Source organism: Squalius cephalus, assembly GCF_949319135.1.
Source record: "Squalius cephalus genome assembly, chromosome: 5".
Taxonomy (NCBI): Eukaryota; Metazoa; Chordata; class Actinopteri; order Cypriniformes; family Leuciscidae; genus Squalius; species Squalius cephalus.
In genome coordinates this window covers 17824843-17880729 of record NC_137126.1, presented here as the reverse complement: position 1 = coordinate 17880729, position 55887 = coordinate 17824843, and the positions used below count along the sequence as shown (strand labels likewise).

At 37.7% G+C, this 55887-nt stretch overlaps 2 protein-coding genes across 4 annotated transcripts; one reads left to right on the top strand and one right to left on the bottom strand.

The window, feature by feature from the left end:
- The first annotated feature begins 2646 nt into the window (after positions 1-2646).
- LOC307158204 (titin) lies at positions 2647-23602 on the top strand. Of its 2 annotated transcripts, XM_079870583.1 has the most exons (20): positions 2647-2669; positions 2778-2944; positions 9207-9470; positions 9608-9759; positions 10299-10452; positions 10537-10726; positions 11349-11443; positions 11538-11724; positions 11937-12034; positions 12970-13123; positions 13207-13325; positions 14324-14515; positions 14598-14711; positions 14829-14884; positions 15112-15232; positions 16586-17102; positions 17211-17371; positions 17507-17576; positions 18174-18372; positions 20568-23602. In XM_079870583.1, exons 2-20 carry the CDS (start codon positions 2845-2847, stop codon positions 20991-20993), a joined length of 3369 nt encoding a protein of 1122 aa, XP_079726709.1. In that variant the 5' UTR covers positions 2647-2669; positions 2778-2844; the 3' UTR covers positions 20994-23602. The 2 variants fall into 2 exon arrangements, with proteins under 2 accessions (XP_079726709.1, XP_079726708.1); XM_079870582.1 differs by lacking the exon at positions 2647-2669 and having other exon boundaries at positions 2770-2944.
- Positions 23603-23944: 342 nt separating this feature from the next.
- ptgs1 (prostaglandin-endoperoxide synthase 1) lies at positions 23945-53251 on the bottom strand. Of its 2 annotated transcripts, XM_079870595.1 has the most exons (11): positions 52875-53251; positions 52702-52800; positions 50697-50813; positions 49855-49995; positions 32207-32350; positions 31828-32009; positions 31539-31622; positions 30711-30957; positions 29713-29999; positions 25632-25779; positions 23945-25288 (listed from the first exon to the last, which is right to left on the bottom strand). In XM_079870595.1, exons 1-11 carry the CDS (start codon positions 52879-52881, stop codon positions 24942-24944), a joined length of 1803 nt encoding a protein of 600 aa, XP_079726721.1. In that variant the 5' UTR covers positions 52882-53251; the 3' UTR covers positions 23945-24941. The 2 variants fall into 2 exon arrangements, with proteins under 2 accessions (XP_079726721.1, XP_079726722.1); XM_079870596.1 differs by lacking the exon at positions 50697-50813.
- Between the last annotated feature and the right edge of the window lie 2636 nt (positions 53252-55887).

Below are 55887 nucleotides of genomic sequence, written 5' to 3'. Positions count from 1 at the left end.
TTCGTGCAAATAATGCACAAGGCCTATCTGTTTCCATTAAAAATATAAATCAATTAAAAATACTATTCGGCCAGTGGATAAGATTAAATGTATTTTACACTATTTGATTTATGTCTTCAAAAACAAGACAAGGATAGGCAAATACATGATTTTTATTAATGTAATGTGTCTTGTACCGTTAAACGTTATCACGTGGATGAATAATCATCAAATGATAATGCAGATGAGGATATGCATAGTAAAACTAGGCGTTGTAAGCTACATATATGGTTATTTCAGGGTGGAGACGCATGTGCGCACAATCTTCCGCTGACTGGGATTTATAAAGTGAATTCTGCGCAGGTTCTGGCGTACGGACGGTTTTATAAATCTGAAAACTTTTGTGCGTACGCAAATTCTGCCTTATGTGCGTACGCACTCTTTAAGGATGAAATCTACGCAAAGTTTTATACATGAGGCCCCAGGTGAGAAAAAGTAAGGCAAAAGTAACGTAACACATTATTTTCCATAAAAAGTGACCCCAATAAGTTACTTTTTAAGGGAGTAACACAATATTTTAACACATTACTTTAACTTTCCCCAACACTGGTTATCAGTCAGTAAGTCTACATTTATAGATCCATTTATATAAATATAAAAACAATATTCTAAAGTTTTCTCTTTACTCTTTCCACCGTACCCATATGTCTAATGCCAGACAAATTAAACTCCTTCTCTCGAGTGCTTTGGTTGTATTTGTAAGGGGATCAAATTTTAAATACGTTAATGAATTGCTAAACTGCTTCTTCATTTAATGGGGTGTTGTTCGGCTAAAGAAAACACCCCCCCCCGGCTCCTGGCATTAGATCCCATTAGCTCACCCACCTGCTGTCTATGGCCAATGCCAGATGAGTCATAAGGCTGAAGCACTTATTCATGGGATTTCTGTCTGAGTACTCAGCTGCTCTCCCAACATGGTACTCTATCATAATAGACTGGACAGTCTAAAATGTGAAATGTAACAATAAAATGAATTGCAATAATAACATTATTATGTAGTCAGAGAAAGAGGATCTCAATGACAATTTCAGTCAAATTAACTTTAGCTGGAAAATAACTTTATTCACGAACTGCTATAAAGCCAAAACAATCTCTGTTACTTTAAACTATCCTTGTATCTCTGTAAAGCCGCTTTGGAACAATCTACATTGTTAAAAGTGCTATATAAATGAAGATGACTTGACTTGACTTGACATGTAAAGCACATTAAAAAATAACTCAGATGCACAGCACAAAATATTAAGCAATAACAAACATAATACTGGCACACAGTGCCATTTGTTTCTTAATTTTCTAATAAAAATAAAATAAAAAATCATACACTGAGGCATGAAATAGCCTAAAACATGCCAACAGCAACTCTAAAAATGATTATATGATCACTAGAAACATTTGTTCACCATTTCTTTTGATTTTCTCTTCAATCATCTGTTTTTGATCAAAGACATTTTTGAACTGGCTCTGAACAACTATATGGAATGGAAAATTATGCTTGAATCTGCTAATCTTAAAGTCCCCCTATAGTCAATAATTTTGTCCCTTAAAACTCTTCTTTGATCACCAAAATATCATATTTAAAAGTTTTTTCCTTGAAAAAAAAAATGTGTTCATGCCTTAAATGTACTTGAATGTGACTTTAAACCCTAATTTAGTATACGCGGTTATATGAATATGCAAATAAATGAGCCCCGCCTCCACGCACTCACACCAGCTCAGAGATCCACTCAGAAACACTGCGATTTCAAACCGCGTTTTTGCGACTGTCTTTGGTAAACTGCAGTTTTCAGGAGAAAATACTCAACGATGGTTCTGTTGACTTGTGTATTTGTACATGGTTTGTCTTACAGCATATCAAAAACACCACACAGACATATAAATAACATTAAACATCAAAAGCCTGTCCAAACATAACTTGTTATGTACCATTGTTGGGTATAACACATTACTAAGTAATTAATTACTGTAACTGAATTACTTTCTCATTGAAAAGTAAAGTACGGTATACTCTTAATTTTTTCTGTAATTTAGTTCAGTTACTTCGGAAGTAATTGCATTAAATACTGTATAGAATATAGAACAATCCTATATAAAAAATCTAACTATGGATATCTTCATGAAACACATTCATACACCGAGGACTCTAATGTCTGTAGAGAAATATAAGCATTATTTACAGCATCATTGTATCACTCATTTTTGCCATGCACTGGCCATATTAGGGAGGCATAAAACCAAGACCGCCCTACATGGACACAGTAGCAATGAAAGCTTATGTGCTCAGGTACAAACCTTTCCTTACAAGCTTTCTAACTGATCCTCTAAGTACAAAGCGCTTTTGCTCTTTTCATGTTACGATCAGTAAATGGAGGGTTTTGCTGCTGTGTGGTGTAAAGTGCTCAGTCTATTGAAGAGAGTAAAGAGGTCTGTAGTATACAAAGGCTGGCTGTGATGATAATAGTGGTAATGAAACACAACCAAAATAGGAATATGCAGTGAGAGAGAGAGAGAGAGAGAGAGAGAGAGAGAGAGAGAGAGAGAGAGAGAGGGGTGCTGCTGTACTCTGAGAGACTTAGTGATTTGCATTCGTTCTTTGGAGACACGTTCACACCAATAAATGAGGCACAGCACAAGTATGTATGTTTTGAAATTTGAATCTGTAAATCTAGTCAATAATGATTATGAAATGCAACAGTTATGTTGAATCCTGCATTAATATGATAACTTTGTTTGTCTTGCAGTGCATGAATGCATTTGGTCAGATGAGGAATGATGCTATGGACCATTATCTTCGTTTGAAAGGCACAGATGAAGAGGGCTAGCATGTCTCGTCCTGTATGGAGTTCACTTCAGATGCTCCTCCTTCTGTCCTCTTCTGTCAGGATTAATCCTGCTGTGTCTGAATTAAGTGAGTATAACCTGTGTAGAATTTTGGATGCAAGTGATTTTATGTGATTTTATTCTGCTGAACAGACCCATAAAAATGCATGCGTGCCATGCAAATCTTTTATACGCTTGCATAATTTGACAAAAGGCTTGGCAAAACATTGTGCTTGCTCCACATGTAGCCTAGCAACGGTGGACTTCAAGCTACCCCTGCTTCCTCAAAGTGACGCCCATTTGAAATGAGATTTAATGTGGTGAAAGATACACTGAATATCTAGAATACCTGGGTATTACTCTGCAAACACTAATGCAATATAAAATGATTTATACTACAGATAACATGATGCATACATTGTGTTTTTAGTACTATATTCTAACTAAGACATAAAGTAGGGTCCACAAGCCTAAACAGTAAAAATACAGGATTAATAATCTAATTTAAACCTGTAAATAAACAGAGTGGTTTAAGATTTTCAGAAACATCTTCACAAAGTGATGCATAGTGAATATTTACAATTTTCTTTTTACTCAGTTTGTTGTAAAAAATTATTAAATTAGAAAAATGCAAAAAATATTTTCACTATGTGCAAATGCATTTTATGCATAATTCAAGAAAGCATTATAATGTTTTATACTATGATGTTCCATTTGTGGCAAAAAATAGTTGACTGCTTTGTGGTTTATACATTTGTCCTTGTCTACAGTTTACAGTTGTATAGGTCCAATTTATAATTTTTTTTTAGTTCAGATAAATTAGTATGTTGATGTGTATGTTCTCTGTTTATGTCGTCTTTCTCTGTCTCCTTACTGTAGTTCTGTCGTCTTTACAGTCATCCTTACTGTCGTCTTTCTCTGTTGTCCTTACTGTCATCTTTCTCTGTTGTCCTTACTGTCATCTTTCTCTGTTGTCCTTACTGTCGTCTTTCTCTGTTGTCCTTACTGTCGTTGTCTTCTGTTGTTCTTTCGGCGTGTGCCCACTGGCGCGGAGCAGAGGAAGCATTTCCAATTCATTCCTATGGAAGTTGAGCTTCACGCTTGCGTGGTGCATTGTGGGATTGACAGTGGACAGAAGAAAACGTTGAGAGCGTCAAAAAGTTGGGCAGTTCTTCTAACCCTAATCGATGGAGTGTGTATCCCTCTCCATCAATTAGGTTTAGAAGTATTGTTTCCAAACATTAAACATGTTAGAAACATAATAATCACTGCAATAACGATCCAATCATAGACTCTTAATCATTTGCCTATTTAAAGCCTTTTTTTTCTTTTTGGCTGGGCAGTATATGTTAAATATTGCAGTTTCGGTGCTTTCATTGTGATTATACTAGCTGGGTTTACATACAGTAGCATATATTTTCTTAGGGAATTCGGAAACAAAGCTTACATATTACCATGTATTTGCATGCATCTCTGATGATTATAATGGTTACGTGTTGAAAAAAAAAAAGATTAAACAGTATGGACGACATAACAAGACAACAATAAAGATAACAAGATTACAGTAAAGATGACAGTTTAGACAGCAGATCAATACAACATAAACAGAGAACATAGCCTACATATAAACATATACACATTTATCTGAACAATTAGGCAATGACTGTAGACAAGGAAAATGTATAGTACAAACTAAGCACAAAGCACTCAACTTGTTTTTGGCACAAATGGAACCTCTATACAGTTGTAATCGAAAATATTCAACCCCCATTGCAAATTAGGTTTATTTGCAAAATGTACAGACTTTCAACTATTTTGCAATGAACAAATCAAACAAAAGTAATTAGCTCAACACAACAAATGTTTCAAGTGGTTTCCCCAAATTGAAGTGAAAATGCAACTTTTAATGACTTCTGCTGTCTCAAAATTATTCAACTCCTTCATTGCAAGCATCTTGAGTACTTAGTATAACACCCTTTTGCTGTTATGACCTGCTGCAATCGAGATGTATAACCAGACACCAGCTTCTGGCAGCGTTTCTGAGGAATCTTAACCCATTCCTCATGAGCAATGGCCTCCAGTTCAGTAATATTCTTAGGTTTGTGTGCTGCAACCGCCTTCTTCAAATCACACCAGAAATTTCAGAAAGTCAGGTGACTGATGGCCACTGTAGAGTCTTACAGGACTTCTTCTGCAACCAAGCCTTGTTGAAATCTGAGGTATGCTTGGGATCATTGTCCTGTTGGAAGGTTCAATGACGCCCAAGCTTCAGCTTCCTCACTGACGGCATAACCTAGGATTTCTCCTAGGATTTCCTGATACTTCAATGAATCCATCTTGCCTTCCACATGCTGCAGGTTTCCAGTGCCAGAGGATGCAAAGCAGCCCCAGAGCATCACCGAGCTCCACCATGCTTTCAATTGTAGGTAGAGGGTTCTTTTCAGCGTATGCTTCATTCTTCTTCCTCCAGACATACTGTTGATCCATAGGGCCGAAAAGTTCCAGTTTTGTTTCATCGCTACACAGAACATAATCCCAAAACTTCTGTGACTTATTTATATGATTTTGAGCATATTGGAGCTGACTTTTCTTGTGCTTTTGGGTCAGTATTGGTGTATGTCTTGGAGTTCTGGCATGCATTTAATATGCGCCTTACTGTGCAAGCTGAAACCTCAGTGCCTGTTGCCACCAAGTCTTGCTGCAGGTCTTTTGCAGTCACTCGAGGGTTTTTCTGACCCTGCCTTCTCAGGAATCTGGATGCAGCCATTGATAGCTTCCTTTTTCTGCCCCGTCCAGGTAGAGCAGGGGTGCCTAACCCTGCTCTTGCCGATCGACTGTCCTGCACAGTTCATCTCCAACCCTAATCAAACACACCTGCCTTTAATTTTCAAGCGATCCTGAAGACGTTAATTGGTTGCTTCAGGTGTGTTTGATTAGGGTTGGAGATAAACTGTGCAGGACAGTCGATCGGCAGGAGCAGGGTTGGGCACCCCTGAGGTAGAGTAACCACTGTTCCTTTAACTTTGAACTTGCGAACAATGCTTTCAACAGTGTCTCTAGGAACATTTAGTGCATTCGCTATCTTTATGCATCCTGTTCCTTGTTTGTGAAGGATGATAATATTTCTAACATGCAGTCAAACGTGACACCCAACAAACCTAGACAGTTCAGATATTTCACGTGTTCTAGCTCAAGCAAACCTGGTGCAACTAATGAAGCCCTTGGATGATGTGACGGCAGCCTACAACGGCGCCAGTGCACTCACCACATACCAGCTATAGTTGGATAGGAGAGAGAGAGTGATCGAGCCAATTAGATAATGGGGATTTTTAGGAGGCCATGATTGGCAAGGGCCAATGTATGGAATTTGGCCAGGACACCGCGGTTACACCCCTACTCTTTACTAGAAGTGCCATGGGATTTTTAATGACCACAGAGAGTCAGGACCTAGGTTTAACGTCTCATCGGAAGTACAGTGCTTGTTACATTAAAGACACTGTTACAGTGAAATGGCTGCTGGCCCTTGATTAGTTGCATCAGGTGTGCTTGAGACAACACCTGTTTTGCAGATTTGTTCTGTTGTGAGGGATTCTGTTTAGAGGCTTGAATAATTTTCAGTTTAATTTGGGGAAACCACTTGAAACATTTGTTGTGTTGAGCTATTTCAATTACTTTTATTTAATTTTCTATTGCAAACAGCTGACTTACAGACGAAATTTTGCCAATAAACCTGGGCCCGTTTTCACAAAACATCTTAAGGCTAAAAGTAGCTCCTAACTTGCAGATTTTGGTGAAACTCTTAAAAATAATGGGCATGTCAGTCCTAATTTTAGGACTCCTAAATTTTTGCTCTAAGAGTATTTCACAAAGCATTTTAGTGCTAAATCTAGCTCCTAAATCTGTGAAACCTGAGTAGTCAGGAGGACCCTTAGGTCAAAATCACAAACAATTCTAATGGCTGTTGTTGGCAATCTGCCTCAGCAATCCGCCCAAAGACACTGTACATTGAGGCAATAGCGATAGCTAGCCTTGGGTGCTGAACCTTCATAAATGCAATAAAAACATTTGATTTATAGATTTTAATCTACGATAAAACGCCAAAAATAAATCTTTAATAAATAAATGAATAAATAAATAAATAAATAACGTCCGATTAACTGAGGCAGGGCCGGAGTGGGGCCACTTTTCAGCCCGGGAGTTTCAGGCCCAAGATCGGCCCACTTTTTCCATGGTGGAATTCCAAATTAGCACTTTTTCTAAATTGGATAAATGAAGCAACAGTTCAGCTCGTACTATTGTGTAGTTTGTATTAATACCATGGGTTAACAAATAATGTAGCCTAAAGGTTAAATAATAATTCACTTAGACTTTAAGCAATTGTGACTTTATTTCACACAATTCTGACTTTATATTTCGCAATTCTGACTTTATAACATGCAATTGCGACTTTATATCACACAATTCTGACTCTATATCTTGCAGTTCTGACTTTATAAGCAATTGCGACTTTATTTCACGAAGTTCTGACTTTATATCTTGCAATTCTGACTTTATAAGAAGCAATTGTGACTTTATTTCACACAATTTTTACTTTATAACACACAATTGCGACTTTATATCACGCAATTCTGACTCTATATCTCGCAATTCTGCCTTTATAACACGCAATTGCGACTTTATTTCACGCAATTCTGACTTTATATCACGCAATTCTGACTTTATTTCACGCAATTCTGACTTTATATCACGCAATTCTGACTTTATATCACGCAATTCTGAGAAATAAAGTCAGAATTGCGAGATGTAAACTCGCAATTGTGAGATAAAAAGTCACAATTATCTTTTAAAATGTTTTATTCTGTGGCGGAAACAAAGCTTCCATACCTCCTGGCCTCTTCCTCCCATCCATCCTCCCTGACGCGTACCGTTATTGTAGGGCTGGCCCAGCTATCGGTAGGCGCCGGCGGTGCCGCGGTAGCCTACCTGAGAAAACGTTTTGGAAAAGACGGGCTATGGACCCAACCAACTCTATAGGAGGGGAGGGGAGAACTCCCTCATGGTACAACCCATGCAGAGGCTGCGCGCTGCGCTGTCAGAATGCGGAATGTGTGTAGCCTAATGTAACTAACGTGACATTGAAATGTGAAAAAAAAAAAAAAAAAATTCCTCGACCGGCCCAAAAGTGAAGCGGCCCACCGGGAATCTCCCGATTCTCCCGATTACCCACTCCGGGCCAAGAACCATGAGTACCATCCCAAGAACACCATCCCTACTGTGAAGCATGGGGGTGGTAGCATCATGCTTTGGGGGTGCTTTTCTGCACATGGGACAGGGCGACTGCACTGTATTAAGGAGAGGATGACCGGGGCCATGTATTGTGAGATTTTGGGGAACAACCTCCTTCCCTCAGTCAGAGCATTGAAGATGGGTCGAGGCTGGGTCTTCCAACATGACAATGACCCGAAGCACACAGCCAGGATAACCAAGGAGTGGCTCTGTAAGAAGCATATCAAGGTTCTGGCGTGGCCTAGCCAGTCTCCAGACCTAAACCCAATAGAGAATCTTTGGAGGGAGCTCAAACTCCGTGTTTCTCAGCGACAGCCCAGAAACCTGACTGATCTAGAGAAGATCTGTGTGGAGGAGTGGGCCAAAATCCCTCCTGCAGTGTGTGCAAACCTGGTGAAAAACTACAGGAAACGTTTGACCTCTGTAATTGCAAACAAAGGCTACTGTACCAAATATTAACATTGATTTTCTCAGGTGTTCAAATACTTATTTGCAGCTGTATCATACAAATAAATTGTTAAAAAATCATACATTGTGATTTCTGGATTTTTTTTTTAGATTATGTCTCTCACAGTGGACATGCACCTACGATGACAATTTCAGACCCCTCCATGATTTCTAAGTGGGAGAACTTGCAAAATAGCAGGGTGTTCAAATACTTATTTTCCTCACTGTATATATATATATATATATATATATATATATATATATATATATATATATATATATATATATATTGTTTATTATTATTATTATTATTAGTATTTTTTGTTTTGTTTTTTGTCTGGCAGAAAACATTTAGCATCTAAATTAATTGTTTTTACCCAAATCAAATTTATTATGATTGAACCAACTATATCAGGGTACAACAGCAACACTCATTTTTCTCAGGAGGTAGAAATGGCTTCTGAGGGTAATAACACATGTTTCCTGTTTTACAGTGCTTTTAGAACATATTACGTTTACTTTAGATCTCTAAAAAATATTTATATTATACTCTCTTTATATTAACATCATCTTTTTATATTAATTTATTTCCTTGCACACTTTTATCTTTTGTTTAGTATTTTCAATCTTACCAGAAGGTGGCGTTGGGATTTTAAATAGCTCTCTGATGCTGCACTGCACAGCGTTTGACTCTGGCCTAATGGCTCCTCCACCAGTGAAATGGGAGAGAGACACTGGTGGTCTGGACAGCAGGATTCATCAAATGGCCAATGGCTCCCTTTTCTTTCCACGCTTAAAAGAAGAAGACTTTGGAAACTATTCGTGCAGTGCAAAGAGAGGGAACAAACAGATTCAGAGCACTGTCATGATCAGCAAAGCATGTATGTATCTTGCATTAGTATAAAATGATATTAATTATTGAAATTATGTTAATGGTTACACACAAGACTTACATGATGCATCTAAGGTGTCCACCACAAATGGTCATAGATTGTAATTTGTGTTTGTTTGTTTGTAGGCCTGGAAGATGTGTTCTTTCACCCTCAGTCCATGAGAACTGAAGAGGGACGAGATGTTTTCCTTCAGTGTGTCTCTGGTGATAGTTCTCCTCCTGCTCAGATTTCATGGTTGAAAAATGGCAGAGTTCTCACCAAAGGAAACCAGATTGAGGTAGCTACAGAACTATGGTAAAACACTTTGCCATCTTTGCCATTTATTATAGCCATCAAATATGGCTATAATAAAATAACTTACAATCAATTACAACTAAAGGTGGTTTTAGTTTTACTACTTTTAAAAGATGATAAGCCTTTACGAAATTATATATTGTTTGGTGATATATTTCCTGTTAAGATCTCATCTTGACCAATGAGAACCTGGAAAGTCAAAGAGCGTTGCTGTTTGATTAAAACTGTTCGTGGGTGTGGTTTGGACGTGACTTTTATTATATTTACAATCACAAATGCCAGCTGAGTAATCACAAATTGATTACTTTGAAGCCCATCTCTCAGAGCTTGTGCAGAACTTCAATATTTATATGATTTAGCACACAAACTCTGCAAAGAAAGTGCAACCACGACAAATGTGTGGAGAGAGATTGGTTTTTATGCAGCCAGATCCAAAGATTTGTCGCCAAAAGGGGAAACTGGAAAGGGCTCCATGACAAGTGTAATAATATTTCTTTGCTAAATACTAAATATTACCACTAGGGACAGTATGGAGGAGGGAGTCAAAGGAAGACTTCAGGCACCTTGCACTTGGCTAACATCACCAAAACAGACCAAGGAATATATATCTGTATCACCCACAATCCTCTTCTGAACATAAGCAAAGAGAGTCAAGCAGCAACTCTGACAGTGCATGGTAAGACATAGCACTTTGATATATTTTGCATTATACAAATCTGGCATTCTTATTACTTAGTGTCTTTGTTTTTTTATTGCACAGGTTTCAATGTAGACATAAAGATAATTGAGGGCCCACAAAATGTCACTGTACCTGTTGAAAAGGAAGCGGCACTCCACTGCTTTGTTGAAGGCTTCCCCATTCCCACAGTGCAGTGGTTTAAGGATGGACGTCCATTACCCAATTCATCTAGATGGGATCTGCAGAAGGATGGACAACTGCTGATTTTCAAGTGAGATATTTCTATGGCAGATTATGAATCAATAAGTGTGAAATTAAAACAACAAAATATATACATTTCTTCAAGAATAAAGAGTTTTAATAAAACAAAGTTCAATGAAATATATGATCATTAATCAATAAATCAGTAATATATGCCTATGAATATTTATAAAATACCCTTTGTTGTTAAAATTGGCAAGAAATGGAAGTTAGTCTTTTCTTCCCTATTGTGACATATATATCCGAGTAAAATGACTTCTCAAAACAGAAAAAATGTAGGACAGGACTTGATTTTGTCCATGGAGAATTGATTGGACCGTTTGATCGTTGTTTGCTCATTGATCGTCGATCGAGATCGTTGATCTCATGTGAGTGACAGGTCGTCCCGCCCTCACGCCAATAAACACGTCATCAGAGAAGAGATGTTGCTGCAAGAGGAAGAGGAAGTTATTTTGATTAAAGATTATGAGGCGACATCAATTAAAAACAATAATGATGTGCATGGATAAATCATTTTGCCTATAAAAATACTGCAGTATTCCATAAAAAATAAGAATGGTCAATTTTGATTGCATGGTGAATTTAAATACTTATGATAGAAGGCATTAAAGGTGTGAAAACCTTCTTCCTAGGAGAGTTTTGTCAGAAGATGAGGGGCTGTATTTCTGTGAAGCTCGCAATGAGAAGGAGAAAGTGAAATCCCAACCAGCCTACCTCTTACCTGCAGGTACTTCCTTTCGGATGAGTCTACTTTCGTTCCAGGTGGTAGCTGCTCACACCTGTCCTCTATTTAGCATACCTTTTCATCCTTTCTCACGCAGTTATGGATTGGACCTTTATGCTTGAACCTGCCAACCTAACAGTGAGGAAGGGTGAATCTGCGACTCTGTCCTGTAGGCCTCCTCACAGCAGACCTCAAGCACAAGTGTCCTGGTTTAAGAACAACAGACTCCTCCACCCAGGACTTCATTATACTGCTGATCCTAATGGAGACCTGCTCTTCCACAGGTGAGTTGTGTAGATTGTTTGCTGCAGTTCATTCAGTTCAGTGTCCCTCCAGGAGCAGGATTGGACACCCTTGATTTATGTACTCTGTTTTTGCTGAACTGTAATGTTTGTGTATATTTTAATTAGGCATGTCCTATCTGTAAATTGAATCTTGTAATAAGTTAAAACATGTAAAATGTAAATCTTTTTAACTGTGAGTATCTGTGTTTCAGTGTACAAGAGACAGACAGTGGATTGTATTTCTGCAGAGCATCTAATTCCCTTCTCAAAAGGGCTCTCACCTCGAAAAAAATCTTCCTGGATGTTCATGGTAAGGAGTTATTTGACTTTGTGGAAGTAACTATGTGAAAGTAACTAAAGAGGTGTTATCCGAGAAAAGTGTAGTCTGAACTATGTAATCATAAACATTTCACTGCATATATAAACCAGGAAGTGCTTTTATGTCTACTGAAACCCATCAGGCCCAGACAGAATCTGAAGAATGACATTTAGTACTTTTTTATAATACTTTTTAAATTTGGTAAATGGAGCTGAGGACTAAACTCCTCTTGATACCAGAAAGAATAGCAAAATCAGCTAAGTATTAGCTAAGGCTAAGTGTGCATTTTATAAATAATGGACATTTAAATTATGTATAAATCTGCAGGTTTCTGCAGGCACAGATTCCAAGTAGCACTGTTTTTATACCTGCCAAATAAATATGACTTTTTACTATTTTTGTATGTAATATAAAATGTTTTTAAATTAATTTAAATTGATTTGTTGTAAAAAAAAAAAAAAAAAAAAGAATATATACTGTATATGTATGTATGTATGTATATATATACAGTATATATAACGTTTTTATGAATTTTTAAGTATATGATGATTCCTAATCAAATTTATTTATTTAATTTGGCATTTAGTAAGCTTTATTAGCAACTTTTAAAAACAGTGTTTAGTGCTTTACAGAAGAGAAATACATGTGTGCATTCACAGAAAAGAAAAACACATACATACACATTATAGAAATAAAATAATAAAACGAAATTCAACAATAAAATAAATCAAGTAAACCAGGTGCTTCTGGACATTTCTAACATAATGTCCTCAAACACCTGTAGTTCTATCATGAACCAAAGCGGTGTTTCACGAACCCATAAAACCTTGGCTAGTAATTTGTGAATTTTGAAATCTCCATTTTATGTTTGCTAAGCTCGTTTCATTATTATATTCTTTTCTGTGGTCAATCTGGCCTTATTTCAGAACCTCCATCCGTGACTATCTGGCCAATGGTGATAACGTCTCCTGTAGGAGCTGAAGTGACGATTCACTGCCAAGTGTTAGGACACCCTGCTCCTTCAATCAAGTGGTCAAAGCTAGGCCAGTCTGTCCAAACTGGAGGCAAAATTATCATGGGGTAAGTTTTGCAGGAAGAGTTTATTAACTATAATTGTGGTTCTTGTTTACCGGGTGGTGCTTGTGAATTCATTTTGTTCCCAGGTTAAGAAACACAACTCTCTACATTTCATCAGCGAGAAAGCATGATGAAGGACATTACACATGCACAGCCTCCAATACACTGGGTCACGATGAGAAAACCATGACTCTTCGAGTTGCTGGTAAATCTTCTTTGCCAAAAAAGTACAAGTATACTAAAAAAGTACCATAGTACTAACATGTATTTGGGCATGTTCGATGGTATTCTTTGTGATAAGGGGATGTGAAAACACATTATTATTAAGGTAATCATTTTGTTCCATGGTATTATCAACTAATACGTCACTGTATTATGATACAACCTTAGTTCTTTTTTTGTTAGGGTGTTTGTGATGTCTTTACTTCAATAGAATGACAACTGGGCCAAATTCCAAACAGTTGCCTTGAAAGGGCACTTCATGAAGGGGATCGTTCCAAATAAAAGTGAACACCTAAATCCCTTCATAAAGGGCTCTTCCACGAGTGCGTTAATGAAGGGTATGCGATGGTCACTTCAATGGTCAATGAAAGTAATTTTATTATTTATTTATGGTCATGTGACCCAGGGTGGGGAATCCTCGCTATTCATTTTAAAGCTAGATGGCGGGAGAGATCGAGTTTTCATTTGTCATGAATTTGTCATGTTATTTGATCATTTGTTTTGTTTTGTTTGTGATATTTTACACACGTCATACATTTCCTATGAAGTTTAAATAGGTTTCATAGGTAATAAATGAGTTTAACAGTAAGTAGGTTAGAGAGTGTTGACTGCTTACAGTGTCCACACAAAAGACGGCAAGTTTTAAAGTTGAGAGCAGAAACGGAACACACACATATATAAAGCATATTTTAGAAACTTCATTATGAAATGTATATTTATTTGCAACAATTAAATTAACAGCAATAATAAATTCCTCTTGTAAGAACAACTAATGGACACGGTAACATTCCAGGAAATTACGTTGTCTTTCATTGCTCCCTTCACCAAGTGCATTCCAAACGGCTACATCATGACACGCGAGTGCCCTGCTCCCTCCAAAGTCTCCTCTTCAAGTGCTCTGCCCTTCGGAGTGTGTAGGGCATAGGGAGGCTCACTTCCGATTGGAATTCACCCCTTATCTAACTTTGCATTTCTTTTCAGTGAAACCAGTCATTGTTTCCTTCGTTGCATCACTCACTGTCTCAGAGGGATCTCCTGTTAGTCTCCCTTGTCGAGCCGTGGGAGATTTTCCTGTCAAATACACTTGGATTAGAACCGCTTTGATACGAAATTCACCACAGCTGTCTGGTCCAAAGTCTCCAGTCTCACTCCCACTACAGATACACATTGATGGTTTGTTACATACGGAACAGACTGTGGTTTAATATGATGCAGGTTTTCCCTTGTTTTTAAAACGTAACATTTCATTTTACAGATAATGGGACATTAGTCATCTCAAACATTCACCGGTCTGATTCAGGAGAGTACCACTGCACTGCAGAAAACAGAGTCGGCCAGGATGTGAGAAGTGCCATTATAACTGTAACAGGTGGGTAAAATGCATGAGAACTAGACTATTAGTGATTCTCATGCCTACAATTAATACACATCAGTTTCCTGTTTGCATCTCAGTTTGATCTAATCATTCTAATGCTCTAACTTAAAGCTGACTCTGATGTCCCACGTGATAAAGAAGCACTGAGTAAAATGATTATAACCACTGTGAGTAATGCAGTGTGCAGAGTCATTCTGGTACCATCTGTGACATTAGCCTCATAACATGTGTAACTGTGACTCTGTGATTGTTTTGTGAGTACTTTGGCATTTCCATCAACATTCTCCACCATTTTCAATGGTTAAGTGCATTTCAAATATTGAATAATGCCTTGCAGCAAATGCATCTAGTAACAATTATGGGTCTGAATTTGTTTGTTCCTCTAACCTTCCAGGTTCCAGAAAGTGAACAAGAACTATTTACTAATTCCTTTCTCTATGGTTCAAAGATTCTGAACAATACAGAGATAAAAGAATCCCTTCAGCGGACAACTGAAGTTTATACAAAGATATCTTGTAAGGATATTAACATACCTTAGAGCAGGGATTCTCAACTCTGGCCCTCAAGGTCCACTTTCTTGCACAGTTTAGCTCCAACCCTAATCAAACAGACCTGAACAATATAATCAAGGTCAAATCAGGTCGTACTAGAAAGACAGAGCAAAACCACTCGAAGGCAAGCCTGCAAAACCAGAAAAAAACGCAACACTGTAGGTGCTTCTCAATTCTTATTTGTGCATCCTCGCTTCCGTTCCTCATGTCTCAGCTCCACCCCCTGTAGGATGCAAAAGAAGGCTGCCAGGAAAGAAAAGGAGGACGGAGGAATCGAATGAAAGCTTTATTTTACATTGGAAGACTTGATCACTTGAGCGTCACTTCACAGCGTCATCAGCAGCGCTCAAAGGATCTGCCCTTATGTTGTTGAAGTTTGGTTATTTAAGAAATTCATAATAAATAATAATAATAAAGAAAGATACCCTGTTGGGATATGTGAGATGTGTGGTTTATTTAAACTGCAAAGGTAAAGTATAAATTCAAATTATTGTGACAGATGTGAAGGGGGAGGATAATTTATACGTGTCACGTTTAGTTGATAAAACACTTCTGCAAAGGATACACCTGAGCATCCTCGCTCATAACTCCACTGGAAGCTTCCTCACTCCTCATTCCTTGCCTCCTCATGGTGCAATTAGAGAATTGAGATGTCCTTCAAGATGGCTGAGCTCGATCGGTTTCCGGGTCATAGGATGGAGGACGGAGGAAACGAGGAGGGATATTGAGAAGCACCCCAAGATACGCAGGGAAGGCGACCAGAGGCCTTTTTTTCATGGATGTCAATGGAAGAGAGGCTTCACTACGCTGAATAAACTGCTTTTGTGGGAAAACGGCTTATTTAATTAATCGACAGCCCATCAGCTTCAACAAGTTTGCTCTTAAACATTATTTTTGGATTGATTTACACCGAAAAAAAAATGCTGTTTTAAAAGAGAAATCACAGACAATTGTGTGACTGGTAGGATTCAGTTTCACAGCACTTGTCATTCATTTCTATGGTATCAACAAACAGTGATTGACTGTCACACAACTCTGAACAAAATTCAATGACGTCAAGGCTGTATGTGATTCAAGTTAGCCATTACGCTTTTTCCAATGGTAGAGCCACAGACCCTCTTTTCTCCCAATAATAAGACCATCTCTGGCTAGAGGCTGGTGAGTTTGATCAGTGGAGCTAAACTCTGCAGGAAAGTGGATCTCGAGGGCCAGAGTTAAGAATCCCTGGCATAGAGGAGTTTTTTTCTGTTTGTTTGTTTGTTTGTTTGGTGTGTTGGGTTGTTTTTTTCTCATTCTTATTCTTTGTGTTTGGTACAGTGTTAAATGCTTTTGTGGAGGACTCACCAACATACTTGAATCTTGAATCTACCCAAGACACTACAGAATTTATTTCACTGAAGCCAGCTGGCATTAGCATAGGAAGTAATGAGAACATTAAAGAACCCATACAAACACAAAATCCAACTGCTGTGCCCATCAAACTTACACCAACTCCCAAACTCAAAGAGACTTTTATTCAGGATCCACATATCCAACCAATGGACCAGGTCACTAAACCTCCATTAATGAATCCAAACACAAACAGCCCATCGCCTGCAGACTCATATTCTCAGATTAAAAACATTCAGAGCTTTTCCCAGACTCCAGGCTTACCTTTAATGGATATGGACAACTTCACTGCCTCAGCCCCTGTGGAACAGCATCAAAATAAGAGTCAAAACATTAAACAGTCTGGAGGTACGAAGTCATCGGTAACAAATGACACAGAATTAGTCGAATCACTCAAGAAAAACACATCACAGGCTCCTATGAGGACCACTGACAATAATAACAGGTTGGTTATCAAATGAGCTTCCTCATTAATCAGCTTGTCATCCCCTTTTGTTTCACGTTTTGTTTGATTTGTGATTTTGTAAGTAACATATGACCCTCTTTTCTTCAGAGAAAAGGAGAAATCTCAGACTTGGTTGCCTGTGATTGAGAAACATGACATTCCCATTGTGGTTGGAGTAGGTGTTTCCTTGGCATTCATTTTCATTGCCATGGCCTTTTATTCTCTGGTTCAGACAAATGATCCTGCAGCTATACCTACAGGGAGAGCAGGTGAGATTTTAATATAATAAAAATAAACCTTGATACCTATTATTCTCGCATAGAATAATGAATGCTGTGATGAGTTCCTAAATGAGATTTTCAAATGCATAAAAAATGTAATATAATTTTTTTTTCTTCTCATAGCTCTGAGGTGTATGGGTGGGCCTTGCAGACATGGGGAACGTCTTGCGATGGAAAGGACATATGATAACAAGTTCGTTTTGTTGAGAGCATTTGTTAATTGTATAATGTCCCTGTCAACGTTGCATTAAAGGGTTAGACCTAAAATGAAAATTCTGCCATCATTTACTCATCCTCATGAAGTTCCAAACCCGTAAGACTTTCATTCATCTTCAGAACACAAATGAAGATCTTTTTAATGAGATCTGAGAGCTTTCTGTCCCTCATTGACAGCCTATGCAACTACCACTTTCAACCCCCAGAAAGGTACTGAAGACATCATAAAAGTAATCCATGTGATCTAAGTGGTTTTACTTCAATTTTATGAAGCGAGGTGAGTGCTTTACGCAAAAAAAAAAAAAACGGAACTTACCATTTTATTTTCAAAACATTAATCTCCAATGTGCTTTCACGAGAGAACCACAACGCATGCATGTTGTGTTGTCACGAGAGCAGACGTTGTTGCATGATAAATAAGATCTTAATTTGTGCTAAGAAGATGAACAAATGTCTTATGGGTTTGGAACGACATGAGGGTGAGTAATTAATGACCGAATTTTCATTTTTGCGTGAACTATCCCTTTAATTGAATAGTAGTTTTTGTAACATTTTTAATAATGACACATTTCAGAGCATTTGAGGATGATAATTTGGTGGCTGTTATTGAACAAAGCCCCAACATATCCGAGACAAGAGCGGTCCCAACAGAAAGCAGTCCATCCACCATGATGATGGAGCCACCATCAGATGATGTGCAAGAGGGTGTCCATTCCACCCAGGACCTGCCAGTTATTGTGGAGACTCACCCGGAGCCTAGAGAGGAGGACCAGGTCAGTACAAAGTAGGGATGTGGCAGTGAGGACATTTTCCCACCTGTAAATTGATGTATGACAACATTGTTCTTCCCACCGGGAAGACCCCGAAGATGTCCGATCAGAGCTGTGCTTTCTTTCCTGCAAGATAGGTTGGAACGAAGGCTGTCTCCCTCCACCCTCAAAGTGTATGTTGCCGCTATTGCCGCACATCACAATGCAGTTGAAGGTAAGTCATTGGGAAAGCATGACCTGATCGTCAGGTTCCTGAGGGGAGCGAGGAGACTGAATCCGCCTCGCCCTTCCTCTATACCCTCTTGGGACCTGTCTCTGGTGCTCAGCGCACTGCAGAGACCTCCCTTTGAGCCATTTGAGTCAGCTGAGTTAAGGATCCTGTCAATAAAGACAGTGCTCCTGATTGCTCTGGCTTCCATCAAGAGGGTAGGGGACCTGCAAGCATTTTCGGTCGACGAATCGTGCCTAGAATTCGGGCCGGCCAACTCTCACGTTGTCCTGAGACCCCGGCTCGAATACGTGCCCAAGGTTCCTACCACTCCCTTTGGGGACCAGGTAGAGAACCTGCAAGCGCTGCCTTCAGAGGAGGATGACCCAGCCCTAGCTTTTCTCTGTCCTGTCCGCTCTTGGCGGTTATACGTGGACAGAACGCAAAGCTTCAGGACCTCAGATCAGCTCTTTGTCTGTTACAGATGCCAGCATAAGGGAAAGGCTGTCTCCAAGCAGAGGATGGCCCACTGGATAGTGGATGCCATCGCCTTGGCTTACGAAGCCCAAGGCGTGCCTTGCCCGTCCAGGTTGCGAGCACACTCAGCTAGAAGTGTTGCTTCCTCCTGGGTGCTGGCTGACAGATATATGTAGAGCTGCAGACTGGGCGACACCTAACACGTTCGCTAGATTCTATAGCCTCCATGTAGAGCCGGTATCTTCCCGTATACTCGTCCCCAGTGGCCAGTAACGTGAGAGACCTGATCTTAGTGTCGGCTTGCAACGCCACTCCTGCCCCCATGGGCCAGATACGTATGTAGTGCTCCAGTAGTATTCCTTAGAAATGGCTATCCCTGTGAGTTCCTCTGTCACCCCTGCGGCAGTCAGACGTTGTGGAGCGTCTGACGCCAGACCTACACTCGTATGCTTTGTGGAACCTGTGTTAGGCTGGGTGTCCATATGTAGCGGTCTCTGCGGCAACCCCATATGTGTATTCCTCCACGATCAGCTCCTCCACAGACGAGCCCGCTCTGTCGTCTCTGCTGGTGTTCTTTCCCCCCTATAACTAGTCTGGAACCACCCCAGAGACTGCCATATGTTGTACCCTGCTTAGCTAGTCCATATGTGTAACCGTCACAGTGCCTCCCTCCGGGGTAGGATGTGGCTTCCGCAGCGTTCCCTTCCCCAAGGGCATGCTTTCCCAGTGTTATCCAATAAGTCACACTGAGTGGGTCTTGTGGAACAGCAGTGACTAACCTTCTCTGCTTAGAGCTCCTACTTCCTGCCCAACACTGTGGTCAGACCAGGAGGTTCAAGCGGAGCGCTGGAAGGGCCAGCAGCCATGGCGTTTTGGTAGATATCCCCATTCGTCAGCAATGACGTACGTCATAGTGAAGCTGACGAAGGGGAACGTCTCGGTTACGTATGGTAACCCTCATTCCCAGAGGAAGGAATGGAGACGTACGTCCTCTCACCACAGTTGCTGAGCTTCCGCTGGACGTCCAAGTCACAACCGCTCCTCAGCGGTAAAACAAGGATGCGATGCAATTATCACATGCCAATGTGCATTGGCTCGTTTAGTTTCATTTGAAGTAGATAGGCTCTCGCAAGCGATCCCCATTCGTCAATTCGTCATAATTATCATAATTTATACACAGACTGTGAATATAACTCATGTGTCATATGGATGAATTTTATGGCACCCTTGTCTTTTTTTGGAGCTTATCAGCCCCTGGTCACCATTCACTTTCATTGTATGGAACAAAGCAGCATGAACATTCTTCAAAATGTATTAATTTCCTGTTAAATGAATAGATTGATTTTGAACTTGCTAGTATTATTCCTATTCATAAAGCATTGTAATCTCTGAGACTCCAAACATAAAGAACATACAGTCAATCTGAGCATTAAATCACATATATAAAGGAAGAAGCAACACTTACTTGTTTTCTTTTTAACAATATTGTGTCTTTTTTTCCATTATGAATTAGCTGGAGACTATATTTGAGGAGGGGAAGGTGTCTCCCTCACCACATTCTGACATTCAGCTCCAGTGTATGGAGGACTGGAGGAGCAGAGAGTTTGAACCATGTCAGGACGCCCCCTCACCTCCTCCAGCCAATCCAGCACCTGCCCAGGAGGAGGGTCTGCGGTCTTCCCTGACCCTCCAGACCACCGATCCCTCCTCAACTCCTGTGCGCCACAGCATCAATATCTCCCACGGTTTCTCTCCCCTAATGCTGTCCCACTGCGTGTCTCTGGGCATGACCTCTGTGGCTGTGGATGTGCACTTCTACCCTTCGGCCCCCTCAGCAGCCGGCATTCCTCCATGCCCTGCTTTTGGAGCCCCGGGCCAGCAGGTGAACACCAGGCTGGACCATGAACGATCTGCACCCTCTGCTAGCCACAGTAAATAAGTAAAGTGTGTTTAACAAATATTGAATATTTTTTAATCGCTCACTTCATAGGGCTACTGTCAGTTAGTTTAAAGATGGTGCTGTTGCTTTTTCTCCCTCTTTTTTTAATGATTGCCATTTCTTATAATGTTGGTTTAATGAAAGGCCACCTAGGGAGTCTGAGCTCATATGGAGCCATGCGTTAGAATGGCTGTGTCTGAATTTCCGTACTTTCACAGTACTATGTACTAAATTTAAATCTGATTTTACTTTTTATACTACTGTACATCTGCTGTCCTGCACTGGAATAAAAATACTGTTAAATTTACAGTAAAAAAAAAAGAAAAGAAATTAAACAAAGATACAGAGACAATGTTTCCGGTATCACTGGATGGTATGTTGGTAACATTACTTGTGGTACATAATAAAAAATAAGAATAATTATCTGTAAATTATATGGCGATACATACATCCAAAACCCATAAAGTTCACAAATGTAAAATTACAAATGTTAAACCATTTTTAAAAAATCACTATATATGTTATGGTATCTTACAAAATCACAGAGTGGCATTAGGTCAGGGAGATATAACTACAAATATTTATTTTGGCAAACATTTATAATTATATTGATCATCTCAATATTTGTGAATTAGCTTAAAATGCTTTATTATTACTATTTCCTTTTTTTCAATCAGATGAACCACCATTTCTTCCAAACAGATATTGTTGCAGAGCAGAAAATGTTTAATAATAAGGTAAGAATAAATGTAAAAATCTAGTTTAAATATTCAAGGAGTTTTTCACTTCATGTTAAATTTATTAACAAAGAATATTTAATCATTTTCATTTATATATAACAATATATAGTTACAATAATATTTACCATCATTAATTTTTAATTGACATTTGTGGATGACATACAAATAACAACCATGAAATCTTTTGTGGTCTGTATGATAAATATACTTCACATTCAGCTTTTTGTTGTATATATTTGTATTTTTGTAGAAGGGAAGTATGCATATTCAGAGACAAGGAATAATTGCAGGTAACATTTATCATTCATCAGGTTCATAGACACTTTTTTCATATGCCAAGGAATTTATAATACTGCAAGAATATGTGGATGTAAATGTATGTGTTAATGTATTTCTGAAAATTAGATACTATTCAGCAATTTTTCAAACAGTTAATATTTTTTTTAATTACTTCTACGAACCTAACCATGGTATTGTGTAAAATATTGTTGGAAAAGGTCTCCACTTTAATGGAGAGTAAATGCAATGAGATCATGGAACTTAAAAGTTGTAAAATGGTTTATTTGTGCAACAACTTGACTGTTATTTCTACTCGTGCCAAAGGTTAAACTACCCTTAACATTAGTTATTGCTGTGACCTGTATTCTTAAACATTAATCTTAAAATATTGGGAATATTGTACTTCTGTTGTAACTTTCTTTTATATAGAAGTAAAATTTACCAAATAATACAACTATGTCTCTTGTTGACTTTCTTGAACTCACACAAGTCATATTATAGGAAGCTGAGACACACAAGTATTATTGTATACCATTTAAACTATATAATTTTATTCAGAACAGTTAAGAGTGTAATGAATAGAGCAAATGTTATTGTCTGTATTAATGGCCTCAATTTGTTTTTTTATTAAGATTAGTGGAAATGGTAAGCAATATTTCGCCATTCAAATGTACAATTTAAAAACTTGTAAAATAGAAGATTTCCTGTTTTATTCATTTCAGACATACAGATAAAGTTATTTTTGACAAACAAAATCATATTGCAGAAAAATCTCATAATAATGAGATTGCTACAAATGCTCTCCTTTTGCTTAGAAGGACAGGAATATTATAAGGTCACATTCATTTCTATCAAGGAAGAGAAATTAATACAACAGTAAACACTGAAAAAAAAAACTGGCCAATCACATATTCAAAGTTCAATGCCAAATTACCTTTTTCAAGTTGAACAGTGCATTAGACCGTAAATTTACTAAACAGAACAAACTATGAGTCAAATACTTTTTTTTTTTTTTTTTTTTTTTTGAGAGCTATTAATAAAAAAGCAAAACGTTTATTTTGCCTGCGATGGACTGGCCATCCATTCATCCAAGGTGTTTCCCTGGTATAGACTCCACCGACCCTACATAAGACGAGTGGTTTGGAAAATGGATGGATGGATGTTTGGCAACATGAGTGCCTGTAAACCTAAGGGGACGTTTACACGTCAACGATATACTAAAAACTGACAAGTTTTTTCTTTGTACAGACGACAAAGTTGTCAAAATGATCCCCATCCACACTGATCCGAAAGAAAAAAAAAAAGACTAAAAACGCTGTATTTTGAATGCCAGGCCAGTAGTTGGTGATGTCACTTTGTAAAGAAACACATAGGGCCCTATTTTAACGATCTAAGCGCATGGTCTAAAGCGTACGGCGCAAGTGCACTTAGGGCATGTCCGAATCCACTTTTGCTAGTTTACCAACGTGAAAGCATTGTCTAAAAAGGTTGTCCCAATTCTCTTAATGGGTAATGGGAGTGTTTTGGGCTTTACGTGCAATAAACCAATCAGAGTCTCATCTCCTATTCCCTTTAAAAGCCAGTTGCGCTCGTGCCATGGCGGATTCGCTATTTACATGGCAGAATTTGCAAGCGGAAAGACTGAACGCTTCTCCAGAGAGCAAACGGATCTGCTCTTGCGCAAGGTTAAAGCGTCTACGGGGCAAGCCGGATTCCACCATATCTTTATGTACACAATAATAATCTTTTACATTGTAATCCTTTATTTTTTAATATTTGGCATGTTTGTGGGCTGGTGTGTTTGTAAGAAGCAGAGTGTATGAGCGTTGTGCACCCGCCGATAGGTGCATATTACTAATGCGCCCTTTAAATAACAAAAAAATACTGCACCATTGATTTTAGACCAGGTTTCAGTTGGTCGATGGCGCAGTCTATTTCAGTTGCCTCAAAATAGCAACGCGACAACAATGCGCCTGAACACACCTCATATTCAGACCAGAGCATGGGCGCACAAATGGGCGCAAATGCATTTGCTGTTTAAACAATAAGGCACAGGACGGGAACATGATAACTGCCTCAGGCTGAAACTAGCAAAAAAACATTTGTGTCGTGCCTGGCGCTGCATTGCACTGGGTGTATGTAAGCCTATAGCCTTTAACACTTTACAATAAGGTTCCATTAGTTAAAGTTAGTTTATGCATTAACAAATATTAACTGACAATAAGCAGAAAATTTGTTACAGTAATTATTTATGTGAACACGCATGTAATTTTTTGTAGTTTACATGGAGACGATAACAGTAGCGTTTTCAAAAACTTGCACTTAAAAAAACGTTTCCCCCGAAACGCTGTTATCGTGTAAATGTCCGGCCAAAATGCATACAAAGTTTTCAGTTGAAAATGGCCCCTCAGATTAAATGCTTTATAAGTATTTTTCAGTGTTAGTTCATGTTAACTAATATTAACAAATGGAAACTAATTGTAAAGTCCTACCAGAATACTGAATCTATGGAGCCAATAATCACCAACCTCAAAGTCAACCCTCTAACTGATCTTTTGTTAAGCTCCACCCCTTTAGTTATTGTTTCTAACTCAGACAAACTTCCCATAAACACTTCATAAATTTTTTTTTAAGACGGGACTTAGCAAAGAGTCAATTAAGTCCATAAAATACTCATGTGTGTTCTTTCTGAACATTATTTCATATTGCAAAAGCATTCATTATATTAACTAATGAACCTTGTTGTAAAGTGTTACCCATTATATTGTAATATTATGAAGAATTATTCTTCAGTCACCTTGTAACAAATAACAACTCTCTAATAACTCTTAATACTAGTTCATACAGTTCATTAGCATATCATTAAGCTTCTTATTAAAGATCAAAATTGTGGTCTGTGACTTAAAACAGATTCGAGAAGTACACTATGCTAAAGTTCACCGTGAGATGTCCTCTCTTGTTTATAATCTGATGGAGGAGTATGGAAAGATACATAAGGACACCATTTTGTATTGAGGCATACCAGTCTCTTCAAAGTAGCAGAGTTTACTATATCAAAGCCTGTCTGCCCCCCAAAAGTACTGGGCTTCCAGTAGTCAGGGGAGCAAATGGGATTTCCCATCAGGCCTTTTAGGGAAAATGGGGCTCCCATTTCCACCATGCTTTCGCCAAATATCGCACCAGGTCGTGTCTTCTCTAGAAGAAGAGCTGGGTAGAACTCCAGCGCATCGATATCACCGTAGAGTTCCTCTAGTTCTTTAGCCATTTCTTCCTCTCCTGTAAAACAATAATTTCAGTCATTAACAGCCAATACACACTGCATAAATATTGTGTGCAGTTGTGGGCAGATGTCCAAGCAGCCAAACATTGTTTGAACATTAAGTATATAATCCAAAACGTAACCCTTAATTTTCAGCCTGTCCTCATTTCTCTCATTACCCCTTAAAAATGAATGATGAATCAAATACATTCTGACCTCTTAAAAATAATATATCTATTGAGCATTCAAGCAACCACAGAAGCTCTTTATAGGCACTAATGATGATAATTTGTCCATGATTCTTTCCTTGTACTTTTCATTGTAAATGAAGCATTAAAAAAAGCGTTAGTACAATCATACCTGTAAATTCTGAGAATGACGTATAGGGTTTCAGATTGAATCTTTTGCGATACTCATTGAAGGGCTGAAGTCGAAGCTCCCTCGATTCAATGATGACCCCCTCAGCTACTTTGCACACCGCTGGGTGAATATTATGACCACCTCCAATCTGTTCCAGCACAAAGAGATTTATAATCAAAAAAAATACTAAATAAGCCATCTTTACCATAAATAAAAACGATCATTTAAAAATAACAAATGTTGTAGATTAAATCCCTTAGTGAAACATTACATTCCTTAGTGAAGTCATTTTCATCTATTAAAAATAAGTAAACACATATCTACAGTGCCTGTCAAAGGTTTGGAAACAAGTTAGTTTATGTTTTTGAAAGAAGTCTCTTATGCTCACCAAGGCTGCATTTATTTAATAAAAGTGAGAATTAGAATCTAAACTTAAGTGACCGAATATTTGAAAATGTCATTTATTTGCATTTATTAAAGCATTTATTAAACAGAAATCGTTTGTAACATTAGAAATGTCTTCACTTTTGATCAATTTAATGCATCCTTGATGAATAAAAGTATTAATTTCACTCTTTTTTGTTTTAATCTTACCACAAATGTTTGAATGGTATCATTGTTTCCACAAAAATGTTAAGCAGCAAAAACACTGATGATGATAATAATAATAATAAATGTTTCTTTAGCAGCAAATCAGCATATTAGAATGATTTCTGAAGGATCATATGACACTAAGGATGTTGAAAATTCAGCTTTGACATCACAGGAATAAATTACATTTTTACATTTATAAAAATAGAAAACAATTATTTTAAATTGTAATAATATTTCACAATATTACTGTTTTTAGTGTATTTTTATTAAATAAATACAGCCTTGGTGAGCATAAGAATTTTGGAATGTGGAATTCAGTGTTTACCATTGACCAACATTAGTTCAGGTTCTGCAGAGCTTTTGTTGATATTCTGCAAGCACATATTTGGTGTGATCCTACCCACATGGCTGATTATGCTATGATGTAAAGGCTTAATGTTTATACAACAGAAATCACACCATCATGTGAGTTTCTCAGAAACATACCCATCAGATTATACCTACATATATACATATATATACATTACAAATGTTTCTGTCTGTATTCTGTTGTTCAGCTAAACTATTTTACAGTTAAAGGGATACTCCACCCAAAAGATGAACACACATCTCTTCGATATAATTTAATCCATCATTTAATTTAAGACATGCCAGTGAGATAAGACATGATTTACGACATAGAAAAATGCAGGAGTTTGTCGCATGCAACATCACAGGCCATGTGAAAAATAGACACAGGCGAACCATAAAACAAACTTTTCTCCATTAATTCATATACAAATGTACTATGAAGGAACATGCTTAAAGAGATACTTCACCTCTGGGAAGATGAATGTGTATTTAAAATAGGTCATTTAAGTAGAAGTAATGTGAAGAAATTTTTTAATTTGGAGCTTTCTAGACTGAGAAAAGCCAGAAAATGTATTTTTGGCTTATGTGGATGAAAGACAACAACTCCCAGAATGCACTTGCTTCGCTGTCTCAGGAGGCCACGCCTACCGGTAAGAGTGCGCAGTTTAAAGCTAGCCTACGTGATGAGTTTGCGAGGGATTTAGAGATCGTCCAAAATGTCCGGGATTCGGCTTTTGCGTTCTACAGTCGCCATTCATTCATCATGTTTACTGTGGCGAGCAGGACGAGACTGACGGCCGCGGGAGAACTGCGCGAGGCCGGTGGCATGATTACTGAGACGCGCCGGGTCTCGCATATCTCACGGAGGAGCGGGAATTTTTCTTAGCAATGGTAAAACGCACATCAACCGATCACTTGTTTAGCGTTCATGTAAACACTACATTCATATTCACCGATCGGAATGAATTCAGTTAGATTGAAACAAAAGGGGTGCATGTAAACAAGGAATAGCGACCGCAGAAAGCAAAAGCTGAATCCCGTACATTTTGAACGATCTCGCCCGCCGGACAAGTCCGGGAAAAGGAGGATGGTTACTTACTCAGCTTTCTCCCTACTATTCAGCTTTCTCCACAGAACAAGAGCCTGCTAGCTTAGCTTCCAAAGAAAGACGGCTGACACTGTGTACATTCTGTGAGTGAGATCCCACCTCCTATGGGCGGGCTGAAAACATGCGGAACAACGCCATCTACTGGCTGTAGTCTTTAGCCTCTGGCCAGAAAATCCTCCGATGACGCAAAATGACGATTTTTGCGTCATCGGAGGATTTTTTCCAGACAAAAAATACATAAATCTCTTGTCTCAGGGGGATATGAGGGGGGAAAGCATGGTAATTCGAAAATACTACAGGTTTTCTACTAATACAAAGCTTAATGCTAAATCCTGAAGTAACCCTTTAAGCATATCATTACTGTTTTGTATATTGTCTTTTTGTATTGTATAGCCTACTGTTTTATGCATGCCTTATGTTAGAACTACTAGTTGTAGTGACCTCATCTATATCATGCTTCGAATCAAAATGATCCTTGTTTAACGCCCTGCACATTGGTGTATATCACCTATTTATAGCATGCATTGTATGCTTGTTATATTAATCAGAGTATGAAGGGACACAAACTGCCAGCTCACACTGATCATGCAAATGAGTTAGCTTCCAAACAAAGAAACGTTTCCCGCTTGAAAATTACACCTTTTTCATTGGTCAGGCTAAACTCAAGAGGTGTGACCTCTGCGGAAGTTAAAGGGCACTATCTCAGTGACCTCCACGATCTTCCTTCTTCTGGCTCCTGTTCGTGTGTCAAGACTGGAGCCATTCGGAGGGGCCTAAAATTACAACCAGCCTTACTGTAACTTCCTTGACCATAACAGAGTCAGACTAACACCTACTGAACCATCAAGTCTTTCTCCTGAGACTGTATCCATATGCTCATTCAACGGCTAAGGCAGTGCAAGTATTGTACATTTAACTAACTCAACAGAGGTTTAGTATAAGCTTGTATAACCCCTTGTTTCCAAAGTGCTGATGGTTCAGTTCAGGCGATTAACTGACTGTTACGTTTGTGGTTATGTTTCCATAGCTTCATTCCCCTGTTTCTGTTTTGGTTTCATTCATTCACATTCACTTTACATTTTATCCATGTATGTATGATTGTGTGTGTGTTTGTTTAAATTAGTTATGTGTTCGTGAATACAAATCACAGCGCGTGGGGGGGGGGGCGGGGGTCGACTCTCTCGGCAAGCTCTAGGCACTCGCAACGAAATGGATAAGTAATCAAATTCATGAATATTACACCATGTTAACATTATTAAAAATACATACTGAGTTACTGAAACAATCATTGTCATAGAATACACTTGTCTGTTAACGAGTTGACAGTTGGAACGTTCTTTTTCACTTTTATTTATTTTGAAGATCTGAGGTGAATTGTTGCTTTCAGTATGGCTAAATAATACACACAAAATGATATTCAAACTCACACAGATGCTTTTAACATTAAATAAAGCACATAAACAGTACTTGATGTTATACTTTTTATGTTGTTGTTCTAGCCGTGACGTCGCAGAGATAGAAACCGTTTCTAAAATAGAATCATCGCGTGTCGCGGCGCGTCTGGTTAGGACAAAAACTCTGATTAACATGGAAAAGATACCTTTTATCGCATGTCGCGGCGCGTCTGGTTAGGGTTGTTTGGATTACCGTTGCGTTCACTTTGTGTGGTTTTTAAAGCATCAAGTATGGAGCTCCCGTCCACTTACATTATATGGACTCACAGAGATAGATTATTTTTCAAAAAATCTGTTTGTGTTCATTTGAAGATCTGGGATGGCATGAGAGTAAGGGAAGTAATTTTAGGGTAAAATTTTAATTATGGGGCTTCTATGTCCCTCTGCAATAAAACACTTACAGACATGTTTCAATAGATGAGGGTGGTAAACTCATTGGAAATGACCATTGGAATGACAAAAACAGACCTAAACATAAACCAGACACAACCCAAGGATCACTGCACCTTCTTCTCTTTTAGAACAGATGTTGAAGTGATTAAGTTCTCCCCTACAACCCTCATGGTGCCATTACCTGTCCAGCGGGTTGGGTTGAGAAGGCCTCAACCAACTTCTCCACCCCGTAGTGGGTGAGGATAGAGGTGTTGAAAAGGAACTGAGGGTACTGAATGTCATCTCCATCGATGTGGAAGCTGTCAGGCATGAGTGGGTGCCAGTGGTAAAGCTGACTAAACTCCACAGCAATGCGGTTCTGGTACTGGAACTGTGAGGTGAACAGCAACTTGGGATCAAACCGGAGCTTCAGCCGGTAACCGCTCAGATGCTGCACATAGTCCTCGATCACAATACGAATGGTCTCGCCTTGAGTTTAGGGAGTCAACATTTTACAATAAATTAGTAAAAACAATAAATTACCAAAAAAAAAAATTGTAAATAGTGTACCACAAAGGAAAACTGTGAGCACTCTTGTAAACCTACATTTGATAGAATAGCATAGAGGATATTCAGTGTTTGAAAATTTTTTTGTTACATAACAGATTTGAATATAATATAATATAATATAATATAATATAATATAATATAATATAATATAATATAATATAATATAATATAATACTAGGATAAGACACCAGAGTTGAAATAGACACCAAGTTTGGAGGAAATTCATAATTTATGAATTGTCTTTCTTTCAATTAATGAGTTGACTTCGACAATAAAGTTAATTTGTTAAATAAAAATATATTGAAATATCCTGTTAAATGAATAATAAAATCTCTTGTATGAAAATGTATATGTATAAATGATTATATGTATAAATTATATACATACATACTAAACAAACTTTCAATGTAATATACTTGATTCATTATAATTCTTCTTGCTAATGTAAATTTTAATTACAGTTCTACATCCTAATTCAATTCATTCAAATTCAAGAATGGAACTGGAATTTAAAAGGCATTCTAAATGCCACACAACCATGACTGCAAAGTACATAATTTGAGTGGTATATATTTTGAAGTATTCTCTCGACATCAAATTATTTTTATATAGATCTGAGGAAATCTTTACCTATAATGATTAGCCTGGCAGTCTGAAACAGCTGCTCATCCCCCCAGGTCGGATGTTCTTGTTTCAGGATATCACACACACGGTTGTGCTCACGCAGCCACAAGGTGGCGTACATACTGAGACCCGGCAGCAGTCCATACACCTCTTGTCCAATGGCCAACTGCTTCTCTGGAGGAACAGACGGTGGGTAGCTCATTTTGACCTGCGCATCTAGCACAGTAGGGGGGTATATCTCACCACTGACAACCTACATCAGAGCCAAACAGAAAAAAATGTGGTAAAACGCAGAATTGAGAAGATGTTTCGATACTTCTTGTTCTCTCTTATTTCTTTTTCAGTTTATTTTAAACAACAAGCGATCTGAAATCGCTTTTAAAGTTGTTTTAATAAGTGATTCATATGCTTACATTAACCAGCCAAGCACACTAGATACGGTATTTACTGCTACTAGACTAAACAGTGTGCAGTATTTTAAATGACATCACTGACGCTTAACAAAAACCACATGTTTAAACTATAATAACACCCACACACCCACACTATGAGGTTAAGCTCATTGAGAAGGAAATACTTGCACACAGCTGTGAAATGAAGCAACTGAAAATGCATAGGGTCTCATTCATGAAACACAAGCAGAATTATTATGTATATATAATTTGTAAAACATGTAAATATGATTGAATGTAAATTGTTTTATGGTAGAAGAATGGTAAAAGTGAGACTAGGAGCTGTTTCACGAATAAGCATTAAACAGACTGACATTTCCTTGAAGACATGCTCAGCCTAGCACGACTGATGACTTCACAACATGCCCGATGTGAACAGTACCTGGTACTTCAATTTCCCATCTTTATGCAGTCTGAGGTCCAGCTGGCGATCAAGAGAATCTCCATAAATGTGTCCAGCATCCACCTAGTTTTCAAAATGCAATCTAAAAAACTCAGCGAATAGCAAATACAGTACAAAACAGCAGGTTCTTAACAGACATAGACTAGTGTCTGAGAGAAACATTGTATCATCTCTTTTTCATTAATGAAAAATAAAAATAATAATAAATCACTTTATTTGATAAGCTTATTAGGAGATAATATGTTTAATTTTAAAAATTGTGACTCACCCCGTGACCCAGACCTTTTGTGAACCCAAGTCCCACACGGTTGTGAGTCTTAAAAAACTGGTGCGTGAAGTGCTGAGCGAAAAAGGCGAACATTAAATTTGTTCCCTGAGGGTCCAGCCTGAAATTCCGTCTTTTCATGAACTTCTCTACAAGAAGCTTGGGGTCGGGAAGCTCCATTTTTCCTGAGAGACACATGGAATGATTTTACTACAGACAAAGACAAAGGTATTTCCAGAGACTGAAGTATAGTGATATGCATGCCTTAGAGCATTTTAATATTGCTTTTTATTAGGAAAAAATACATTTTCAGATCTTGTGTCCTTCAGAGGGAAGAGGCTACACTGATCTGGAGTAGACTTGCATGACCAGAGTCTCTTACCTTTGGTTCCCATTGGTGTGGGGCAGTCCTGAGGGACTGGTGGCAGAATCCTTGTGTAGTAGGTGATGTTGGAATACGCCTCCCAGTTCAAGTAGTCATATTTGGAATTGTATGTAGGGGGGCTTGGGATTAAGTTGGCTCTTACTGTGAAAGGAGAGAATATTCAAAAACACCATCAGACAAAATGATACCTAGAAAAACACAAAACAAATGATACAACAAGCTTGGCATTGCAGTTGACCACTATACATTTTCCTATTATTGAAAGAGACTCCAATTTTGGAGAGGCTAGCAATAGCAAGCTCGCTTTGAATCAACATTGCTTGTTTGTGGTGATGGATTCCAAAATGCCATGATCGCTGTTCAATGGCTGCATCTGAAATCGCATACTTCCCTACTATATAGGCGAAAAACAGTATGTGGCAAAACTGGTATGTCTGAAATCACAGTACTCATAAAAGAGTAGGCAAAAAAGTACTTGGATGACCTACTTCTGGTGAGGTTCTAAAGTGTGCATATGATGGATACTTTACTATCCCATGAGGCCACGGGAGAGGATTTGTGAATGGAGGTGAAGCGACGTAACTGAAGCTGGAAGGTCACATGATAATGACAACATGGCAAAAGTATAAGTAGTACTTCCGGATTACATTCATACTACACATATTCATACTTTAGAGAACAAGATAAGAGAGAACAATAAGGTAGAATGATTTTAGGCTGAGTTTACTTTCTTCCCGACGAGGGAAGAGGGTGAGAGGACCGAGGTTCGAGAGTCACGGTTTGCTACTGGTTGATGTCAAGAAAGAAATGGAGGCCACTACTGAGGTAGGTTGTAGCACATGCTTGGGTAAGTTGTAACAATTAAGCTAAAGAAGCAAAAACAGAGGCAGCACTATGCAATATGCTTCAAAAAAAGGTTTATTTAAGCAATCCAATAAAACAATTCAAAACAATGTCTCTCTCGCTGTGACTGATCATAACTCAAATCCACTTTCTGTTTGTGCATGTGTGTGTAAATTAGTTTACTAGAACAAACTTCCTTATGCTTAATAAAACATGTAACGACTGCGAGGATGAACCAAACACAAACTAATCTTCTTCCAGAAGATTAATTCAACCTGTCCGCTTCTCGCCGAATGAGGGGGGAAGATTTGTTCAGAACGTCTCATGATCATCATCAATCTTGCCATCGGGGCTGGCGCCACTGGTCTGGCTATTTAAAATTGACCCCCAGCACTAACGAAATAACTGGTCAATGCTAGCTTTGTTGCCGAACACTGATTGGTTAAGAGAATGACAGAGACCAAGGTCCCACGAGAGAGATACAAAACAGACCATCTTCTTCTTAAGGACCTCTGAATGACCTCAGGGTGTAAAATCTTTTCAAACCACAGAACTGAGATTTTACCTATAACTATACATAAAATCATTCAAGAACAATTTTCAATGGACTTATAATCAAACATCATGCAACTACATCATTCTATGTTGTTTCTACAATATACAGTGCTATGCATAAGTTTAGACACCCATGCTAAAGTTGACTAAAAAGAGGAATAAAAAATCATCTTTTGGAAATTGAACTTAATGCCTTAATTTAAAAAATGAGGAAAAATCCAACCTTTAAGGACACCAATTTTCTTTGTGAATGAATAATGTATGGTAAATAAATAAATGTTCTTCCTTAAAATACAGGGTGCATAAGTTTGGACACCCCTATGTTAAATTCCCATAGAGGCAGGCAGATTTTTATTTTTAAAGGCCAGTTACTTCATGGATCCAGGATACTATGCATCCTGATAAAGTTCCCTTGGCCTTTGGAATTAAAATAGCCCCACATCATCACATAACCTTCACCATACCTAGAGATTGGCATGGAGTACTTTCCATAAGATCATCTCTCAATGCAAATCAAACTAGCTATTAGGCTAACTGAAATAAAACCATGCCAATCTCCAGGTATGGTGAAGGCTATGTGATGATGTGGGGCTATTTTAATTCCAAAGGCCAAGGGAACTTTATCAGGATGCATAGTATCCTGGATCCATGAAGTAACTGGCCTTTAAAAATAAAAATCTGCCTGCCTCTATGGGAATTTAACATAGGGGTGTCCAAACTTATGCACCCTGTATTTTAAGGAAGAACATTTATTTATTTACCATACATTATTCATTCACAAAGAAAATTGGTGTCCTTAAAGGTTGGATTTTTCCTCATTTTTTAAATTAAGGCATTAAGTTCAATTTCCAAAAGATGATTTTTTATTCCTCTTTTTAGTCAACTTTAGCATGGGTGTCTAAACTTATGCATAGCACTGTATGTGTGCATCTAATATACTTAGATGCCATATAATTCATGTAATTGTTATAACTATTAGGTGTGTGAATGAAAGTGTGTCGTGCTTCCTGTCAGCATGATCGTATGTTCTTAATTCAAAAGATGTCTGGAATTAAATCTGTGTAAAATGTTTCGTATTCTGATAATTAGAAATCATGTCTAAACTGTTGCATCTGGTCTCCGCTTAAAACTACAGAACCGACACCCCCAGGGAACACATGACTTTGAAAACAAAGCATCAGTCAGAACTCCCCTTTTGTAGGAGGAACAAACCTCTTTTTGTTTTAAAAAACCTTCAAAAACCAGCGCAGAGCGTTAGTTAAGAGTTCGAAGGGTGGGCAGAACAAAAATGCAGCGGAAGATGAAGATCTAAGACAGGGTAGTAACCATGTAAACGCACAGACGAAGGAACCCAAATTAAGATCAGAAGAACGGGTTCAACAGCTTTATTCAAGCCATCTTACTAGCCTACTCTCTTCTCAATTTTCTTTCTTTTCTGAGTTTTCCTTTCTTTTCCGTTGTGAGTCTCGGTTCTAAGTTAAGTTTTGCGGCAAGATTTCGGTCCACGTTTCTTCTGCAAAGCCAGCTTCAACAAAGACTTTCCATCAATCTGCCATCCACACCACGTGAGTGGCCGCCACAGACATCTATCCAGGTACGAGGAGACCAGCCAACGAACGGGAAACCCCCTTTTACCACGACAGAAGGGAATTTCCAAAAGCAAAGACGCAAGTACCTCCAGACTCTTAAACTGAACTGGTGCATTGATATAAATTGAATAACCTGCCTAAAACGATAGAAGGGTTGAATTAATGCTTGATGGTTCGTTCAGGTTATGTCTTATAAGTGCATAGAATCTTGAGATTTCATCATCTCACTCTTAAACTCATTCTTTCCAAACTCTTTCTTTCTTTCTTTCAGCAACTTGTATGAATGTGTGTGTATGCGTGTGCGTGTGTTTGTGTTAGATATTAGTTTTATGTGTTAGTATATAATCAATAAAGTATTGTTTGTGTTTGAAAAGAGAAGTATTACTTGTGTTATGTGCTTACAAATTTATTGTCTTGAACTGCGATCTAAGTTATGCTTTTACCCTTGATTTATTTCTTAATTTGCTGTTAGCTGGGGATTATTCTTTCTTGGCCAGGAAGATATTATATTTCCTAGAGTTAATAATTTCTTATGCTTTGTGTTCATTGGATGAACTGTTAAAATGATCATACTGAATCTATTTTCAAACTAATCAACACATCATCTCTCTGCGCCCGCCACCGTTTGCTACAATTTAAGGTTGTACACAGAGCTCACTGGTCTAAGGTTAGACTCTCGAGTAAATACCCAAATGTGGACCCCCACTGTGATAAATGTTTGAGCGATGAGGCTTCCCTCATTCATATGTTTTGGACATGTCCAAACCTGGAAAATTTCTGGAAGGAGGTCTTCCGAACTCTATCTGTAATCCTTAAGATTACCCACTTCTCACCAACCCAACGTCGTGTTCTGTCTTTTACCTCTTTGTTGGCTCGGCGTGCTGTTCTGGTCAGATGGAGGGATGCTGCCCCGCCCACCCACACTCAATGGCTCAGAGATGTTATGTCTTGCCTTACTCTTGAGAAAATTCTCTACTCAATAAGTAACTCCGACAAGAAATTTCTTACTGTGTGGGGACCCTTTCTGAACTACTTCCATCACTTTCAATTGAGCTAAAGATATTTCTATGTCCTGCCTTCTCTTTAATGTTCAACTTGATTTCCAGCTGTTTAGTTTTTGTTGTAATCCAGGAATAGGGACTGGCTACACCATAATCACTCCGGCTGGTATGGGTTTGGGGCTGACAATGTTGTTATATCCCTTTTTTTTTTTCTGTACACTTCAGATATTGATACATATACATTACACTGTACAATGTTTATTTGTAATAATGAAAATTTAATAAAAATATTTTGGATAAAAAAAAATGATCATACTATTGATTCTGCTACAGTAAATTCTGAAAATAATTAAATTATTAATTACTGATCATAATCCGTTATAAATAATAATTAATTATATTTATACGGGCGTATAAACGCTACAAACACTTGACTCAACTCCAGTGGCAGGTCCTTGCACACTGAGTCTGAAATTCATGTCCAAAATTTTCGCAAGTTAAAAAATAAATACAACCTCATGTTTTGTCAATCATGCTTACACACTGCCTCCGAAACTTTCGTCCATCATAAAAGAATTCTGATCGGGTTCGATTTTCTGCGTTTTTCACATCCATTTTGAATGGTGTTTTGACAATTCAGAGCCACCGAATCACGAATACAAAAAAATGCATACGGAAATTTCAGACTCAGTAAGTCACATGTAAGGTCCTCAGTACAAGGACCTTACCTGTGTAAAGAACATATAGGTCTAACAAAAAACACTGTCAATGTGTGTGTGGGTTTGTGTGTCTATGTGTGAATACTCAATCAGAGTCACATTAGTGATAAAATGAATGTTGTTAACCCTGTAGACCCAAAGACTGCATAAGCCACATTTTACCCACACTTTGGCTTTGAGTTTGAGGTCTGAGAATCCTCACCACTGATCTGGCTGACCTGCTATTCCTTGAAACCTCACCAGTTCCTTTTTTGAAAACCTCTTTTTTTTTTAAATCTATCTGTCTTTCTTTTCTTTCTTTCATTGGCATTCTGTAAAATTATTTTTAAAAAACTGTTCTTTAGTTGTATGTGTCAGCAAGTTTACCCCCTTCTTCTCAGATCCTCAGATGAACGGTTGTCAAGGCTAGAAAGCTACAGTATATTTTATTTCATATTTAAACTTTTGAAGATAAAATAATTGAACTTAGATTAATCTGTAGTTTCCCATGCAAATGTGAAGCATTTTTAGCCTGCTAATTTCAAACCATTATGCTAATACAGCTAGCTAAACAATGGTTGACAGGGGTGGGATGGGGTGGGATTTAACACATCTTTAAGTGTTACAACCATCCCCTTACATACAACTAAGAACATTTTCTTTTAAATAATTTTACAGAATATCAGTGAAAGAAAGAAAAGATAGATAGATAGAGGTGTGCCTGCCAGTGTTTTTAAAAAAGGAACTGGTGAGGTTTCAAAGAATAGCAGGTCAGCCAGATCAGCTGCAAAGAAAATGTTGAAAGCCAGTGGTGAGGATTCTCAGACCTCAAACTCCAAGCCAAACGAAGTATGGGTAAAATGTGGCCAATGCAGTCTTTGGGCCTACCAACTTTGCACTCCAGGGTTAACAACATTCATTTGTCACCAGTGTTTAGCGTGAGACTCAGGCAATTGACACTGTTCTCACGCTCTCACGCCACACATCCATTTTCTCCCGCAGTGAAAAATCAATAAGCAAAGTGGACACTGACACTGATGGACAAGACAGAGCAGGTTACTTTGACATGAAACTAAGTATCAGCTTTCAAATTCTGTCAATTTTATTGCAAAATTAAAAAAATACCATTTTGGCGCTGTTTAATGTGGTGTTTGACAGATTGCTGTAGCGCCTCAGTTCAAGCGCTTTGTGAACCGATCGTCTCTTACTACTTGTTAATATTAAATAAACATTAAAGCTACACTGTGTAACTTTTTTAGTTGATTCTTAGCAAAAAACACTTAGTTCTTTCAAAAATATATGTGCTCATTAATGTATATTTACTTCTTTCAAGTAATAAAGTATTCTCTTAAGTTTATAATCTGCCATTGAAAGTACATACGGGTGAGGGGTTTGAATGCCGGTCGCCATTTTGCCCCTCCATCTTGAAACTACATTAGCCAAAGAGGGACATACCTGTAAATTCAAGCTTCGCCTTTTGCGTTTTTCACTCAGTGACACCGTGACGAATGCGAGGGGGAGATTACTCGCGAGCTCGCGAGTGCCGGCAGATTTGAAAGATAGTGTGGTGTGTGTGTGTGTGTGTGTGCGTGCGTACTCACATTTGAAAGAGAGAATTAAAACGTCAACGCGACAGACAAATCAGCAAGACCATAGTCAATATTGGAGTAACTTTTCCCAGATGGGAAGAGCTCATGAGGAGAAAAGATTTTAAAACGGACGCCGAGGTTGCCTGCTTTCTTCTCGACAGGTAATTCAGCCTGTTGTAATTCATTTGTGTAAATTCGAAGTTTTATAGTTGCTTGTCTAACCATAGCATGGTTGTGCATAACGCCAGAACGACCTCTAGTATAACTTCATCCTCGCGTCAATGGTGAAAAAGTATTGTTTACCTTGTAACATAAATCTGTGCTGCGACGGATCACAGGTGATGAATAGTTTTAAAGGCGCAATTTTTTAAGCTATATAAAAAAAAGGACACTGTAAATTTTAGTTATTTTTAATTGCTTTTACTTTGTACACATTGTAACGTTAGCCTAATCTGATTATGCTGGGATAGCCGATTCCAAGGGTGACGTTTACCTCCTGACATCTGTCCTGTAGTTTTATTCATTTTAGACGTATTGTTTATTATTGTCATGGACGAAGTCGATAACTGGAAGCCATGTTAATCTTGGAATAATAAGGCCACTGTAGGAGTTAAAACGCCCTCGGAATTGAGAGGAACAGAAACTAATATTCACTGGGTAGTCATATACAATTTCACCGCTAGATGGGGGTAAAAATCACACAGTGTAGCTTTAATGAACATCAGAAGGTATGTTGAAAGGCACATTACAACTTACTGAAATGAATCAGTAAGAGATGTCTTATAGATCACAAGTTCAGTATGGAGTACCTCAAGGCTCAGTACTAGGACCGTTGCTTTTCACCCCATATATGCTACCCTTGGGAGATATCATTAGGAAGCATGGCATTAGCTTTCATTATTACGCTGATGATATTTAGCTTTATATTTCTTCCCGCCCCAACGAAACTTACCAATTCACAAAATTAATGGAATGCATAGCTGATATAAAAAATTTGATGACTAGTAATTTCCTACTACTTAAAGGAGAACTCCGGTCAATTTTAACATTGAGCTCATTTTTTTGTACATTTGGAGTGCTGTCAATACAGAGAACAACGACAAAAATCGGTGTTGCCTACATCGTGTTATCCTCTTTTTAAAATTTGCACCCTGTTGACTTCAATGGGGCAAGTTTTAAACCTGCTTTTAGCCTCTTAACATCCTTGATGTGTCATTACAAGTGCACAGGTCATGTGAGTGATTCCTTCGGAGTGAACGCGGGTCAACCTGACTGCAGTAGATGTGAAAGATATGAATAAAAATTATATATATTTAGCCAGCGCTCATACCTGTATTTACATTCTGTTTTCGGTCAAAGTCCATAGTAATCGATTGTCGAGTTCACGCGCATGATCATAGGTACTAAACCAATGCGCGTGAACTCGACAATCGATTACTATGGACTTTGACCGAAAACAGGATGTAAATACAGGTATGTGCGCTGGCTGAATAAATATCATTTTTATTCATATCTTTCACATCTACTGCAGTCAGATTGACCCGCGTTCACTCCGAAGGAATCACTCACATGACCTGTGCACTTGTAATGACACATCAAGGATGTTAAGAGGCTAAAAGCAGGTTTAAAACTTGCCCCATTGAAGTCAACAGGGTGCAAATTGTAAAAATAGGATAACACGGTGTAGGCAAACAATTGTTCTCTGTATTGACAGCACTCCAAATGTACAAAAAAATGAGCTCAGTGTTAAAATTGACCGGAGTTCTCCTTTAATTCTGAAAAACCAGAGATTCTAATTATTAGACCAAAAAAAACAAAACAAATGTAATAACCTAGAATACTGTCTAACACTTGATGGATGTTCTGTCAAGTCTTCGTCGTCAGTTAGGAACCTGCGTGTGCTCTTTGATACCAATCTTTAACACATCTTTAAAAAGTGTTACAACCATCCCCTTACATACAACTAAGAACAGTTTCTTTTAAATAATTTTACAGAATATCAGTGAAAGAAAGAAAAGATAGATAGATAGAGGTGTGCCTGCCAGTGTTTTTAAAAAAGGAACTGATGAGATTTCAAAGAATGGCATGTCAGCCAGATCAGCTGCAAAGAAAATGTTGAAAGCCAGTGGTGAGGATTCTCAGACCTCAAACTCCAAGCCAAACGAAGTATGGGTAAAATGTGGCCACAAAAATGTGGTCTTTGGGCCTACCAAGTCTGCACGACAGTGTTAACAACATTAATTTGTCACCAGTGTTACTCTGATGGTCACAGGGCTACCAACTCTCACGCGTGAGAGTCACACAATTGACACTGTTCTCACGCTCTCACGCCACACATTCATTTTCTCACGCAGTGAAAGACTGTGAAGCAAAGTGGACACTGACACTGACAGACAAGACAGAGCAGGTTACTCTGACATGAAACTAAGTATCAGCTTTCAAATTCTGTCAATTTTATTACGAAATTCAATAAATACCCTTTTGGCGCTCTTTAATGTGCCGTGTGACAGATTGCTGTAGAGCCTCAGTTCAAGCGCTTTGTGAACCGATCATCTCTTATTACTTGTTATTATTAAATAAACATTAATGAACATCAGAAGGTATGTTGAAAGATACATTACAACTTACTGAAATTAATCATGTCTTATGTATTTGCTCAATCAGTCAAGTCACATTTACCTTAGTTAGCCATAAAGAATGAACTATAGAGAGGAGTATTTTGTTATTTTTACTCATATCATTAAAAAAATATAACATTATTATAAAAAACACATTATATTAATTTGAGTTGTTAATTTTAACCTTTAAAGGGGTCATATAATGGTACATGCACTTTTACAAGTTGATTGTACTGAAATGTGTGTTGGCAGTGCCTGTACACAACCATCATAAAATGATAAAAATCCATCCAGTGTTTTTTTTTAAATCTTCTTATATGTTTTCCCCCATCTCAAATCAAGCTGTTCGATTTTGTGACGTCACAAAATCGACGCCCCTCCCACGATGGTTGACTGACAGCAGCGTTTCAACACAGACCCGTCCTCGTGAGCGAGCTGTCAATCATAGCCCGCGCCGACCGGCGCGTTCATTGTTGATAGCTGGAGCACTGTCTATGAGCAGAATGTCGTCTAAGCAATTGTGGTGTTCTGTTCTTGGGTGTAATAACAAACACAGCAGTCATTTTGATGTCCCTAAATCCGTACAGCTGAAGACGCAGTGGATGAGTTTGTTTTCGAAGGGAATATTCCCCACGATCAACGTCAATGCTTTCATGTTTGCGCGAATCATTTCACTGCTTTACAAACGATGGTCAGTAACGTTATAAAGCTGGTTTTGCTAAGAAGCTGCTTTTGAAAAAAGGATCGGTACCAACTATTCGTGTTCCTGCTGCACCTCCAGAAGAACTGAAGTGAGTGTAACGTTTTATTAACCTTTATATTAATATTTATATTAATCTTTGCAAATCGCTTGCGGCACGCTTCACTATGAATGCGGCTATACACTCAGGGTACATTACGGCATGTTTTCTATGTATGACGTTCTCAATATAATTCATAATCCCATGTTTATAATGAACAACGCGTTATGGTTATTGTGTTACAAACGGTGTACGCACAGAACAGAGGGGCGGGGTGAGCAAAGCTCATTATCATTTAACCCTCTGAGGTCGGCACCCTCTTCCCTCGTTTTGCTGGATTTTCTTCACATTGTAGCACTATAAACTTAAATTTCTCCGTCATTTATGGTCATACAGAAAAAAGAAATATAGAAAAAGAATCTGTGATATTTCTACTTTTGTATGTGTCCACTTACAATCAAATCAAAACATTGTGCTTTTGTAAAATAAAGAAAATAAACAGGGTGTGCGTTCTGCCTCTCCGTCGCGGTGAACTTTTTTTCTTGAGCACGTCTATAAACTGAAACAAAACTCAGCGAATACTTGTCACACATTTATGAGCCATATACCTTTATAAACATTTAAGTGTGTACTTTTAAATGATCGGATTCAAACTGAAAACAAATATTCTCTGTTTAAGTAATTTGTATAAATCCAACAAGATGTCCAGCTTCTCAAACGCTTCCTAATTATTTTTAATTTGACCACGCCCACTCGCGCAAAAGAGATTCACATGCAAATTTCCACATGGAACGCGAACGCTCTCATTACCTCAAAAACAAAACACCAAAACACTTCACAAGTCTCTGCTTTTCGTCGAGTTTGAAAGACGCGCCGTGAGCTTACGTTGGATTTATATCAGAAGAAGAAGAACGCGATTTGAAGACAAGAAAGATGTAAGGTAAGAAATTCTTACATATTAGTTTGTTATTGTTGCATAAATTTCACGAAACTGTTGCTAGATATATGGTGAATATTATAATATTTAGACCCGTGTTTACTGTTACTGTGTTTGTGGATATCTGCTCAAACGTAGATATGTAGGCTATATGGTAACCATAATGTTTTATATTTGAGCGCGATCGCGTTTGAATGTATCATATTTTGGATCGTATCGCGTTTGAAAAGCAAAACGCACCAAACGGCTTCACGTTTTTACTATTATCTCATTTCATATCATCATAACGAATGGAAACATTTGAAGTAACATGATAATCAATATATTTTTCTCTAGCTTAGTTGTTACTGACATCTTTTGGAAGATTTATAGGCTGCTATAGGTTATTGTTTTAATTTTATGCAGCACTGCGCATAGCCTATGCCTACAAGGCACAACAAACCTGGTGTTCATTATATTATATATTGTTGGAAACATTTGTGTGTGTGTGTGTGTGTGTGTGTGCGTATTCTGTGAATTTTAAAAAGCAATTTTAACCAGAAAAATCTCAAATTTATTCCCAAAAATCGTGCAGGCCTTTCTCTTGATATCAGTATGTTCACTTTTTTTTTTTCTTTCAGGGCCCAGATGCCACTGAGTCCTGCTGACTTCAACATTCACACGAGTCTCTGTACATGAACATGGTAAAGTGAAAATCAAACACCTTGGAAATGAAAGGTATGTACAATGTTTTTAGGAATGGCAGAAAGGTCTCTGTCTTTGGATCATTGTTTTCAATAAGTATCTTTGGATTATTTCAGTATCTTTGGATTATGTTGTGTTGTAAATAAATCCAAACAATCTAAAAGCCATTATTTTTTAAATCTCCTCATTCTTTGTGAAAGGTTGCTCAGAATGACAGGGCCTGATAGCTCCTAATAGGGCCGTTAGGCGAGGGTCTTTGTCTTTCTCAGGTGTGAAAAGCTTACATATTAATGACCTCTGCATAAAGCTTTCTCACACAAAACACGTCGTAAAAATTTTAAATCAATATATTGTCTTCTCTGAATTCACATAGTTTTAGAGCAAATATTCTAGGCTACGTCATTCAATTTTCAAAAGTCTTGTGAAGAAATAATCAGTATGGGTTTCATGGCCTCATTTCAGTGAGAATTTTTTTTTGTATTTTCACAAACCACGCATAAATGTCATTATCTCAAAACTACAAACTTTTACATACATGCTGCTGATATATTATTGTAGCAGAGTTTGTGCTGAATACAGTGTAATTAGACTTTAGCCATGAAAATGTCACAAGTAACAGAAATAACCACAAATGTCAGAGCATGTCAGAACACCTCCAGGGCCCAGAAAACAGCTCAGACCCCAGAGGGTTAAAGACACATGCACTTAAACGGCGTGCTGAAAACAGAGCTGTTTTTGACCAGGTAAAATGAGTGTTTTCTTACAATACTAATGAAAATTTTTAATTAAAGTATATTACAAACTTTTAATTTAGACCCTAAAGAATCATATTAGCTTGTACAAAAATGACATTATATAACCCCTTTAATAATAATACCAGCTGAAAGGGCTCCTTGTATGTTTACAGCATTAGTAAAGAGATTTTACCTTGAGAAAAAAATAACATGTAGCTACTGTACCTGATATTTATCCAAATGAATCCATACTGAATCAAGATCAGAATCGAATCATAAGCTTGTGAATTAAAATCTGAGACAAGTGGTGATGGGAATTTCGGATCATTTTACTGACTCTCTTGTTTGATCTCATTCATCAAAATGAAAAATATTTTTTCGAGTCGTTTCCTTCATTAAGTGGCTTTAAATGTTATACATTTAACAGCCAAATTCCCGAACACATCCACCTAACCAATCTTGATCATATTCTGAATTAAGAAATCATTATTAGTAGGTTAAAGCTGGGGTAGGTAAGAATGGTCTAAAAAACTTATTTTTCAAATTTGTTTAAACTTTATGTATATATCAATACATAATTAAAATGTAAGTATTCTGAAAAAGAAAGTATAAAACTCGAGTGTATGTAGACCTCTAACGACTGTTTTAAAGACAGTTCATTATTTCCATTCAGTCCACCCTCTCCCTTCTGGAGTCCTTTCAAAGCCACGCCCCCAAAACACATGAACGCGCGACTCCGACCGAAGACGCATTATTTACCTGAGACAAGCGGAGAGGAAGGAGCGCAGTGCATGTAGCATCATGTCAGAATCACATGTAATGTAACTTTATAACGTTGCACTCTTTCTATGAGTTATAAATAGCCAGTAAGATAATATAACGGTAACTAACGTTGCAGTAGGCTATGTAAATAATTATTCTAGCGATATGTAATGCTAAATAAGGTTTGCTAGTACATTATTTTAGCAACATGACAAGCCAGTGTATTAGCAGGTTTCAATTGTTGCTTTGCACAGTGCGTGACATTTTATCTGTATGTTATGCGGCTAGAGTTTTAACACTGAGTCAATGGGCTCCGACGGGCTTGTTTATCGTCATCGGTCTTTTTCCGTTTACCTGTCTTTGTTGTATGAGCAGGTTCCACTCGAGAAATTGGTAGTTTTGGTTGTTTGTCCGCCATTAGCACAGCTGCTCGGCGCACCGGCAATCTTGATTTTGAATGACGGTATACGTGCTGTGCAAGAGAGGGGCGATCAGCGCGTACGCGAACTTGATTGACACTGCTAAGACACTCCTCCTGGCTCTGAAGGCATCTGATTGGTTCTTTACACTCGGACCGAGTGGCAGTGATTGGTCAGAGTTTTTACTGTCCTGCAGCTGCTACAGAGGTCTGATTGTTTTCATTCCTTTTTCTGAACACATAATGTATTGACTACTCTCAGGATGGAAGGACCATTTCACCCAGTATAAAAAAAAGTGTTTCTGAACAGGATTACCTACCCTAGCTTTAATTGGCTCTTAACAGATGTGCACATTGGTCAACATTACGTTGTTTTAATTGTGCTTTATAAATAAAATAAATGAAATGAAAAATGATTATGCAGTCAAAAATAATTTACAGGGAACATAAATAATTACTTAATAAAGTAGCCTACCAGTTATTGTACCATGTAAACATTGTAACATGTTGTCACTAAACCTAATGAAATTCTGTTTAGTTACCAAATGTTTTGTCAATCACAAGACAATCGTGATATTCTGTCCCTTTTTTCTAGCAAAAAAAAAATCAGTGAGTTACAGATGGTGAAAAAAAGTGTTTCAACCATACCCATTCTCCCCCTATAGATTTTGTATTTTGTTATTTATTAGATAAAAAATAAGGACCCACTGTATAATAAGTGTCTCTGACTACTTTGTACTAACATTTTAAATTAATAATTTGACACAATGCACTTATTGTGTACATACATGTTATGTTGTACTTATATATTAAAAATACCTTCATGTGATTATAGCTGCAGTTAATTTCTGTAAATGCATGTACTGTACAATTACACTGTTGATCTCCCCTTACACCTTAACTCGCCCTTAAACCTAACCATACCACCAAACCTCAACTGCAGCAAAAATGTTTTGCAGTACAACATAAACATTAGTATAACAATTTTTTTTTGGACCTAAGTACACCTAATATAAAGTCAGACCAAAAAGGATAATCATGTTTTTTTTCTGTTTTTTTTTTTTCACAGCAGATGTTCAATAAAAACGCAACTGCTAATCTTGGGGTAATATGGAAGCACATTTAAACAGGAGGCATCAACAAACAATTGAGCAACACCACTATACAGGTAGACTTATTCTGAGTTAACATGCTCTCCATTACACTTTCCTGGAACAGTACCTCAGGATAATCAGTAACTTGGCTCATGCAAGGAAAATTTATTTTTTGCCCAACAGCAGTGTGAAGGACATGAGGAATTTGAGGGCCTCTTGCAGAGTACATTAGCATTGCCATGGCAACAGCCGGCTGGACTCATTGCAATGAGTGCAGAATGAAAAGACAGATTCCTCTGACCCTGGTGTATCTTGCCACCACATTCACATTACATGAAGCTTAACTGACTTTAATGTCTGTACAGGAAAACATTACAGAGCGCCACCAGGGAGGAAATGATAAAAAAAGGGGGCTGTAAATTAGTACAGTGGCCATTCAAAACAAAGTAGTGACTGAGTAAATAAGGGAAGGATGCTGAGTTAAAGGAGACTCCCTTTACAAGAAAAGAAATACAACCCAGCCAGCCAAATTCACTCTCACCCTGCCATTTGTTCTGACAACAACTGCAGAGCACAATCACACATTCCTGCTCAGATACACCACCACCTGAACTACATCCAAGCCATTTAGTTTATAGATAGTTTTGCCAAAGCAAAGAAAATAGATAATATCTAATCCACCGACCAAGACTTCAAGCAGAATTTCTGTCTAAACTATACATGTGTGGTCTGGTTTGGAAGTATTGTAGATACTCAGCCAAAGACTTTAATGTCTGTGTGCTGATAAAACATTAATGTTTACACTATGAGTGAAACTATTTTACTCTTCCCCTAAAATAAGACTTGAAGACCAAGCTAAGACAAAAAAGTTCAGTTCGTTTAGGCATATATGAACATGGCAATCGTGCTCGGATACACACCAAAACAATCGCTCTGAGATCGCCTGAACGACGGCTACATTTGTAAGTGTTTGCATGTATCACGACAGCTCGGAGCGAACTTGTCAATCCATCTTAAAGGGGACCTATTATGCAAAATTCACTTTTGTATGGTGTTTGGACATAAATGTGTGTTGGCAGTGTGTGTACACAACCACCCTACAGTGATAAAAATCCACTTACTCCTTTTTTTTAAATCTCCATAAATCAAAAGCAGTCTCTCCAAACGACCCGTTTTCAGAATGTGGCTTTAGTGACATCACTAAAGCCACAGGCCCCGCCCACGAGTGTTGACTGACATACCATTATAACTTAGACCCGCCCTGATCGAGTTCACTGCGAGTTGTACACATCAGCCATTGCTGCAGCAATGCACTCATGAGAAGCGGCGATGCATCTCCCAAGCGTTGAAGGTGTTGTAGCTGGATGTATTCATTCACATAGCTCTCTCTATTTACTCTTGAAATCTGCCAGCCAGTGAAGACGAGGTGGATTCATTTTGTTTTCAAAGAAAATCCTCCCTCAACTCAACAGAAATTTATGTAAGTTACTTATGCACTTCTTATACTGTTTACTCAGCTCTAACAGTGATTTTCTGAAGAAAAACTGATGCTTTATCTTTTGTGTGACATACAGTAAACTTTATTAAACTCATCAGTAGGCCTATATTTTGTGTAATCATTCAGACAATTAGATCGTCAGACGGAGTCCTACAGCAGGCTTGCATTAATAGTGTATACAAGCAATGCCAAATAGGTTATAATCGTAATTAAACTAAACTATACCTTTTCTAACTCCATACAGCATATATTCTCTGACTCTGTAGGCATTTTTATGGTCGAAATGAACACCATTACTGTGACTGTCTGTTTTATTAGTAGCCTATCATCTTTACTGTTCTCTGGCTCTGATCGCAGCTGCTTAGGCTCCGCCCCCTGTCCCGTGAACCAGCAGCTCATTAGCATTTAAAGGAGAAGCACTAAAACAGTGCGTTTTTCACAGACCCAAAAAATGATGATTTAAACGTGCTGTAAATAAAATTCTGTTGGGTATTTTGAGCTAAAACTTCACATACACACTCTGGGGACATCAGAGAATTATTTTACATCTTGTGAAAAGGGGCATAATAGGTCCCCTTTAATGGATGACGCATAGGAAACTCTGACCAATAAAGGGACAGCTTTACTCCCATGACTTGCATAAACACATTTTGGTACACTTTGAAATGTCGCCTTGTAAAAGAGAACCGAATCAACAAGAAAATTCAACTACATAACAAATTAAGTCCCTGTTTCGGAACAAAGCAAACAAATTGGAAAATGCCATCAGTATCAGTGTAATTTACATAAAAAAGAGACGTTCATGTTAAACCATGTGGATAGATGGCAGTGGAGCATCTCACACCAATGTGGAATCAATAATTAAAGTGCAAAAAGAACAGCGATGCTAACGCAACTTAAATAACTATTGAATGCACCTTTAAAGTTGCATAAAAAGGAAGTTGCAATGTGTTTTCTTCCTTATTGTGATGTATATCAGAGTGAAAAAAGCTTTTTGAAAAATGTAGGGTGGGACTTGATTAGACCATTGGACGTTTGTGTTTTGCATGAGTTACAGGTTGCTCCAGCCTTGCACTGGTAAACATGTCATCAGAGAAGAGAAGAGATGTTGTTGCAGAAGTTAAGAGAAGTTATTCTGATTAAAGATACTGCAATATTCCATAAAAAAGTCGTCAATTTCGATTTCATGGTAACTTTAAAAAATATTGCAGAATTTTTCAATTCTATATAAAACTCACTAGTCAATGACATTAACCAGCTAGCTGGTTGGTAGATGACCAGTCGAACTCCCAGACCCATCTCTAGCTAGAAGTCCCTTTTAACAAATGCTTTAAAGGGATACTCCACTTTTTTTGGAAATAGGCTCATTTTACAATTCCCCTTAGAGTTAAACAGTTGAGTTTTACCGTTTTCGAATCCATTCAGCCGAGTTTCTGATATTTAAAAGAATATCAGTAACCAGACAGTTTCTGGTCTCATTGACTTCCATAGTATATATTTTTTCCTACTATGGAAGTCAATGAGACCAGAAACTGTCTGGTTACTGATATTCTTCTAAATATCAGAAACTCGGCTGAATGGATTCGAAAACGGTAAAACTCAACTGTTTAACTCTGGGGGAGTTGTAAAATGAGCCTATTTCCAAAAAAAGTGGAGTATCCCTTTAACAAATGTCAAAGTCTACAGGAACAGTGACTTAAGGCATTGGTGCATTACGCAAGAGACAAACTCAACCAAACAAATAAATGTGTACACTTTGTAGACATTGCCATTTCATAACACTCTAAAGCAGTATTATACTATTTATGCCTGTAATGATCCCACATAAATACACATGAGCAACATACGAACACACAAGCCATGCTGAGTATGTAACAAAACCAACCTGTGAGCACTTTGTGCATGAGCCAATCCCTGAGGAACGTTCTGTTGATGATGTCCCATAGCCAGTCAAAGTGGGTTAGGATATAGTGGACAACATTAGGACTGGGCTTCAGGAGCCGAGAGACGCGAGACCAGAACTCAGCTGAAGAAGAGAGGGGAAGAAAAGAGGTGGAGAGTGTGAATCTAATAAAGAATGAAAAGGTGCATCTGTTTTGGATTATGAATACACCCTGCATTGGTAAAAATATATGCCCAATACATGGAAAACTTGTATTCAAACTGGATTGACACTAAATTAAGCAATCTAATTATTCTAAAGCTCTTTCAAACACATGCATCATTGTTTTTTTTGTGTCTTTTTTCTAACACAGTCATCCTACCAACACAAACAGCATATGGTAACTTCACTGAAACTTTGTGCAAAACCTTTTATTGAGCCAGATCACATGAGCCAAAAAGTTGAGAGAGAAGGGAAGTAGAAACATAAAAAAAGAAATGGAAAAGGAGACTGGGGGTTGTGGGAGAGTAAAAATTGGTCCTGAGCCTTTCTCTCTGCCTGGAATAGGCTGGCACAGATGTTGGACTGTGTCAAAAGAGGCATCTGCTTCCAAAACATTTGTGATAGTTTATTTGTCTGTTTAAATCATTCAACAAATGTATGTGATGCCATCATGTACACACATCTTAATTTACAGCTTAGGTTAATATCAAAATGAAAGAAATGGGAGCCTTAAATTTCAGGTTAGGGTAAAACATTATTATTACCTGTAGCTCAGTCCATCATTTAGTCAAAGAATACAGTACAAATATACAGTCAGAATGAGATAAGAGCAAGATACATACGTATAGTGCAATTTTCTCCATAGTATCCTGTTCTGGTGCAGTCACATTCATATCTGTCCATGCCATATCGAACACAAATCCCTCGGTTTTGACAAGGGTAATAGCAACAAGGATTCACTGGAGAAAACAAGTGTGGAATTGCAAATTTAAGAATCTGTTTAAGGTCTTACATAACATCACATGAAAAACTAAGGGGAAATACATTGTATTTAGCATTTACGGTAAAGATGGTGACAACAGATGAATGATTCAGTTAAGTAAAGATTTTAGCGAGAGGTTCCTGTCAATCCTGTTCTCTTTATTGTAAGTCAAATGAGTCAGATTACTGAGACTCTCATCTTTTGTCTTTAGTGGTTCTTGGAGCCCCTGTCCCATTCTTTGAATAGTTATGCTAATTGGATTAGGACTGGTAACACTCGGGAGTCTGGGGCGGGTTCCTATACCTGGATACTTAATTTCCATGCTTTGTTTAAGGTCGTCAGCCAGGTGCTTTGTCTCCATTTCTAAGCATTGCCTCCTAAAATCTATATAAACTACAATGTACACTGCATTAGTTAGACTTGATGACTGCAGCTACCAACAGCTCGTGTTCTCAAAAAAGATACAACCGAGTCTCCTGGTCTTCACTTCTGAGTTTCCAACACATGCCATAATAAAAAGTCAAAGTTATAAAAGGCTTCATGGGTGTTCTGACTCCCAGGCGCTCCCCAATTTTATTTACTACAGAATGTCAGGGATGTTTAGATCTGAGATTATATTTGAAGATTATCACAACCATTATGACATGCCTCATCAGGGCAAATGCATTGTGTGTTTTTGTATGCAGCTCTCAGAGTTTCCAGGATTTTATTTTTTTACACTCTAACTGGAAGATATGATGAATTCATTTTGGCATAATAGTTATAGATGATTTTGTAACCATGACCGAAATGGTATGAACATCTGCACTAATTTGTTTCATGGTGTCAAATGTGACATTTGAAACAAGTGAAATTATCAGTACAGTCACAGTGAGTTGTTAAACTATGCTTTTGGTTAAATTTTTTATACATTTCTCACAATACTATTAATTTATTCTCAATAGGAATGAGACAAGGAGCTTCCCCTGATAAGGCTTATTCATAAATACAAGACACATCATGACTTTGCGCATAGTTGCCAGTGGCATGGCCCTCTACTTCTCTTGACAGTATGACAAACACAGTCTAAAAATAGAGGACATTTTGAATGAAATGTGGTTACTGTGGGGACAAATTGTGCAGCAGATAACCAAAATCGTTTACTGTCTCCAGTACTTTCCATCACTGCACTACTGAACAAACTTCATCTAGCTCATGCACACGCAACAGTGAGCAGAGAAACACAACCACTACCTGACAAAACTTATTATAACTACTAATCTATTTACAAAACACAAAACCTCTACTTCTACTTTATTCATTCAGTAAACCAAACTATTTAAACAGAGAGATAACATCCACAACTACCCAACCAAGATCAGACTTGTTCATTGCTGCTTACGCATTCCTCCATGAGGGACGAAAGGAAAGAGTCATTCTAGAAATATCTGTGATAAACTATTTGAAACTGTTGTGAGATTTAACATGCTTATTAATACTCAGATAGTATTAACAAATATTTGCGTCTTATAATCATATAATTATTATTATTATTATTATTTTTAGAAAATTAGTTTTTGAGCCTTTAGCCGTATTTGATTAAACATCACTTTGATGAAAGCTAATTTATGGTTAAAATTTAAAGTATGTTAAAGAGGCTTGTTGTGATATATGTGTTAAGCATATGCTGAAAAAAATGACTTTGGGAGAAAATATTGAGAAATTAAAATGAGAAAATATTGTCACTTCTCACTCTATTGAAAGCACAAAACTGAATGGACATAAAAAAATTTTTTTTTTTTAAATTCTTAAGTTGAGTTTATCTGACCAATCTAAATAAATACTGGCATTTTTTTAACCATAACCCAAATAATGGAGATATTTACCATTGTTTGATGAAGTTGGGCTTTCTTCACTTTCTTCACCAACACATAAAGAGAGACTGAGCAGCAGGATAAAAGTCCACTTCAGGAAAAAGTTAAACGCTGCAAAGCAAGATATCAGATAGGGCTTGCCACAAAGTTGAAACTTAAGAGATTTAAAAATGTTAATTGCTCACCTTTCATTGCAGTTTGGAACGCAAAATGAATTAAATAAAAAAATAGGATTAACGTTACAATACCAATGCACAAAGAATTCAAAAAGTGGTGTTAAGGAAAAAAGTCCAAATAAATAATTCCAAGTCGTTTATCTTCGCATGCAAGCCTTCATGCCAACGTCAGCTCGTGCACAGGGACTCGCGGGGGCTTTTAGCAGACTGATAAGAAAAGATCGTTCAATTGGAACCTTTAAAGCGACAATAAAACCACAAAAGCCTACCAAGAAACTCCACCCTTTCGCCTCAGACTAAACTCGCGATTAAAACCCCTAATGCAAATATTTTTGGATCTCGCCTTGTAACAGTAGTTCAGCTTTGAGAACAAGTTGAGAAGAAAAATAATTTACTGGGGCGCCACCGTGTGTCTGAATCTGTTGTGCAACACGCGTTATACGTGCAAGCGCAACCTAATATGACCCCAATAAATTATCTACTTGTTTTAAAGAAGGATTTTTTTTATCAGCGGAACAAGGATTCATTAAGATTAATCACATTCAGGACAATGTTTAAGTTTAATCATAACAATAAAAATGAAGATTAACTCATTTTATTTCAGCGCTTCTTTGTCTAAACTGAATGACTGGTTTCAACATGTTACAAATTGTTGTGCATTACAACAGTATTTTTCAATGTTATTACAAAGTCTACAACAAAGTATCCAATAAACATAACTTTGTTACTTAATGCAGAGAAAATCATGTTCTTGTCCAAACAGCCAAGCCACAATTACAGCAACAAAAACAACAACAAACACTTCGCTATATGGGATTGTAATAATGAAAATTGTATAGTCTATTCTATGGCTACATGCGTAAACATGAAAATATATCAATACAATTTTCAGAAATGTTCCAAACGACACAAAGAAATAGTGCATTGCTGGAACATATGCAGCTCATTTAAACGATTTTAATCTGTTTGCTCGTTTCAGCATGCAGGTGATTTTAACATGGTTCAAAATCATTGCTTACCTTTCTGGCTGTAGGCCCGGTGTAGGAGGCTGAACTTCAGGGAAATAGTGCCACTGCCCTCTTTTCTAAGGAAAGAACATGGCGTGCATATAAAATTCAATGATGATTTAGGCAATTACAATACTAATAAAAATAATATTGACAATCTTGGAGAAAATGTGCATATCTTTAATTGAACTTGTTCACACACTTAGGTCTATCAGTTTTGGAACTGACCAACACATTGTAAACTACTGAAAGAAATTTCCCCACTGAATGGCTTCTAGCTGATAAACAACAGTTTAAAGGGACTCGCAAGTAAAAAAGCTTCCCCAACTTTTTTTTTACAATCTCTGTCTGCTCCACCGCCCAACTATCACACCCTTCAGCCCCTCCAGGGTAAGTTTCTCATAAATTACCCTATATTGTAAACATGCCCCGCTCTTCCCTACCACAAAATCACAGAAGACCAAAGAATATCTTCACAACCTATAGCTTAATTAAGTGATTTCAGCTATTGGTTAATGTGCAAATCATCTACTACTCTACTTATCTAACAATTTATTGCCTCATCATGGAGACTTAACTTCATAACTGAATTCCTGAACATATATATAAAGCAGTACTTCATCAGATCTGTAGATGATGCTGTCAGCTGAACTTACAGTTTATGCAACAGGATATTACTGTTGAATTCTAGTGTTTAATGATTACAGAATTGCTACACAGCTAAACATATTCAAACCCAAGTGTTTGTAGAATAACTGACTGAACTGATCAACAGGAAAGTACATGTAAACACCTCTCTGGCATTCAGCTGTATACTGGAAGCACCGTGTTGATGATTTGTCATTTAGGATGCACCTTTAGCATATTTATATGGCTCATAAGCAGTATATCTTTCTAATATCTTTCCAATATTACTGATTTTGCGGTAAGACATTTGATTAAATATTTTCTAAAATAACTATATAATGGTCTTAAAAACATTTTTGTACTTAAATACCAGTGAAGGAAAACATAAGGATTGCGTCATAAAAATGGATGGATGGATGGATGGATGGATGGATGGATGGATGGATGGATCTGTCCCGTCCCCTTTGGTTAAAATCCAAATTTGAATGTGGGAAGGATGTGGCAATGAGTGATTCACTGTGATTCACAAAGTATTGCACATTATTCACGAGTTTACACTTGCAAATGGACCACAAAACCAGTCACATGGGTCAATTTTTTAAAGTGAGATTTATATATCATCAGAAAGCTGAATAAATAAGCTTTCCATTGATGTATCGTTTGTTATGATAGGACAATATTGGTGGAGATACAACTATTGAAAATCTGGAATCTGAGGGTGCAAAAAAATCGGAACATTGAGAAAATCTCCTTTAAAGTTGTTCATTTATGTTGGCGATTGTGCTGCATTCACTCACAAAAATACATATTTGATATATTTACGGTAGGAAATTTACAAAATATCTTCATGAATATGATCTTTACTTAATATCCTAATGATTTTTGGCCTAAAAGAAAAATCGATAATTTTGACCCATACAATGTATTGTTGGCTATTGCCACAAATATACCCGTGCGACATGTGACTGGTTTTGTGATCCAGGGTCACATATATGCTTCCTCTCATGCTGATAGGGTAGACATGGTAATTGTTCAATGACGATTAGATTGAATTGATTATTTGAATGTGCTCCTCCCGAACTTTGTTTATAAAACATCATTAAAAACAAATTTGCTTAATACTGTAAATAGATATTGTATACTATAGGGATGGCGGTTGCAACACATGGGGCAGTTGCAACATGGCTTATTTCACCAATAGGAAATGTGAAAGATGATATTCATGTTACACATGCTCGGTTAGCCCCTCTTCCTTCCTGGAAGAAAGCAGCCACATGTGAACATTCATTCTGAAAAAACAACAACAACAACTGTATTTCAAGTTTAAAAAGTTTTTTTTTTATGATCAAATCTTTTTATACAGTGTAAACTGTTTGCATGAAGCATTA

Coding starts and splice junctions, on each gene's coding strand:
- ptgs1 (XM_079870595.1), bottom strand. Junction 32,010..32,206: donor CACACCAATGGGAACCAAAG/GTAAGAGACTCT, acceptor TGTGTCTCTCAG/GAAAAATGGAGCTTCCCGAC. Junction 25,780..29,712: donor CAACCCAACCCGCTGGACAG/GTAATGGCACCA, acceptor GTGCTGGAACAG/ATTGGAGGTGGTCATAATAT.
- LOC307158204 (XM_079870583.1), top strand. CDS start 2,845: ATGAAGAGGGCTAGCATGTCTCGTCCTGTATGGAGTTCACTTCAGATG. Junction 13,326..14,323: donor CATGACTCTTCGAGTTGCTG/GTAAATCTTCTT, acceptor ATTTCTTTTCAG/TGAAACCAGTCATTGTTTCC. Junction 14,885..15,111: donor GTAAAATGATTATAACCACT/GTGAGTAATGCA, acceptor CTAACCTTCCAG/GTTCCAGAAAGTGAACAAGA.